This window comes from Neoarius graeffei, chromosome 3 (genome assembly GCF_027579695.1).
Source record: "Neoarius graeffei isolate fNeoGra1 chromosome 3, fNeoGra1.pri, whole genome shotgun sequence".
NCBI lineage: Eukaryota > Metazoa > Chordata > Actinopteri > Siluriformes > Ariidae > Neoarius > Neoarius graeffei.
Genome location: NC_083571.1, coordinates 74156133 through 74213352, shown reverse-complemented (window position 1 = coordinate 74213352; position 57220 = coordinate 74156133). Strand labels below are relative to the sequence as shown.

At 43.5% G+C, this 57220-nt stretch overlaps 1 protein-coding gene across 2 annotated transcripts; it reads left to right on the top strand.

The window, feature by feature from the left end:
* Nucleotides 1–31352: 31352 nt before the first annotated feature.
* On the top strand, nucleotides 31353–56984 carry gucy1a1 (guanylate cyclase 1 soluble subunit alpha 1). Of its 2 annotated transcripts, none has more exons than XM_060917290.1 (8): nucleotides 31353–31571; nucleotides 32501–32556; nucleotides 33407–33495; nucleotides 39365–40083; nucleotides 46689–47174; nucleotides 51391–51534; nucleotides 53826–53980; nucleotides 56236–56984. In XM_060917290.1, the coding sequence occupies exons 1-8, from the start codon at nucleotides 31353–31355 to the stop codon at nucleotides 56405–56407; spliced, it is 2040 nt and encodes a 679-aa protein (XP_060773273.1). In that variant the 3' UTR covers nucleotides 56408–56984. The 2 variants fall into 2 exon arrangements, with proteins under 2 accessions (XP_060773273.1, XP_060773272.1); XM_060917289.1 differs by having other exon boundaries at nucleotides 32501–32559.
* The last annotated feature ends 236 nt before the right edge of the window (nucleotides 56985–57220 follow it).

The window sequence follows — 57220 nt, the reverse complement described above, 5'->3', positions numbered from 1 at the left end:
AGGCTGCGGATATAACATCCGGAAGCCTCCACGAGCCCGTTTAAAGCATCAACAAACCACCATGCCATGGGACCTTTAATAAAAGCATGATAATGTTCCTAAACTTCTAAAACATGCCACTCGGTCTTCTGATGATGTTCTCAGAAAATTTGTGTTATTTCCCTGAAGAGCAGTGAGAAGATCAGCAGAACCTCATGCTCATTAGCACTGATAATTACACATCATGACTCCTGAACCCTCTGTGTGTGTGTGTGTGTGTGTGTGTGTGTGTGTGTGTGTGTTGATTACTCTATCCTGATAATGACAGTACTCAGGTGTGTGTAATAGCAGGTGAAGTGCATGCTGGGTAACGTCTGTGTTTCTGAGGAACACTGTGTGTTAGTGGTGCTCACTGATGTCACGTGTTGGCGTCTCGCTGTTCTTGCAGCGTGATTAGTGCCGGTTCTCACCATGGGGGTGGTTCAGTGGCATCACATGATTGAATGAGCACTAACAATGAAGTCAAACTGAATTCAACATAAAAATGAAATGTTTTTCCAAAGTGCTGGTGTCATGATCTACCCCAGACTTCCACTCCGGAGAATCATTATCTCCCAGTTCAGCGCAATCCGGATCCAGGATGGGACTTCCATCTTGCTGGCATTCACTTCCTGGTCTGCTCTGCTGTGTTTAAATAGGCCGTTCTCAGAAGGGGAGTTTGCCAGAACGTCTTGTCTGTTTCTCACGTCGTCTCTGTGCCATTTTTGCTTCCTGGATTTTTGCTCTCTGTTTTGCCTAGTCTTAGTCACAGTTTTTTGCACTCACGTTTTGTCATTTTTTCATGTTTTTGCACTACGTCTTTTTGTCTCAATTTTGTTGTCTGGATTATTCTTGCTATTTTTGTTCACTGACTTTTTGGACTTTAGTTAAATCATTTTTATTCATTAGATTTTCTGGTTTGTGTTCTGCTATTGGATCCTAACTCACCACATCTCGCCACCCCTAACAGTACATTCTGGCCAACATGGATCCAGTGGAACTTAACCATCTGAGAACGGCTATGCAGCAGCAAGAAGAACATTCCCTGGGACCCACCAACAGGAACTCAGGCAGATCACCTAGAACCTGGCCACCCTGTCTGACTCACTCAACCTCCTAGCCACACAACTCCAGCACCCCCAAGCCATGCCTACCCCTGCCCAGCCATCTCTTTCTTCACCTCCCACCACTGCCGCTCTCCATGAACCAAGACTCCCTTCACCTCAGCCCTACATTGGAGAACCAGGTACCTGCAGATCTTTTTTGTCACAGTGTTCGCTGATCTTGGAGCTTCAGCCTCTGGCTTTACCCATAGAATGCTCCTGGGTAGCTTATACCATCACGCTCCTCACCAGCAAGGCCAGGGAATGGGGGACGGCGGTCTGGGACGCTGACACGCCCTGTTGCTCCAGCTTCAAGGAATTCTCTGAGGAAATGAGGTGAACATTCGACCGTTCTCTGTCCGGCTGGGAGGCGGCAAGAGAGCTCATGGAGCTGCGGCAGGGGTCCCGATCTACCTCGGATTATGCCATCGAGTTCCAGACATTGGCAGCATCATGCGGTTGGAACGAGAGTGCCCTGGTCGACGCATTCCTACATGGCTTATCCAACACCATCAAGGATGAACTCGTCTCACGGGAACTGCCGTCGGACCTCTCCAGCCTGATGGACCTTGCCAATCGCATTGATGCACGGGTTCAACAATGGAGGAGAGAGAGGAGTCGCCTCAACTTCAACCCCTCTCTACCACCCGCCTCGTCCGTCGAACCCATGCAGGTAGATTGGGTACGGGTGTCAGCGGAGGAACGACTGCACCGACAGAGCACGGGGGCTTGCTTCTACTGTGGTCAGCAGGGACACATCTACCGAGCCTGCCCAAGGATGAGCCCATCAGTGAATCGAGGGGCCCTGGTGGGCAATGCTCGGAACCAGTCCCCTGCCGACCGACCGTTGCTCCCCATTATCATCACACTCAACAACTGGCATCACCATCTTCAGGCGCTCGTCGACTCAGGGGCAGACAGGAACCTGATCTGCTCCGCCACCACCAAGGATCTCGGAATCCTGTTACTCGCCCTCGAGGTCCCTCTCACCATCCTGACACTCAATGGCACTGGCTTGACCACCATCACTCACCTCACCACCCCACTCACATTTCACATTTCAGGTAATCACTCCGAAACTATACAACTTCACGTCATGAACAACCCTCACGTTCCCGTTATTCTTGGATTACCCTGGTTGATGCAGCACAACCCCCACCTAAACTGGACTGACCACACCATCTTTGGCTGGAGTCCTTCCTGCCTGGCCTCCTGCCTGAACTCTGCTCTGCCTCCCGCCAAACCACCTCCGCCCTTAGCCAGCGAGTTTCCTGACCTTTCTTATGTGCCTCTGGAGTATCTGGACCTCAAGCCTGTCTTCAGTAAGACCCGAGCAGTGCCCCTTCCCCCTCATAGGCCCTATGACTGTGGTATCGACCTCCTGCCAGGGATGGCGCCACCCAAGGGACGTCTCTACTCTCTTTCCCCTGCCGAGAGACAGGCCATGGAGAAATACATCACTGAGTCTCTGGCAGCTGGGATTATCCGCCCTTCCTCCTCCCCGGCGGGGGGGATTCTTCTTTGTGGAGAAGAAAGACAAGTCACTCCGCCCCTGCATTGACTATCAAGGTCTCAATGCCATCACAGTCAAGAACCGCTACCCACTACCGCTCATGACTACAGCCTTCAAACTACTCCAGGGAGCCAAGGTATTCACTAAACTGGACTTATGCAATGTCTATCACCTAGTTAGGATCAGGGAAGGGGATGAGTGGAAGACGGCCTTCAACACCGCCACAGGCCACTATGAGTACCGTGTAGTCCCTTTTGGCCTGACTAACTCGCCCGCAGTATTCCAGGCGTTGGTTAATGATGTCTTGAGGGACTTTCTTAATACCTTTGTCTTTGTTTGCCTGGACAATATCTTGATTTTCTCTCACTCCCTGGAGGAACATCGGGGTCATGTCTGGCAGGTTCTTCAACGCCTGCTGGAGAATAAGCTGTTCGTTAAGGCAGAGAAAAGTGAGTTCCACCAAGGCTCTGTCTCGTTCCTGGGGTTCATCATTTCACCAGCCAAGATCCAGATGGACCCCCTCAAGCTGGAGGCAGTTGCTGACTGGCCCACCCCATCTTTGAGATGAGAGCTCCAGCACTTCCTGGGCTTCGCCAACTTTTACAAGCATTTCATCCACAACTTCAGCATGGTGGCCGGACCTCTCTCAGCCCTGACCTCGACCAAGACCAAGTTCAAGTGGGGGGAGGAAGCAGAGAAAGCCTTTTCCAGTCTCAAGCACAGGTTTACCACAGCACCCATTCTCACCATACCCGATTCTACCAAGCAGTTTATCGTCGAGGTCGACGCCTCCGAGTCAGGGGTCAGAGCCATCCTATCCCAGAGGGCCAACGACAACAAGGTCCACCCATGCTCCTTCTTCTCCCGCCGGCTATCCCCAGCCGAACGAAACTACAACATCGGCGACCGTGAACTACTGGCTGTGAACTACTGGCTGTGACATACAGAGGCCACACCTCCTTGACATGAGAGCATGGCGGCACGCACAGACGCAGCGGCTCGGAGCTCCTACTACTTTTACACTTTGTTGGTGGTGCTGTGTATCATTTTACACAGTCTTTGCACGTTTCAGTACAGCAGAAATGAACTTTTACAACTGAATGGAGAATATCAGCTGTCCGTGGAGTATCTGATCCCCCCGGAGATTGTTAAACCACTCCCGGGGACACCCGCAGCAGCAGGCCGGAGGAGGAGGAGGCACTGTGAGCGGAGGCAGAAGAGAGGCAAGCTGGGGGGGTGCCTGGGCCAGGCTAAAGGCTAGCCCCTTCAAACCACCGCTCCTGACCATCTTTCTCTCTAACGCCCGTTCAATCCGTCATAAACTGGACGAGATACGACTGCAGATGGCTACACGAAGGACTTTAAACCACTGTTCGTGTTTGATCTTTTCCGAGACCTGGCTGGACAGCTCCATCCCAGATGCGGCTATTGAGCTAGCAGGCCGCACCGCCTACCGAGCCGACAGGACCGCGGACTCTGGTAAGAAGACCGGCGGAGGACTGTGCATTTATATTAACAACTCCTGGTGCACAAACGTCACTGTGGTGGACAAGCTGTGTAGTCCAGAGGCAGAACTGTTGCTGTTAAAGTGCCGTCCATTCTATCTCCCGCGGGAATTCGCTGTTGTTTACATCTGTGCTGTTTACATTCCACCAGATGCTAATGCTAAGCTAGCGTTAGCACAAGTGAGTGGCAGCATCAACAACAGCCTAGTAGCACATCCAGACAGTGTTTTTATTGCAGCTGGGGACTTTAATCATTCGGATTTAAAATCAGTGCTTCACAAATTCCACCGACATGTGAAGTGTGCTACTAGAGGAGATAGAACTTTGGACCAGGTGTATACTAATGTAGCAGACGCATACAAGGCCCAGGCCTACTCCCATCTGGGTCTGTCAGACCACCTCTCTCTTCTGCTACACCCACGGTATACACCTAAGATCAAGAGCGCTGGGATCACAACCAAAACTGTGAGAACATGGCCGGTGGACGCAGTTCCTATGCTCCAGGATTGTTTCCACCACACAGACTGGGATGTATTCAAAGAGCAGGACACTGACAATCGTGTTTCACTGGACAATTACCGTACACCGCCACTGTTTTAGATTACATCTGCTTCTGTGTGGACAATGTCACCTGCTGGAGGCAATTCCGTGTGTTCCCTAATACACCACCATGGATGACACATGGAGTAAAACAGCTTATTCGAGCTAGAGACTCTGCGTTTCACTCTGGGGACCAGGAGGCGTACAGTGCTGCCAGGGCCAACCTGAAGAGAGGCATCAATACTGCCAAACACCATCACAGGAGGCGTATTGAGGCCAGGTTTGACACCACCACAAACCCAAGGTAGGTCTGGGAGGGCATCAGGGCCATCACGGACTATAAGAGGAAAACACCACCATCCTCAGCTGACAGTTCCACCTTGTCTGAGGATTTAAACCTCTTTTACGCCCGTTTTGATAGGGACAACACCGATCCTGTCCTGTCCCCCCTCCCTTCGACCGACCCTGCTCCAGTCCTGAGCACGCATGAGGTGAGATGTGTGTTCTGCAGCATTAACACCAGGAAGGTGGCCGGACCAGATGGAGTGCTGGACCGGTGCTTAAAGACTGTGCTGCGGAGCTGGCGGACGTCTTCACTTCCATCTTTAACACCTCGCTGTCCTGTTCTCTGGTTCCAGCCTGTTTCAAAGCAGCCACCATTGTCCCCCTCCCAAAACAGTCCAATGTCACATGTCTTAACGACTACAGACCTGTGGCACTCACCTCCATTCCCGCCAAATGCCTGGAGAGACTGGTCATTAAACACATCAAAGCCGCCTTACTACCAACACTGGATCCACACCAATTTGCCTACAGAGAGAACCGGTCAACTGAGGACGCCATTGCCACAGTGCTGCACACACTGCTGGAGCACCTGGAGCATAAGAACACCTATGCACGGCTCCTCTTTGTGGACTATAGTTCGGCTTTTAATACCATCCGGCTGTTCAAACTCCAGTCCAAACTCCACCAGCTGGGACTCAACACCACCCTGTGCAATTGGATTGTGGACTTTCTAACAAATCGCACACAGAGTGTTAGAGTGGGCAAGAATACCTCCTCCACCCTTGTCATTAACACCGGGGCCCCTCAAGGGTGTGTGCTGAGCCCTTTGCTCTACACTCTGCTTACACATGACTGCTCTGCCTCCTCCTCATCCAATCTCATTGTCAAGTTCGCTGATGACACCACGGTTCTCGGACTTATTACTAACGATGATGAGACAAACTACAGGAGAGAGGTACAACACCTGGAGTCGTGGTGCCACAACAATAACTTGGCCTTAAACACCAAGAAGACCAAGGAGATAGTTGTGGACTTTCGCAGGAAAGGACACATTGACCACCTACCTCTCTCCATAGGCAACAGTGTGGTAGAGAGGATGAGGAGTTTCAAGTTCCTGGGGGTAACAGTGACTGAAGACCTGTCCTGGGGCACTCACATTTCCACAACCATGGGAAAAGCACAACAGCAGCTCTATTACCTGAGGAAGCTGAGGAGCGCTAATATCCCCAGACCTCTGATGGTGAACTTTTACAACTGTGCCATCAGTAGTGTGCTGACATATGGATTTCTAGTGTGTTTCTCCAGCTATACTAAGGCCGACCAGCAGGCACTTCAGCGGGTGGTGAAAGCTGCTGGGAGAATCATTGGAATGACTCTCCCAGAGATCAGCACCATCTACTCCACTCGCTGTCTGAGAAGAGTGCACAACATCCTGCGGGATCAGCACCACCCTGCTCATCACCTCTTTCACTTGCTGCCCTCAGGGAGAAGATACAGGTCCATGCAGGTCAGAACATCCAGACTGGCCAATAGCCTGTATCCACAAGCTGTGAGGCTACTGAACTCTGCCACATCCACAACCACATCCACCAATTAATATCATTGAACTGGTTTGCATTGTTGCGGTTGTCACTACTCTCTCTTCCCTGATTCCCCCCCCCCCCCCCCACCAGACAATAACGTTATAACATTATAATGGCACTGACCTGGTTTTTGCTGTTTATACAATGTCATAATACTCAGGTATCTGTCTGAATGTCCCTGCTCTGCACTTTATCAACATTGATGAACTTATGCTTGAACTTGAACTTATGCTGCTATTTGCTATGCTGCTTTTTGTTGTACTGATATAATACTGGTCAAATGCTTACACTGGGTTACTTAGGGGCGTATTTATTTATTTATTTATTTATTTATGGGTTTGCACTTTATCAACTCTGCTGTATGGATGCTCCAAACAAAATTTTGTTGTTCTTTTTTTGGTAACAATGACAATAAATATTCTGAATCTGAATCTGAAACTAGCCTTGGAGGAGTGGAGGCACTGGCTCGAGGGGTCTGACCTCCCATTCCTAGTCTGGACCGACCATAAAAACCTGGAGTATCTCAAGTCTGCCAAACGTCTCAACTCTTGTCAAGCCCGTTGGTCTCTCTTCTTCTCCTGATTCAACTTCACGCTCTCCTACCGCCCAGGCTTAAAGAACGGCAAATCCAATGCCCTATCCAGGATGTTCTGTTCCCACCAAGAGGAGTCCAAGCCACCTGAGACTATTCTTCCTCTATGCTGCCTGGTGGGAGCCACTATTCTAGAGGTTGAGATGCTCTTGCAGAAGGCCCTGGAGCAGGACCCTGGTGAAGGTAACTCCAACAATATTCTTCGTAACCATCTGTTTGTCCCCTGTCATGTGCGAACTCAGGTGCTGCAGTGGGGTCACAGTTCCAAGTTGGCCTGTCATCCAGGAGCCTCCCAAACCCTGGCTCTCATCCAGCAGTGCTGTTGGTGGCCATCCATCAAGGAGGATGTCCAGGAGTTCGTGGTAGCCTGTGACACATGCTCCCGGAACAAGACAGCCAATCGACCCCCTGCCGGCTTGCTAAGACCCCTCCCGACTCTGCATTGACCTTGGTCTCACATCGCCCTGGACTTCATCACAGGACTCCCCAACTCAGGTGGCAACACATGTATCCTCACTGTTATTGACCATTTTTCTAAGACCGTCCATTTCATTCCTCTGCCTAAGCTCCCCTCAGCCAAAGAGACCGCAGAACTACTCATCCACCACGTTTTCCGCCTACATGGTCTGCCTACCGACATAGTTTCTGACCGGGGTCCTCAGTTCACTGCACAGTTCTGGAGAGCCTGCTGCAAACTCACCGGGGCCACCTGTAGTCTCTCCTCAGGCTTCCACCCACAGACCAATGGCCAGGCAGAACAGGCTAACCAGGCTTTGGAGGTTGCACTCAGGTGCATGGCATCCAGGGATGCCAGTTCTTGGAGCAAGTACCTACCTTGGATCGAATACGCACATAACACTCTCCCTTCCTCTGCCACAGGTCTCTCTCCATTTCAGTGCTCACTAGGGTACCAACCACCACTGTTCCCCAGCCAGGAGGAGGAGGTCGCCGTTCCATCAGCCCAGGCCTTTATACACTGCTGCAGGAGGATGTGGGCATTGGCCCGGAGAAGACTCATTCGCTCCGCACTCGCATCCAAGAAGCAGGCTGACAAACATCACTCCAAGGCACCCACCTACCGAGTGGGCCAACGAGTTATGCTCTCCACGTGCCACCTGCCACTTAGGGCTGTCTCTTGCAAGCTGGCACCCAGGTTCCTTGGACCTTTCCTCATCAAGAAGGTAATCAACCCATGTTCTGTTAGACTGGCATTACCACTCACCATGCGACGTGTTCACCCTACCTTTCATGTATCACAACTTAAACCTCTGGTTTCCGGTCCAACATTTTTTAATGTTTTTGCACTACGTCTTTTTGTCTCAAGTTTGTTGTCTGGATTATTCTTGCTATTTTTGTTCATTGACTTTTTGGACTTTAATTAAATCATTTTTTATTCATTGGATTTTCTGGTTTGTGTTCTGCTATTGGATCCTAACTCACCACATCTCGCCACCCCTAACAGCTGGACTCTGACTAACACACAGATGAGTCCACACGCTGCCACACCGCTATCATGAATCACAGGGTTCTGTTTGGGTTCCAAGGTGCGGTTAGTGAAGCCCCGCCCACATTGTCATGTAAACACTGCTCTGAGGATCGAGACTATAAAAGGCTTGCCGTAGGAAATCTGCTCTCTGTTTACATTATAAGAGCTGAGTCTGGGCACGAACCATCCTCCTCCTGTAAACACGTGTGTGTGTGTGTGTGTGTGTGTGTGTGTGTGTGTGTGTGTGTGTGTGTGTGTGCCAGGTTTAATACTGTGAGATGATTAACACTAACCTGGCATGGTGCTCTCACTCATACACAGCCCTGACGTTTACAGTTTAAAGTGTGTGCGGTAGAGTTGAGCTGTGTGTTGTTTCTCCTCCATGCTCTATATTCCTGAAAATAAATATTCTCTATAAATACTCTATATGTTCCTGAAAATAAAATAAATGTACGCATAATCACATGATGTGTGACTCAGAAATACAGCAGTGTGATTAGTTTCAGTATCTGCAGAATCAGTCACTGCAGTAGAATATTGTTTAATTCATAAAACATGAATTTAAATAATTCTACTTCACATAATTTACATTCAGAAATAACACAGAGGGGTGTGTGTGTGTGTGTGTGTGTGTGTGTGTGTCCTGATAAATCATTAAAAACTTTTCTTCTTTCTTACAGTATACTCATAAAATACTTCAAATAAAAATGGAATGAAATTAAATACTTGTTTTAAAAAAGAAGCAAGAGATAGGACTAATTTATTTATTTATTTATAAAAAATAAATATTATAATATGTTATCATTATTTTTAACAAAGTAAGTTGCAAGAAAAATACACAGATAGATAGATAGATAGATAGATAGATAGATAGATAGATAGATAGATAGATAGATAGATAGATAGATAGATAGTAACAGCACAGAGGATCTCAGGACAGAGAGGTCTCCAAACATGGCCGTGATGGACTACAATTCCCAAACACCACAGTGCTCCTCCTCCCCTGAGTACTGACAACACACCGGTTCCTAGTTTCCCACTAATCAGCATGCCTATATAAACACGACTCTGACAGACAGACTTTGTAAAGTATCATTCAGCGTTCTACACCTGATCATACTGAGCTGTTTATCCCAGTGTTAGTCTCTCATGTTTCTGACCTCATTTCTGTTTGTTTCCAGCCTCGACTTTTGTGTACCCTCTGATATTACATTCGCACATCAATCGACCCTTGCCTGACTTTGACTACAACTTCTGGATCATGATTTGAATTTGGCTGCCAGTTTGCGACGCGCCTGCTCTCCCTTGTGCATGCATCAGTAAGTGCCTGCACCCTGACAGGATACTTTGCCATTATGGATGCAGCAGAGGAAGTGAAGCAAACTACTCTGAAAGCACAGGGACAATTGTTGAGAGAACACCAGCAGATGTTAAGTGAACTAAATACCCGAATGTCACAATTAACTGCTGTTGTCTCACAGGCCCGCCTGACACGTCCCATGTCATCAGCCAGTGCCGCAACGATGGTTCCTCAACCAGACAAATTTCTCCTCTAATGTTTGCTGTACTTCACTACCCTCACAGGCACCACTGAAGAATAGAAAATAGAAAATCGCCCAATTCATTATCCTTCTCACCAGCAAAACTATGAGGGGGGCTAGTGCCATAAGGGAGCACGGCAGTGAGCATACCACCTCTTATTATTGTTTCGTTGAGCTATTTAAGAGGATCTTTGATCATCAGCCTGAGAGAGTAGAAGTGGGAGAGAAGTTACTCACAATCCAGCAAGGAGAGAGGAGAGCAGCAGAGTATGAGAGTGGAATTCCACATGCTAGCTTCAGGAAGTGATTGGAACAAATCAGTACTTAAAGCCACCTTCTGCCATGGCCTGAACCCCAAAATCCTCACCGAATTGGCATGTCATGATGAACAGTTGTTTCTAGACTCCTTGATCAACCTGGTGATTAGACTGGCCCATCTGCTCCTCAACCAACCATCCCTGCAGCACAAACTAGTTCCGTCACTCCCTTCACAAAACCCCACGCCAATGGAGGTCTCCAACACTCGCATGCCGTGCTCTGAGCGAGAGAAAAGATGGAAGGAGGGATTATGTTTCTACTGCAGAGGACAGGGTCATTTCCTGGCACTGTGTCCAGTTTACCCAACAAATCCAAGAAAATCTGGCCAGCCTCAACCCAAATCCAGCCCCAACAGCCTGGTGAGTCACAGCCTAACACATATTCCACAATCTCTCAAGCTTCATGTTTTATTGAGACTCTCAGACTCCACCCATGTCCTCTCTGCCCTCATAGACTCTGGGACAGAGGGAAATTTCATCAATCATGAGGTTGTCCAGAGCCTCAATCTGCCCACAGAAGAATGCCTACGCCCAATAAGCCTAAAAGCCATTGATGGTGGACCCATAGAGGAAGGGCTCATCACCTCACACACCACACCTGTAAAGATTCAAGTTGGCACCCTACTTGTTGAACAGATTTCTCTGTTTGTCACCTGCACTGCTCGTCAAGCCATGATTCTGGGGTTTCCCTGGCTACAACAACATCGCTACGTTCACACTGCAAGGCTTAATGCTCAATTCCGATTTTTTTGTGAAATCCGATTTTTTTGTGAGGTCGATCACATTAACAAATATATGCGACTTGTATGTGATCCTCAGTATGAACGAAAAGCGACCTAAAAGTGTTCCGCATGCGCATTGCAGGATACGACGACGTCACACGCAGTGAGCATGGCCAGTGTTTACGGAAGTAAAACCACCCGGTTGCGGTATGACTCATCCAATCTAGCTTGAATAGCTGCATCCCCCCAAATGGAAATCAGCTCCCTAACCTCTGCGTCCTTCCATTGAGAAGATTCAGAACCTTCACAGCCCGAAGCGTCCCTCGCATTGATGTCATGCGCAGGGGCACAGATACGTTTTTTGAACTGGGGGGGACAAAGCTGCCAGCAAACCAACCCCAACCCCGATATGCCTGTCAAACTTGTTGTTAGTAACCATAGCAACCAAGCTCGAGCTCGCAACCTGTGCAGTCTGCACAGCTCAACCAACCGAATATCAGTCTTTGTTTTGTTTTATGTGAGTTGTTGCAACTATATGTATACACTGCTGTGCACCTCAATAAACTGAATGGTAATTAGTCTTTTGATTTTTCCGTGAGGTTTGCCTTATGCAAAGAAAGACAGCATAGACGTTTTTTCCTCCCTATAAGTAGGGGGGACCGAACGAGGTGAATTTAAATATGACTCGTCCCACCCTCTATCTGCGCCCGTGATTATGCGCCATGTTGTTGTAACTTTTTTTGAGAGACCCGCCGCCTACTTCAGCGCAGAATAGTGACGTTTGTGGCTTGTTGATGACGTGTAAGTCGGATGAATGCGCCCTGGTGGTTCAGACTGAAGTCGCATATGAAAAGAGCGGATAGGAATCGGAATTAGCACCACATATCCAAACGGCCTGGGTCGGATTTGAAAAAATCGGATCTGTCGTTCATATTGTCAATAAAAGATCGGATACAGGTCACATATGGGCGAAAAGATCGGATTTGAGTCACTTCAGCCTGCAGTGTGAACGTAGCCCATGAGTCCCTCATCTCCTGGCAACATCGAAAAATCTTGCAGTGGTCACCTTCCTGTTTCCACCAATGCCTGCAACTTCCACAAGTCACCCTGGCATCCATGTACATCAAGAGCCCCTCGCCTGGGGGCATTAAGCATGTTCCTGTCTGTTATCATAAGCTCAAATAAGTATTTAGCAAGGGTAAAGCCAGTGGCCTACCTCATCACTGCCCATACGACTGTGCCATAGACCTCCTCCCAGCAATCACATCTACTCACTATCCATCAAGGAGCAGGGAGCCATGAATGAATATGTTCAAGAAGCATTGAAACAAAGTTATATCCATCCACTTCTCCAGCTTCTGCCAGCTTCTTTGTAGAAAAGAAAGGAGGGGGTCTGCAGCCATGCATTGACTACCAAGGGTTAAATCAAGTCTATGTTAAGTAACCCTATACACTTCCACTTGTACCGTCAGCCTTAGAGCAGCTTAGAGAAGCCTGCATCTTCACCAAACTGGACCTGAGGAGTGTTGGACCTGGTCAGAATTCGTGAGGGTGACAAGTGGAAGACCATCTTCTGCACCGTCTCAGGGCACTTTGAGTATTTGGTAATACCATAAGGGCTTTCTTATGCTCCCAGTGTGTTCCAGTGCCAAATCAATGACATCTTTTGTGATATGCTAGGAAGGTATGTTATTGCATACATTGATGACATTCTTATTTACTCCCCCAATGAGTTCACTCACCATCAACATGCCACCTCTGTGCTCGCCAGGCTCCTTGAGAACCATTTTTATGTTAAAGCAGAGAAGTGTGAGTTTCATGTGGCTCGGGTTTCTTTCCTGGGGTACATTATCAGTGCTAAAGGGGTAAGCATGGACAAAAATAAGGTCACAGCAGTCACTTCCTGGCCTACATACTCCACCGTTAAGGAGTTACAACATTTCCTGGGGTTTGCGAACTTCTACTGTAGATTCATCAAGGGGTTTAGTGCCATCGCAGTACCTCTAACCTCCCTACTGAAAAAGGGATCTAGACTCCTATAGTGGAACCAAGCTGCGGAGGAGGCATTCAAGCTTCTCAAGGCTGCGTTCACCTCAGCACCCATCCTCTGACATTCCAATCCCACCAAATCTTTCATCGTAGAAGTGGATGCTTCTGAAACTGGAGTAGGGGGAGTATTATCCCAATGTTTCAGAGAAAAACCTAAGCTGCACCCCATAGCCTTCTTTTCCAAGAAAATGTCACTTGTTGTTGGCATCTGTCTGTCTCGGGAGACAATGGACTTTTGCACCTTGGGTCAGTCAGTGGTAGAGGTGCAGCACCTGCTGTGGCTGAATAGTCAAATTCTGGAGCGGCAGATCTTGCTGCAGTTGCTGCATGTGAAGGTCTCAGAGGGCGGTGAGTCCGCTCTTTGTTTCTTCTGTTGTTGTCTCTGGGTCCACTGCTCCTCTCTCCTGTGTTCTCTCTGTTGGACGCCGAGCTTGACTGTCATCCTCCAGCCATTGTGGTCAGCTGCCAGCTTCTCCCAGGTTGATGGGTTGATGTTGCAGGCTTTCATGTCCCACCTGCAGATGTCTTTATAGTGCAGAGTTGGCCTGCCCATGGGTCTCGTACCGCTGGCCAGCTCGCCGTACAGCAGGTCCTTGGGGTTGTGGCCATCCTCCATATGGCTCACATGGCCCAGCCAGCGCAGGCGGCGCTGGGTGAGCAAAGCGAACATGTTGGTATGTTTGCCTGCTGCAGGACAGCTGTGTTGGAGATGTGGTCCTGCCAGGTGATGCCCAGGATTCTTCTAAGGCAGCAGAGATGGAAGGTGTTGAGCCGTCTTTCCTGGCAATCCTAGGGTGTCCAGGACTCGCTGCCATAAAGCAACATGCTGAGCACTCAGGCCTAGTATACCTTCGTCTTGGTGTTGGTGGTCAGCTTGGTGTTCTCCCACACTCTCTTGGACAAGCGGGCCATTGCTGTGGCTACTTTCCCAATGCACTTGTTGAGCTCTGAATCAAGGGAGAGGTTGCTGGAGATGGTGGAGCCCAAATAAGTGAATTCTTCAACCACCTCCAGTGTGTAGTCACCTATGCAGATGTTTGGGGCAGTGCTGACATCTTGGCCCATGATATTGGTCTTTTCAGACTGATAGTCAGACCAAAGTTATTGCAGGCAGCTGCAAAGCAGTTGATGAGTCTCTGGAGGACTGCTTCAGTGTGTGCAGTCAGAGCATCATCAGCAGCAAACAACATCTCCCTGATAAGGGCTTGACATGTCTTGGTCTTTGTGTGTAGTCGGGCCAGGTTGTACATGCTGCCATCGCTCCTTGTGTGGATAAAGATGCCATCCTCAGATGTGGCAAAGGCGTGGGACAGAAGCAGGGAGAAGATGCTGAAGAAGGTGGGTGCTAGGACACAGTCCTCTGTGACTCTGCTGCTGATTGGGAAGGGATCAGATGTGGACCCATTAAAGAGGACCATGCCTGTCATGTCTTCATGGAAGGATGTAATTATCCAGAGGCAATTGGGTGGGCAGCCAATCTTTTGGAGAAGAGCGAACAGTCCTTTCCTGCTGACCAGGTTGAATGCCTTCATCAGGTCTATGAAGGCAATGTAGAGGGGCTGTTGCTGCTTTCTGCACTTCTCCTGCAGCTGACGCAGTGAGCAGATCATGTCGACAGTAGATCTTCCAGCCCAGAATCTGCACTGAGCTTCAGGGTAGACTCAGTCAGCGATGGTCTGAAGTCTGTTGAGCACCACCCGGGTGAAGGCTTTCCCAACAATGCTGAGGAGAGAGATGCCTCTGTAGTTGTTGCAGTCACCTTTATTCTTGTACAGGGTGATAATGTTTGCGTCCCACTTCTCCTGAGGTACTGATCCCTCCTCCCAGCATTGGCAGAAAAGTTGATGCAGGTGTTGAAGCATGGCGGTCTGCTTGCCATCCTTGATGACTTCAGGTGGGATGGCATCTTTTCCTGGAGCTTTGCCACAGGTGACTGAGTCGATGGCCTTGATGAGTTCAGCCTTGGTAGGAGGGGTGCTGAGTTCCACCAGCATGGGAAGGTCCTTGATGCTGTCCAAGGCAGCCATGGTGACAATGTTTTCCATGGCATAGAGTTCCTGGTAGTGCTGTGCTCATCTTTCCATCTGCTTGCTGTGGTCTGTGATGATGTCTTCTGTGAAAGATTTCAGTGGAGCAGTCTTGGAAATGGCAGGCCCGAGCGCCTTCTTCATGCCATTGTACATGCCTCATATGTTGCCGACATCAGCAGAGAGTTGGATGCCCTGACACAGGTTCAGCCAGTACTCGTTGGCACAGCATTGAGCAATCTGCTGGGCATCACTTCTGGCTTTATGGAGGGCAGCTAGGGTCTTTTCTAATGGGTCCCTCTTATGGTTGATGAGAGCCTCTTTTGACCTCATTCATGGGTTCTGGTTGGGTCAAGCTGGCTTCAAACTAGTCAGGGTTCTTCCATTGTTCCTTGCCAAAAGTGTCCATTGCTGAGGTGTAGATGGCTTCGTGGATATGTTCCCATCTCTCTGCAGTGTTTCCTGTGGAGTAGTCCTGGAAAGCCTGGCTGACTGAGTTAGCGAAGTGGCCAAGCAGGTCAGGGTCAGAGGATCTGGCAGTGTTGATGCATAGGTGGTCTTTCTGCTTGGAGCGATGGATCCTCTTGGGCTGGATACACACTATACTCATGATCAAGGAGTGGTCAGTATTGCAATCTGCACTGTGATAGCTGTGGGTGACAAGCATGTTGTTCAGCTCAGGCCATCTGGTGATGGCGAGGTCCAGCTGGTGCCAGTGCCTAGACCTTGGATGACGCCAGGAGACTCTGTGTTGGGGCTTGGTGGTGAAGAACGTGTTGGTAATGCAGAGATTGTGGTAGGAGCAAAGTTCCAGAAGTCTCTGCCCATTCTTGTTGAGTTTGCCAATGCCTGAGTGCCCTCAGCAGATCGGCCAGGATTCACAGTCAGTTCCTACTCTTGCATTGAAGTCGCCTAGGAGGAACAGGTGTTCAGCTGTGGGAGTACCTCTTATGGTTGCATCAATGACTTCATAAAACTGATCTTTGGTCTAAGTACTGGAGCAGAGAGTTGGAGCATATACTCTCAGTATGTTGATGGTCCCCGAGTTGGTTGATAGCCTGAGGGAGAGGATTCGCTCTGATCCACTGGATGGAGGTTCTGTGGCAGAGAGCAAGTTGTTGCTCACTGCAAACCCAATGCCATGTTGTCGAGGTTCCTCAGGCTCGTTTCCTTCCCAGAAGAAGGTGTAATTCTGCTCCCTGAGGCTACCCTGTGATGACAACCTGGTCTCTTGGAGTGCAGCTATGTTGACATTCAGCTTGTTCAGCTCATGGTCAATAATTGCCATCTTCCTGGTGTCGGAGACCTGGAGCAGATCATCGGAAAGGCCAGGGCACATAGTCCTGACATTGTTGCTAGCCATAGGGCTTGGGAGTGTGGCCTCCCCTTGTAGTTTTTCTTTTGTTGTTTGCCTGGTGCAGTGCTTTACATTCTGCTTGTCGAGTTGCCTCTTAGCTCCACGCACCCAGTGAAGCAGGCAAACTATGGTATCACTCATAACTGCTGGCTCCCGTGTTGTTCTGTTGCTGTGGTCAGCAGCACTGGAGTGACCTCTCCAGGGTGCAAGCCTGGGCAGGATGTATGGAGAACCTGGGCTACCCAAACATCAGGATCCACCTCTCGGCCTCACTGGTGAGGTCCAAAGGAAAGTAGAGCAATACGTTTGGCACCAGATTGGCTGCAGGAGCTGCCAGAGGGACATCAGTGTTGACCACCAGCCACCTTAGGGTCTCTGCTCCACATTTTCTGTCTGGGTTTACTCCCATAGCCTTTTCTCCTCCCAGAGATGTCCCTCAAGGCAGAGGGCCATGACCTGTGGTGGGGCACGGCTGCAGGAAGCTCGAGGCATGTCTTTGGACCCAGGGTCTTCACGTGCCGAAACTTTTTCTGCATACCTAGGCACTTTGAGGGTCACTGGCCAAACAAAATTATGACATCATCAACAGAAAACTTCTTACTATCAAGCTAGCCCTGGAGGAATGGAGACATTGACTAGAGGGTGCCAACCATCTTTTCAGTATTCTTTCAGACCAAAAAATCTAGAGTACCTCAAGACCGCCAAATGATTGAATCCCCATCAGGCCAGATGGGCACTGTTCACTCGTTTTCAGTTCACCATCTCCTATTGTCCTGGTTTAAAGAATACTAAGGCTGACACCCTTTCCCAACTTCCCGCAAATTTCAGCACTCACAGCAAACCTACACCTACCTTAATCCCCAACTGTTTTGTCAATGCTATCACCTGGGAGATAGATAAAGCCATAGTCCAAGCCCAGCCCCATGACCTCCCAGACACCTGCCTTCCGGGTCTCACATATGTACTTCCGCAGTTCCAAGGACAGCTCATCACCTGGGCCCATTCATCCCCAGTGACAGGACACCCAGGTAGTCAGCAAATGCATCAGTTCTTGTGAAATAAATATTGGTGGGAGAATATGATAAGTGATATCAACCAGTTTGTTTCCTCCTGTTCCGGCTGTGCCCAAGCAAAGGTGCCTCGAGCTCCACCTGCTGGCAAACTTTGCCCTTTGCCTACACCCCAAAGACCATGGTCTCATATTACCCTAGACTTTATCACTGACCTACCCAAGTCATAGAACAATACTGTAATCATGGTAATCAGCGATTGATTTTCCAAGGCAATCAAGCTCATTCCCCTACCCGGATTACCTACTGCACTTGAGACCACAGAACTTCTCTTCTCCCATGTCTTCAGGTACTACAGCATCCAAGAGGACATAGTTAGTGATAGAGGTCCTCAGTTCATGTCCAGGGTATGGACTGGTTTCATGAATAAATTTGGGGTCTCAGTAAGTTTGACCTCGGGATACCATCCACAATCCAATGGCCAGGTGAAACAGGCAAATCAAGAGATTGGGTATTTCTTGAGAGTATATTGTATGGAAAATCCAAAAAACTGGTCACAATTCCTCCCATAGGCCGAGTACGCCCAAAATTTTATCAAGCACTTGGCCACCCAGCTCACACCTTTCCAGTGTATTCTTGGTTATCAGCCCCCACTGTTCCTGTGGGATGACTCACACACACAGATTCCAGCCACTGACTCCTGGTTCCAGCAGAGTGAGCAGGTTTGGGAGGGAGTTCACCAGCACCTAGAACAGGTAGCTAGCAGGTACAAGTGCTATGTGGACAAACACAGAGGGGACACACCTGTGTACTCACCCAGTGACTGGGTTAGGGTGTCCACCATAGACCTACCTAACCCAGGTACATGCCGTAAGCTCCAAGCCTGTTACATTGGCCCTTTCAAGATACTCAGCAGAATCAATGAAGTGTCCTACAAAGTGGAACTTCTTCCACATTGCCGTATAGCACCCACCTTCCATGTATCATGCCTCAAATCTGCCATCCAAGGTCTGCTAGTTGACAACACACTAGCCAAGGAACCTCCTCTATCCCTAGAAACAGCAGGAGAACCCATCTACCAAGTCCACAAGATCCTTAACTCCTGTTGCAGACAGGGTGGCTTGGAATATCTGGTGGACTGGGAGGGGTACAGCCTGGAGGAACAAAGTTGGATACCCATGAAGGACATCCTGGACCTGCACCTTAAACAGGAGTTTCACAGTCAACATCCTGAAAAGCCAGCTCCCAGGAAAAGAGGTCCCAGAGTGAGTGCCTTGGGGGGGAGGGAGGGAGGGGGTCTGTCAGTAACAGCACAGAGGATCTCAGTCCAGAGTGGCCTCCAAACATGGCTGCGATGGACTACAATTCCCAAGCACCACAGCGCCCCTCCTCCCCTGAGTACTGATGACATACCAGTTCCTAGTTTCCCATTAATCAGCACACCTATATAAACACAACTCTGACAGACAGACTTTGTGAAGTATCGTGCAGTGTTCTACACCTGATCATACCAAGCCATTTATTCCAGTGTTAGTCTCCTGTGTTTCTGACTTTGTTTCTGTTTGTTTCCAACCTTGACTTTTGTGTACCCTCTGATATTACATTTGCACATCGAACCCTTGCCTGACTTTGACTACGACTTCTGGATCATGATTTGAATTTGGCTGCCAGTTTGCAACGCACCCGCTCTCCCCTGTGCATGCATCAGTAAATGCCTGCACCCTGATAGATAGATAGATAGATAGATAGATAGATAGATAGATAGATAGATAGATAGATAGATAGATAGTGACAAAGACAAAATGCACAAAAAAATCTAATAATGCAAACCTGAGTCAAATTAAAGCATTTATTTGTTTATTTAAAATAGTTTATTGTTTATTGAAAATAAAGGTCACAGAAATCTCCATACAGTTTATTAAAAGTGGCCCAGTGAGGATGTGGATTCCTCTGGAGAAAAAGAAAAACACATTACAGTCCCATTTATGTTGCAGCTTTAATGTTTTCCTTTGACTCGTTTGACATTTGTATGAATTTATATATTTGAGTTAACAAGTTCACAAAAAAGTTTAAAAAGTATTTTAAATCATAGAGTTAATATGAGGGCGGCAGGGTGGTGTAGTGGTTAGTGCTGTCGCCTCACAGCAAGAAGGTCCGGGTTCGAGCCCCGCGGCCGGCGAGGGCCTTTCTGTGCGGAGTTTGCATGCTCTCCCCGTGTCTGCGTGGGTTTCCTCCGGGTGCTCCGGTTTCCCCCACAGTCCAAAGACATGCAGATTAGGTTAACTGGTGACTCTAAATTGACCGTAGGTGTGAATGTGAGTGTGAATGGTTGTCTGTGTCTATGTGTCAGCCCTGTGATGACCTGGCGACTTGTCCAGGGTGTACCCCGCCTTTCGCCCGTAGTCAGCTGGGATAGGCTCCAGCTTGCCTGCGACCCTGTAGAAGGATAAAGCGGCTAGAGATAATGAGATGAGATGAGAAGTTCACAAAAAAGTTTAAAAAGTATTTTAAATCATAGAGTTAATATGAGGGCGGCAGGGTGGTGTAGTGGTTAGCGCTGTCGCCTCACAGCAAGAAGGTCCGGGTTCGAGCCCCGCGGCCGGCGAGGGCCTTTCTGTGCGGAGTTTGCATGCTCTCCCCGTGTCTGCGTGGGTTTCCTCCGGGTGCTCCGGTTTCCCCCACAGTCCAAAGACATGCAGATTAGGTTAACTGGTGACTCTAAATTGACCGTAGGTGTGAATGTGAGTGTGAATGGTTGTCTGTGTCTATGTGTCAGCCCTGTGATGACCTGGCGACTTGTCCAGGGTGTACCCCGCCTTTCGCCCCTAGTCAGCTGGGATAGGCTCCAGCTTGCCTGCGACCCTGTAGAACAGGATAAAGCGGCTAGAGATAATGAGATGAGATGAGTTAATATGAGATTATTTATCAGAAACAGCGCTCACAGGATTTACTGTAATAAAAATAATAATGATCTCAGATGATTGTGTTCATTAATAAAGTTCTGTAATGATCATGTAGGGGCGGCACGGTGGTGTAGTGGTTAGCGCTGTCACCTCACAGCAAGAAGGTCCGGGTTCGAGCCCTGTGGCTGGCGAGGGCCTTTCTGTGCGGAGTTTGCATGTTCTCCCCGTGTCCGCATGGGTTTCCTCCGGGTGCTCCAGTTTCCCCCACAGTCCAAAGACATGCAGGTTAGGTTAACTGGTGACTCTAAATTGACCGTAGGTGTTGTCTGTGTATATGTGTCAGCCCTGTGATGACCTGGCGACTTGTCCAGGGTGTACCCTGCCTTTCGCCCGCAGTCAGTTGGGATAGGCTCCAGCTTGCCTGTGACCCTGTAGAACAGGATAAAGCGGCTAGAGATAATGAGATGAGATGAATGATCATGTAGAAATGTAGTGAAATACATTTACACTTTAGTTCACTTTACATCCAAACTGATCAAATATGAGATGATTACTCTGGTTTCCCCAACGCGCTAATCTAATCTAATCTAATCTAATCTAATCTAATCTAATCTAATCTAATCTAATCTAATCTAATCTAATCTAATCTAATCTAATCTAATCTCTGTGTAGATCAGTGAACATCTCAAATTCAAAAGCGAGCATTAAGAATAATCATGGACGTGGGGAATTTTGAGCACACGCGATCTTTTTTTAAAACACTGAAAATTGAGAACTTCACTGCGTGAGTAAAAAGACATAAATGTTTGATGGCATTTAAAGCATTAAATGGAATAGCTCCACCTTACATTTCGGAGAAACTGGCTCCGCTCAGAAGTGTCCACAGGAAACAAACTAGATCTTCTGAGACTGATGTCATTCTCCCACGCGTTCGTCGTGGGTTTGGAGAAAGAACATTTACTTTCAGTGCATCAAGGGCATGGAATTCTTTGCCAGCCCATATAAAAAAAATGCAAGACAATTTCTTCTTTTTCATGCTTATTGTCAGCTTTGGATTTTTTATAGGTGGTTTTTTTTTGGAATTTTTGATTGTTATTGGATTTTAAATTAACGAGTTTTTTGTTGTTGATTTTGTTTGATGATTGTTTTTAAGTTCCATGTGTATATTATCAGTTTTAGATATCAAGTGTAAATTCAATAAAAAACGTCATAATAATAATAATAATAATAATAATAATAATCTCTTCATTAATCAAGAAATGTTTTTTTTCAGTCATTCTTTATTTCTTTCTAAACAACTAATGACCTTCTCACTACCACTGCTGAGCCGAGGTGATGTGAGGTGAACTGAGGTGAATTGAAGTGATTTGAGGTGAACTGAGGTGAATTTAGGTGATTTGAGGTGAACTGAGGTGATCCCTGATAGCTCTCTAAAATTTTACCTTAAATTTACCTTGAATCCACCGATGATCACGTAAAGTACACGTAGTCATCGGTGGACCATGTCATGGGGCCAGGAAGTCTTCTCTGATTGATGGTTAGCGCCCCCCCCCCCCCCCCCCCCCCGCTTTAGAATTGGGTCAGTGTGGCTTTTAAATTCATTTAATGTATTGGCATTTACTGCTTCTTCAGACAGACTATTCCAGTGGGTAACAACTTGTTGGGAGAAACAATATCTCCTAAGCATCAAATTATGTCTCTGCTTGATTATGCTCTTGCTATGGTCTTTTGTTCTCAATCTGTCCTCTTGCTTGAGTTTGAAGAAGTACCCTGGGTCCAACTTTTCAATGCCATGCATAATCCTGTAAACCTCTAGTAAGTCAGCCCTGTATCTCCTGACTTCGAGTGGCATAAGACCTGGAGCTTTTAGTCTATCTTGATAATCCATATTATTCAATCCTTCTATCATCCTAGTAGGTCTCCTTTGGATGTTCTCTATATTATCTACATCCTGCTGTAGAAAGGATCTCCATGCTTGAACACAGTAGTCTAAGTGGGGTCGCACTAGGGTTTTATACAGCCCCAGTATATTTTCCATACTCTTATCCTTATACGTCCTTCTTATTATTCCTAGTATTTGATTTGCCTTCTTTACTATGCTAGCCACATGTCTGACTCACAACAAAACAGCCTTAACACATGGACTTAAAGTTAATGTTCTAAACACAGAACAGTTACTCCACAGATTTACAGAAATGTCAAGGCTAAGAATCTTTGTGACATGAATAACTCATCAGTAGTGTGACTAGAACATTCTTCTTCCGCCTGTGGAACACTGCCTGGATAAAGAATATGATGAAGAGGAGACGTTCATGTACAGATTTGTGTAGTGCATTCCTATCTGAAGGCCCCTCTCACAAATTTACAAAATGGACATCAAATGTGGGGGCATGTTACACTGTGTAATCAGCTGACAAACCTGTCTCTGATAGGTAGCGTGACGCTACAGTCTGGGCGAGACAGAAATCAGCCCCAGCTTCACTGTCACTTCTTCACACCATTCTGTGTGTTTTATTTCCACCTGTTGGTGGTGCTGTTGAGCTCGGTCGACAAAAATTTCAAAATAATCCTGTTTAAAGTGCAAGTAATCTGAAGTGGAGCCAAAAATGAAAACCTTATATTGATGTGTTTTTATCTTTTAGACCGACTGAGCTTAGTCTGCTCGCATGTTTACACCAGCAGCTCCTCATGATGTGTCCACACACTCTGTGTGTGTGTGTGTGTGTGTGTATGAAAGAGAGAGAGAGAGAGAGAGAGAGAGAGAGAGAGAGAGAGAGAGAAGATCAGAGCAGAGCTGTGAGAAGGTGTTTTAGACGTCTGACCTCTCAGCAGTAATTATGAAGGGATTTGAGGAGACAATATTGCTGAAACGAGCTGAGGAAGACAAATTAGACTGTGTGGTCCATGCGTGTTGCTATGGCATTGAGCTGTGTGTGTGTGTGTGTGTGTGTGTGCCACAAAACCTTCAGGAAAGTGTGAAGTAAGCAGAACTTCTTTTTTACTGTAAAACTGCAGTGTGTGAAATTTAAGATAAGAGTCTATAAGAGCAGCTTTGTGGAGAAGTTTCTCTCACGTGCGTTTCATCTGAACACAGACACGGTTTTGTAGTCACACTGTTTAAAACGTTTACACATGCACACACACCACAGTGCAGAGAGATGAGAGGGAAATAAAGATGGAGTTTAATTTTAATACTCAGTAGCAGGACAGTGTGTGTGTGTGGGCCCAAAAAAGGCATCTCTACTCCGTACTATTTTACTTTCACTATGACATTACTTTGAACAGACTATCAAAAAATTGCAAGGTGATATGATAAAGTAAGGCACAGTTTACTTACAGTCGTTGTTTTTTGAAAAAACGATGCAATCGTTTTCTGCCTTTTCGGTTTGGCACCCTTCATCATGCCGTGTTGGGGTCCTGAACTAGGAGCTGTCCCCGATATGCCTGTCAAACTTGTTGTGGGTAACCATAGCAACCAAGCTCGAGCTCACAACCTGTGCAGTCTGCGCAGCTCAACCAACCAAATATCAGTCTTTGTTTTGTTTTATGTGAGTTGTTGCAACTATGTATGTACTGCTGTGCACCTCAATAAACTGAATGGTAATTAGTCTTTTGATTTTTCCGTGAGGTTTGCCTTATGCAAAGAAAGACAGCATAGACGTTTTTTCCTCCCTATAAGTGGGGGGGACCGAATGAGGTGAATTTAAATCTGGGTGGGACGAATCCCACCCGTCCCACCCTCTATCTGCGCCTGTGTGTGGGTGGTGTAGTGGTTAGTACTGTTGCCTCACAGCAAGAAGGTTCTGGGTTCGAGTCCAGTGGCCAATGGGGGCTTTTCTGTGTGGAGTTTGCATATTCTCCCTGTGTCTGTGTGGGTTTCCTCTGGGTCCTCCGGTTTCCCCCACAGTCCAAAGACATGCAGGTTGGGCTAACTGGTGGCTCTAAATTGACCATAGGTGTGAATGTGAGTGTGAATGGTTGTTTGTCTCTATGTGTCAGCCCTGCGATGACCTGGCGACTTGTCCAGGGTGTACCCCGCCTCTCGTCCATAGTCAGCTGGAATAGGCTCCAGCTTGCCCATGACCCTGCACAGGATAATCAAATATGGATATAAAATATTGCCCCCCCCCCCAAAAAAAAAATCTTCCTGGCCCACCCTGTTAGTGAGAGCTGGATCCAGCCCTGCTGTACACCATCACATGATTTTTCCTGACGTCATCTGGAACATTAACAGGAAAAGTACCTCTCATGTTCCTAATCATGATAAACCATCATCATTACATCCCAGACTTCTTCAAGGACACCCAGCATGATTGACAGGTGAGTAGCTCCACCTCCTCATCCTGACAGGTCAGATGTTGGTGATGTTTTTCCTGGATACAGTCTGAGCTACTGAACATGAGGAGACTCTTCAGCACATCTTACACACAAACTCAGGCATGACATCAATATATTTCATTTTAATAAGTAAATGAGCTCATTAATTATTTATGATTAAAACAATTCAGGTAAGTTAAGAATCTCAACACAAAATTCCTTTATCAATGATTTCATAACTGCAGAAATATCTTTCAGTACAGCCAAGCAGCCATCTGTGGGGTCCAAGCATCCTGTTTCCATTAAACAAAACACTGAAGACCCCAGAGATGAACATGTTCACGTCGGTAGTTGAATGTGAACTCTGTCCACAGCTGATTGGTCGATGGCAAGCATATATACTTTAAAAAATTACATAATTCTACTTCGAAATAAATAAAGTTAAAGATTATTGTTGTGAGCTGCAGAACATTTGGAAATGAACAGTGAATCCAGCCGACAGTAACTCATCATTATATTTATCCATGTTTTATATTTTTACTCTCCCACAGTGTTTTCTGTTCAAGCCTCTTCATTGCTGTAAATAGCACACACTTTCTGGATGTATGATGACCGAGCTGTCGATCGTCACATCATTGATCTCACAGACATTACATCAGTTTCAGATGTGTCTGAATGATGCAGGCGACATGCTGAGGATTTAACAGACGAGCTGCAAGGATTCATCAGCGCTTTATTAATTATTCACCAGGTCACCATCAGCAAAACCTTAATGAGCAACCACACATGTGCAGAGACACAGAGATGATACCCTGAGGTTTACAGGTGAGCTCTGAGTTCTGCATGTCACTGTGTTGTAGGTGAGAGATCCATCAAAACTCCAACATGAAACAAAATTCCACTTTTATTTAAAGTATTTTGTGAGTAAATAGTAAGAAAGGAGAAATGTTTTTGATGATTTATCAGGGGGGGGACACACACTCCTGGTGTCAATGAGGAATGGAGATCAGTGGAGTGATGATGTCACACTGTGGGTTCATTAATAAAGTGTCTAACACACTGACACTACAGCTGTGTCTCAAATCCCTCCCGTTAATGTCCCACATTAAAACTGTTAATAGCTCTAAGTGCTGCAGTTATCAGAACAATACTGTTGGAGTAACACACACACACACACACACACACACACACACACACACACACACACACACACACACACAGAGAGAGAGAGAGAGGAGATAACACCCTGTTGCACTCCACTCTAAACTCATGTTTAAAACCAAGTCCTGGAGTTTATATAATGTTCAGTGATTCACATGTGTGCTTTACAAAATCCTGGCAGGTTTCAGTGATGTTGATTTACTTCACACGTTTATGTGCATATTATAAACACCCACAAAACTCCATAAAAGGCAAAGCTTACATCCATCCATTATCCATAACCACTTATCCTCTGCATGGTTGGGGGCAAGTTGGAGCCTATCCCAGCTGACTATGGGCGGGGTACACCCTGGACAAGTCACCAGGTCATCACAGGGCTGACACATATGGCCCTTTTCCACTACGCTTTTTCAGCTCACTTCAGCTCGCTTCAGCTCACTTCAGCCCTACACGGCTCGCGTTTCGACTACCAAAAACCAGCACGACTCGGCTCGCTTCAGCCCTGCTTAGCCCCTAAAACTCGCACGGTTTTGGAATAGGGCTGAAGCGAGCCAAACCGTGCCGAGTGAGGCTGGGGGCGTGAGCAGACACTCCCCTGTGCACTGATTGGTGAGGAGGAGTGTCCTCACATGCCCACACACGCCCCGCGAGCGCGCTGGGATCTGTAAACACCGTAAACCCGGAAGAAGAATAATTACGAATTACGAGAATTTCTGAAGCCTTATGCGCCTCGCCTCATCTATACGCTCTTGCCAGTATCTGTTGGCGTTGTCGGTGACAACAAGCCACAGCACCAAGACCAGCAACACTAACGACTCCATGTCCTCCATGTTTATTGTTTACTATCCGGGTCGTGAGACTACCGCTTAAAAGCTCACTGAATCAGTGACATACAGAGCATCGTGGACGAGTTCGCGGAGCGCAAGGTTCGTCGTATGCCTTTCAAATAATGCGCGCAGTAGGCTATTGATGTTTTATTATGAGCCATGTACAGTATGTCGCCTAATGTTTTTTTGTTTCTGAGTTACATGTTCGTTTGAAGGACTTAATGTACAAAATAACATAGTTGCACCCCGTAGTGTTGAAATTGGTAAACACAGTGCATTCAGTGAGGTTTGCACCGCCCTCCTTTTATTTCTGACTCTTCCTGTCACCGTTGCAACCTCTGAGTGCTCATTCGTATGCCCTTCAAATAATGTGCGCAGTATAGGCTATTGATGTTTTATTATGAGCCATGTACAGTATCCTAATGTTTTTTGTTTCTGATTTACATGTTCGTTTGAAGGACTTGATGTACTAAATAACATAGTTGCACCCGGTAGTGTTGAAATTGGTAAACACCGCAGTTGCGGACATTTTGTAGCCTAAAATGATGTTATGATAAGCTTTAATAAAGGGCCCGGTCATTTGCCCCGCCCCCGGCCCGGCTCTGACTTGTTCCGCCACTGTCACTGATGTCACTGTTTGCGCTGCTTAACGACATCACGTGACGTCCACCCACTTTCGCAAACTCCACCCAATGTGTCCATCCATTTCCAGCCAGCACGGTTCAGCGCGGTTGTAGTCGAAATGCAACTCCAACAGCCCCGCTCAGCTCGACTCAGCTCGACTCGGCACGGCACGGCTCAGCCGCGTTTGTAGTGGAAAAGCGGCAATAGAGACAAACAACCATTCAAATTCACACCTATGGTCAATTTAGAGCCACCAATTAGCCTAACCTGCATGTCTTTGGACTGTGGGGGAAACTGGAGGAAACCCATGCAGACGTGGGGAGAACACACAGAACTCCACACAGAAAGGCCCCCTTCGCCCACTGGGCTCGAACCCATAACCTTCTTGCTGTGAGGCGACAGTGCTAACCACTACACCACTGTGCCACCCACAATGCATACAGAATGCTGAAAATGACAAAAAAATTACTGTAAAAGAGTGCCTTCTAAGATAACTCTCCTAGTAAAGCTAATTTTCCCAGTAAAGCTAACTCTCCCAGTAACGGTAACTCTCCCAGTTAATGATGGTTAGGTATCTACTACCCGACTGTGACTGTAGTACATTGTAGGAGTGAGTAGTAAGAACACAATTCGAATGTAATCTGCCACCATCTTACCTGTCCTCTGACCCGGATGTTCAGAGATGACATGGACCCATGTGTGACAGGAAATTAAAAATTAAATTATTTCTGTTATGGCAGAAATGTTTAAACAATTCCTCATATACTTGTACATCGCTGCAACAAATAGGCTTCAGTTTCTTTCTGTTTTCTCTGTGGAATTCTTCTTCTTCTTCTTTGGTTATTCGGAGGGTCCAGCTGAATTATGGGATAGCATACAGTGGTGCTTAAAAGTTTGTGAACCCTTTAGAATGTTCTATATTTCTGCATAAATATGACCTAAAACATCATCAGATTTTCACACAAGTCCTAAAAGTAGATAAAGAGAACCCAGTTAAACAAATGAGATAAAAGTATTATACTTAGTCATTTATTTATTGAGGAAAATGATCCAATATTACATATCTGTGAGTGGCAAAAGTATGTTAACTTCTCGGATTAGCAGTTAATTTGAAGGTGAAATTAGAGCTAGGTATTTTCAATCAATGGGATGACAATCAGGTGTGAGTGGGGACCCTGTTTTATTTAAAGAACAGGGATCTATCAAAGTCTGATCTTCACATGTTTGTGGAAGTGTATCATGGCACGAACAAAGGAGATTTCTGAGGACCTCAGAAAAAGCATTGTTGATGCTCATCAGGCTGGAAAAGGTTACAAAACCATCTCTAAAGAGTTTGGACTCCACCAATCCACAGTCAGACAGATTGTGTACAAATGGAGGAAATTCAAGACCACTGTTACCCTCCCCAGGAGTGGTCGACCAACAAAGATCACTCCAAGAGTGTAATAGTCAGCGAGGTCACAAAGGACCCCAGGGTAACTTCTAAGCAACTGAAGGCCTCTTTCACATTGGCTAATGTTCATGAGTCCACCATCAGGAGAACACTGAACAACAATGGTGTGCATGGCAGGGTTGCAAGGAGAAAGCCACTGCTCTCCAAAAAGAACATTGCTGCTTATCTGCAGTTTGCTAAAGATCACGTGGACAAGCCAGAAGGCGATTGGAAAAATGTTTTGTGGACAGGTGAGACCAAAATAGAACTTTTTGGTTTAAATGAGAAGCATTATGTTTGGAGAAAGGAAATCACTGCATTCCAGCATAAGAACCTTATCCCATCTGTGAAACATGGTGGTGGTAGTATCATGGTTTGGGCCTGTTTTGCTGCATCTGGGCCAGGACGGCTTGCCATCATTGATGGAACAATGGATTCTGAATTATACCAGCGAATTCTAAAGGAAAATGTCAGGACATCTGTCCATGAACTGAATCTCAAGAGAAGGTGGGTCATGCAGCAAGACAACGACCCCAAGCACACAAGTCATTCTACCAAAGAATGGTTAAAGAAGAATAAAGTTAATGTTTTGGAATGGCCAAGTCAAAGTCCTGACCTTAATCCAATCGAAATGTTGTGGAAGGACCTGAAGCGAGCAGTTCATGTGAGGAAACCCACCAACATCCCAGAGTTGAAGCTGTTCTGTATGGAGGAGAATGGACTAACATTCCTCCAAGGCAGTGTGCAGGACTGATCAACAGTTATCAGAAACATTTAGTTGCAGTTATTGCTGTACAAGGGGGTCACACCAGATACTGAAAATAAAGGTTCACATACTTTTGCCACTCACAGATATGTAATATTGGATCATTTTCCTCAAGAAATAAATGACTAAGTATAATATTTTTGTCTCATTTGTTTAACTGGTGGGCAGCATGGTATTGTAGTGGTTAGCACTTTCGCCTCACAGCAAGAAGGTCCTGGGTTCGAGCCCAGCGGCTGACGGGGGCCTTTCTGTGTGGAGTTTGCATGTTCTCCTCGTGTCTGCATGGGTTTCCTCCGGGTGCTCCGGTTTCCCCCACAGTCCAAAGACATGCAGGTTAGGTGTGAATGTGAGTGTGAATGGTTGTTTGTCTCTATGTGTCAGCCCTGCGATGACCTGGCGACTTGTCCAGGGTGTACCCCACCTCTCACCCATAGTCAGCTGGGATAAGCTCCAGCTTACCTGCGACCCTGTCGGACAGGATAAGTGGCTACAGATAATGGATGGATGGATGTTTAACTGGGTTCTCTTTATCTACTTTTAGGACTTATGTGAAAATCTGATGATGTTTTATGTCATATTTATGCAAAAATTCTAAAGGGTTCACAAACTTTCAAGCACCACTGTAGTGTAGCGTAGTGTTGTAGTGTGCATGCTACAGATGTAGTAGATCATCCAGGTACCTTTCAACTGCTATTAAACACCTACTGAGCATCCAGACTCCCTTCCCACTGCTTTTTATGTCCTGACAGTTTGAAGTGTGAGTATTCGGATGCAGCCACACACTCCTCCTCCTCCTCCTCCTCCTTTTAGAGAATGCCATTACTTTTGTCCTCTGTGAACGGCCAGTCTTATTTGTTTTAATTTCTGGGTTTGTTTTGGAGCTGCTGTCTCTCAGGTCATTAAAATGAGATTTTCACTGTTTCACAGACTGGTCATTAAACTGGGGCTGAAGTGAAATAAATGTGGGATTAAATCGGACAGTGAAAAAGTGACAAATAGATCAGACTCACTGCACACGTGTTTGTCTGATTAGAGCTTAATTTTGATTTAAACATATCAGTGTGCTGAGTTTCACACTATGTGACCACATATAATCTGATTACTTCAAAAAAAATCAGATAATGATCAGATTATTTGTGTGAACGTGAAAGTTTAGGTGTCTTTCAGGTTCTTATGGATTAATGGTGTGTGTGTGTGGGGGGGGGGGGGGGTATGCATGCATGTGCGTGTGTGCATATGTGTACCGTATGCGTGTGTGTATGTGCGCGCGCGCGTAACGGCGGATCCACTCGGTCTACCGCGTTTCACCCTCATGCATATTTAACAGGCTGTCCTCAGCCCTGCTCCTCATTGGCCACTCCAGAGCTGCTCGGCTCCTGATTGGTTGCCTGTGTAACACCTTTGCTCTTTTTATCAGTGTCCGTGAGTGTGTGTTTGGATCCTCTTGGTGGTGTAAGGCGCACTGTTGGTGACTCCGGAGTGCGGTGTGAGAGCAGTAAGGTAGTGCTTTGTTGTCCGTCAGTGTTCAGCAGTGTGTGTGTGTGTGTGTGTGTGTGTGTGTGTGTGTGTGTGTGTGTGTGTGATAGAGACAGGGCTCGGGTATGACCGCAGTGCCACCTGCGCCATGTAGACGCTCCACTCTCGCTCCGTGCGCACGCCGGATCTCCACACAGGATGTTCTGTACCAAACTGAAGGAGCTGAAGATTTCAGCCGAGTGTCCTTTTTCAGTGCTGGTTAAAGATGAAGACGCAGAGGACACCGGAGAGACAGAGGAGAACCGAGCTCAGAGCTCACACCACATCACTGACGTCGCACCGAGACGCAAAACGAGCCGCAATAAAATGAACCTGTATTCTCTGGGAGAGAGCATCCGCAAACTGGTGTGTCCTGAGGTAATGAGCATTCCTCCACTCTCACCTCCATTCTCACACTCCCTCTCTCAGACATCTTCACCTTGCATTATGAGCTCCAGAACCGACGTGTGTTTGGAACCTCGGGAACATTAACGCTTTTCCTCTCCGTCACTGATTTCTGTCTCAGAGGACCAGTCTCTGCTCTGCTCTTATTCACATACACCCAGTTCTCCCATTCTGTCCCTGCCAGTGTGGGAGTCATTCAAGTCATCTTCACAGAAAACCAGAATCAACACATGAACACTAGAGTAAAATCTTCACCACTGACTTTAATGTGGTCATCATCATTATTATTATTATTATTATTATTATTATTATTATTATTATTATTACTTCCTGTCTGGTTCTTTCTGGGAAATTGCTCAGATCTTGTGGCTCTTCTCTCTTGGCACGTATGCATTTCTGCAGTTGTTAGTTTTGTGCCGTATTTATTTCTGTGCTAATGACATTTCTGTAGGAACATCTCCTGAAGTCATTTCTGTAATCAGATTTCTGGGGAAACTAAACTCAGTTACTCTCTGGTGTTTTATGAAGGAAATTATTATAGACTTGCTTCCCTAGGTCATGTCATTCACGTAATTGATTTTCAAGGTCATATTATTTCTGTTGTTATAAGGTTGTTATAAGGTTAATGAATAATATTAATAACACAGAGGTAATGAGTGTCACTTGTGTCATGGTTTCCTGAGACATTACCATGAGGCAGGTGGAGTGATCGTAAGGCAGATTCGTTTTCTGATTTTTATTTTTTGTCATTTCTTTAGCTGTTTTGAATAATTCGTGGACTGCATGCAAAAATAAATATTGATATGTTATGACTCGGTGTGGTTAAAAACCCTCCAGTTTTTGAGGTAGTGACGTAGTGAGATATTGAGGTGAGTAATCAGCATGTTTTGATGTGTTTGTAGTTTGAGAAACTGCAGAATGCGATGTCCAGAGTGATGAAACAGCAGTCACACTCCACGTGGTAAGACCTCACAGCTATAATCCTGTAATATCCATTAATTATGAGATCAGTCTCGTCCTGGAGAATCGGCTTTATTCTGAATATTATATAACAGTTTATTAGAACATCTCATTCACTGGATTTGGATTCCTCAAAGCTGTGTGTCAGGATTCTCAGCACAAACACAGTGAGTCAGAAAATAACGTTGATCTAATTTACTGAATCTGTTACTGATCATGTTATTAAATTACTCCTGGGACACATACTTCCATGCGAGGTGGTTTATAAACTGATAAAAAGTGGAAATGTTTGCCCACAGAGATTAAAAAAAAGATAAATGTGCTAATAAATGGATTTCTTTTAAATGTCAGAACAAGTCAGAGGGATTAATACGGATGATCTGATGCCAATACATCACTGTGTACAGAATAAACTATAAGAATAAAACACAATCTAAATCTTCTTAATAAAGTCTGTAATTCAACCATTATTATTATTATTATTATTATTATTATTATTATTATTATTATTATTATTGTGAATGTGCACTGAATATTAAAGCACACAGAGAGCTTTGTTACTGTATTATGGATGTGGTAAGTTAATATCATTCATTATTATATTGTTGGATAAATGTGATTTATTTTAAATCTGCATTTATAAATGATAACATTTTCACATTATCAATTATTTATATTACAGATGGAAATTTGTCATGATGAGCTTCAGCTCATTTACTCGCATGAACCATTAAATCCAGTTCATTTTGTGTGTTTTTTTTTTTTTTTTTTTTTTTTTGTGTGTGTGTGTGTATTGTGTATTTTCCTCGTCCTGTCCCCTCACTGTGCTCTAACTCGTGTGTCCACAGTCCTGCTCAACACAGCACGGATGTTCATCAGATTCTGGACAAACCTGAACACTTGCTGGATGTCATGAAGAGTTACTCAGTGAAAACAGGTCACATTTCAGCTCTGATCGTTAAAAGAAACGTTAATGTCATGTTTCATGTCTCTTTAATGTCAATTTAATTTTAAAAGCACAACACTGTCGTGTAAACACTGACTCACTTCCAGCAGCCACACACATATGCTGTAATTATTTTGGAGGCAACATCATCTTTCATAATCTAATTAAATCTTGGAAAACACATTAACGACTCGGCTCGAGTCACAGTGATGGATGAGTGGGTGTGTGTAATATGTCAGAAATATTATCATGACACTTGAAAACTTGTTTATGAATCTGTAACGTGATATTTAGTTTTGCCAATTAAACAATAAAAACACAAAATTGCACTGTTTAATATCTACAACAATATGAAATATTTAATGAGGAACAAATCCATCATAATTAAAGTACTGATGATATAAAAGTGAAGAATTCTTAAAGATTTATGCAGAACCCTGCACCAGAGGTTTGTTCCCTAAGACATGGTTCCAGGTAGAACCCCCCCCCCCCCCCCCCCCCCACACACACATTTTCTCCATAATTTGGTCTTGGTCAGTTCCCGCCCCAGTCAGCTTAACCCTATCACACTCCAGCTTCCACCCAGGGAGAAGGAGCACTAGCCCAGACTCCCTCCAACATGAATCTGATGCCAAACACATATTTTTTGAACTGCTGCTCGTTCTGTGTCACAACAAAATCAGAGGAAATCACTGACTGCCCTCTTTTTCATACATGGCCATCGGTTCTTTGAGGGTTCTTCAGATAGAAAGTGGTTTCAAAATTAAAACCTTTTTGAGAAACCTTTTTCTAACAGACACCCATGATTGGCTGGTGTTGCTGTGATTGACAGATGGCTGTGGGATCTCTGGGATTTGAACTTGTGACCTTCCAAAAATAGTGCAGATGTTTTTCTCTTGTGCCACTCAGAAGCCCCCAGGTAGAAAACAAATTTAAAAACTAAAATCCAAAGAACCCTCAAAGAACCGGAGCCAAGAGTGTAGCTCTTTTATTTTCCTTGACTGGTTTTCACCTCTGCCTGACTTGTGGAAGAACAGATTTCCTTCTCACACTTTAAAGTGCTGATGACACGTTTTTGACATCTTTGGCGATGTTTTATAACATAAAAAGTAATTCCCGATGATCTATATATTAATTCACGAAAGCGCCTATTTTACAAGTTATGATAAAAAACGCGGCTATTTGGGCAAATTTGACAGGGCTGCAGCACCCAGGAGACGAAAGAGGAGGAGGAGCTATATGACGTCAGCGAAAGAACCTTCCTCCTAACTTACCAGTTTGTTGTTGATGCGACAGGTGTTCAGTTTGTCATTATTAGTATTATTATTATACATTATTTATATATTTATATATATATATATATATATATATATATATATATATATATATATATATATATATATATATATATATGAGTGATTCCACGCTTATGGGTACTGAAATGGGGACATGAACTTATTCACCTAAAACCATTTCTTTTTTTACCATCAGGTCACAAAACATGTAATCTTTAATGAATGATATGTTAAAAGATAACTTTAATTTTCTGAGATGTAATAAAAACATATTTATATGCCAAAGTCAAGCCTATGAGTTCCAAAATGATGACTGTTACATTACTTCTGTTACGATTGTCCATCTCGCGTCTGTTACAAATTAATTACAATCTAGCTATATACCATGTTAATCTTACTGAAAGAATGTGTATGTTTATTCTACTACACATGTTTATTAATTATATTTGCTAAAACATCACCTTCCTATGTTTCAAAAAGTAATTCTACATTGTTAAAATTGAGAATATATATGTCCACAACACTTCTGTTACGTTCTGACTTTGGCATATAAATATGTTTTTATTACATCTCAGAAAATTAAACTTATCTTTTAACATATCATTCATTAAAGATTACATGTTTTGTGACATGATGGTAAAAAAAGAAATGGTTTTAGGTGAATTTTTAAAAATAAGTTCATGTCCCCATTTCAGTACCCATAAGCGTGGAATCACTCATATATATATATATATATATATATATATATATATATATATATATATATATATACACAGTGGTGCTTGAAAGTTTGTGAACCCTTTAGAATTTTCTATATTTCTGCATAAATATGACCTAAAACATCAACAGATTTTCACACAAGTCCTAAAAGTAGATAAAGAGAACCCAGTTAAACAAATGAGACAAAAATATTATACTTGGCCACTTATTTATTGAGGAAAATGATCCAATATTACATATCTGTGAGTGGCAAAAGTATGTGAACCTCTAGGATTAGCAGTTAATTTGAAGGTGAAATTAGAGTCAGGTGTTTTCAATCAACGGGATGACAATCAGGTGTGAGTGGGTGCCCTGTTTTACTTAAAGAACAGGGATCTATCAAAGTCTGATCTTCACAACACATGGTTGTGGAAGTGTATCATGGCACGAACAAAGTAGATTTCTGAGGACCTCAGAAAAAGCATTGTTGATGCTCATCAGGCTGGAAAAGGTTACAAAACCATCTCTAAAGAGTTTGGACTCTATCAATCCACAGTCAGACAGATTGTGTACAGATGGAGGAAATTCAAGACCATTGTTACCTTCCCCAGGAGTGGTCGACCAACAAAGATCACTCCAAGAGCAAGGCATCTAATAGTCGCCAAGTTCATAAAGGACCCCAGGGTAACTTCTAAGCAACTGAAGGCCTCTCTCACATTGGCTAATGTTAATGTTCATAAGTCCACCATCAGGAGAACACTGAACAACAATGGTGTGCATGGCAGGGTTGCAAGGAGAAAGCCACTGCTCTCCAAAAAGAATATTGCTGCTCGTCTGCAGTTTGCTAAAGATCACGTGAACAATCCAGAAGGCTATTGGAAAAATGTTTTGTGGATGGATGAGACGAAAATAGAATATTTGGTTTAAATGAGAAGTGTTATGTTTGGAGAAAGGAAAACACTGCATTCCAGCATAAGAACCTTATCCCATCTGTGAAACATGGTGGTGGTAGTATCACGGTTTGGACTTGTTTTGCTGCATCTGGTCCAGGACAGCTTGCCATCGTTGATGGAACAATGAATTCTGAATTATACCAGCGAATTCTCAAGGAAAATGTCAGGACATCTGTCCATGAACTGAATCTCAAAAGAAGGTGGTTCATGCAGCAAGACAACAACCCTAAGCACACAAGTCGTTCTACCAAAGAATGGTTAAAGAAGAATAAAGTTAATGTTTTGGAATGGCCAAGTCAAAGCCCTGATCTTAATCCATTCGAAATGTTGTGGAAGGACCTGAAGCAAGCAGTTCATGTGAGGAAACCCACCAAGATCCCAGAGTTAAAGCTGTTCTGTACGGAGGAATGGGCTAAAATTCCTCCAAGCCGGTGTGCAGGACTGATCAACAGTTACCGCAAATGTTTAGTTGCAGTTATTGCTGCACAAGGGGCTCACACCAGATACTGAAAGCAAAGGTTCACATACTTTTGCCACTCACAGATATGCAATATTGGATCATTTTCTTCAATAAATAAATGACCAAGTACAATATTTTTGTCTCATTTCTTTAACTGGGTTCTCTTTATCTACTTTTAGGACTCATGTGAAAATCTGATGATGTTTTAGGTCATATTTATGCAGAAATATAGAAAATTCTAAAGGGTTCACAAACTTTCAAGCACCACTGTATATATATATATATATATATATATATATATATATATATATTAGTTATTATGCCTTCGCGTTGTGTTGCTGGCTTTTGCTCCAAAACCCACAAGGATGGGGTAAGTTTATTCAAGTTTCCCAGAGATCCCGAGCTGCATGCGAAGTGGGTGAAGCAAGTCAGGCGCACTCGTGACAAGTGGGAGCCCTCACCAACATCTGTCCTGTGCTCTGAGCACTTCGATTTGGATTGTTTTGACACCCTTCCCAGCTTAAAAGAATCTCTTGGGTGTTCAGTTCAGCACAAACGTGTGTTACTACCATCACCAGTGCCTACACAGTGTTGCCAGATTGGGAGGTTTCCCGCCCAGTTGGGCGGTTTCAAGTGCATTTTGGTGAGTTTTGAACATATTTTGGGCTGGAAAACGTCAGCAGTATCTGTCGCCAGCTACTGCTGACGTTTTCCAGCCCAAAATATGTTCAAAACCCACCAAAATGCACTTGAAACCGCCCAACTGGGCAGGGAACCTCCAGGTCTGGCAACACTGCCAGTATTCCGGAGGGGATCTACTAGTACCTATGCCGGATCCAAAGACAGTCCTCCTGTCAGAACATGTGTTGTGAAACGACATAAGATAAAGGTACGTAGAGCTATAGATTCTACATGATAATCATAAATGTAATCATAAAGTCGACGTGATATCAGTCATGTATTTGCTTGTGAAAGCTTGCGGCTTTCATGTAACTGCCGCCTAGCAATGAGGCAAAGGGTAAAGAGGGTAGGCTATCATAGATTCTATTCGGAAGAGATCAACACAATTCTAGACTCCCAGAAGAGGAAGAGCTCGCTCTAGAGAGTTCACCGGCGTTTTCATGCGCCATTTCCATTGAGTAGAACCAGAGTAGAACAGCCAGTGAACCGCAGCATGTTCTTCCGCTGACGTCACAACATGGCCGCGAGCCACGGACCCAGTTTTCTTGCGCTGTGCAATTAAAAGTTGGATATTCGCGTAACAACAGCTTCTTTTCACGTAATTATAACAGAACTCTAACATGTTTGCCATGTTGTATAGTTTATTTAAGAAATTGCATAGAGTCATGTTCGTGTCATCAGCCCTTTAAAGATGTCTGCAGTTTGTACCTTAAAAGCTAGACAGCCTTTTGATTTCATAAAATCAGTGAAATTTAGTTCCCTTTGAAATTTGGTCATTGTGATATATGTTTATTTCTTCAATATTTAAAAAATGCAGCCATTCTGTGGCTGGGAAGTTATTTCATTTGAAGGGATTCCCTAGCAAATAATGTGCGTGAAATCGTTTGCTTCGTGCAATCAAGCAGACAGAGGAAGTCCGTGTGTGTATATGCAGGTTTACCTTCTTTTTTTTCTTCTTCTTTTGGGTTTTACAGCAGCTGGCATCCACAGTGTTGCATTACTGCCATCTACAGGTTTACCTTGACCGTGCACTGACAGTTACATCATTCTGTCGCTAAATGAACAGCTGATCACATCGAGGAGCTCGCTGACCGCCGATATTTATTAGTTTGGTCCTGCATTTCCTTTTCTTCGCAACATAACATCTTTTCTTCTCACTTTCCATTACTGTAGTCAGTCTTTCACATTTCCTTCGCACACTCACGTCCTCTATTTTCTCTTCTGTTTCAAATTTGTATCCCACAATGCCTTGTGTGAACGGGGAAAGCCCGCCACATGATGCATGACGCAGTATCTTGTATTGCGTCATGGTGAAGCAGGAAAAAGTCACGTAGAATTTAGGGCCACATGGCCCTAAATTCATTAATTGTTCTATTTTTAAAAAGCTAATAAAATTGGAAGTGTGTGATTCAAATTCAGTAGCTTTCGGTCCACTAAACAGAAATAATTGGGTGTCGGGGAAAATTCTTTTTACGACCTACACTTGAAAAATCTGAAAGGCAGTCTACCTTTAAACTGTATGGCTTCTATGTCAACACTGAAACAGAGTGTTAAAACTATTGGGATGTTCTGCATTAAATAATTTATTAATTTAAAACTGAAAATTGTTATGCTCTTCAAAACAAGTTTGAGTGACTGATATGTTCCTGGGTATTCAGTAATGTCAGTGTTTAATAAATTAACATAATTTTATTTTTGCTCTTTTATGTTTACATTATGACATTGATTAAGATGTGTAGATGATGATTTTGTTGTATTTACGTAAATCTCAGGAATTCCCATGGACTCTCTGAAGCTCGCTCTAGGCTCTGAGGTTTTCCGTGACTGCTATGAAGAAGACAGTCACGTGCTCCGTGTGGTAGGTGGAGCCCTACATGACTTCCTGAACAGCTTCAACGTCCTCCTGAAGCAGAGCGCCCCACCCACAGCCGAGGCCCGCCGTCATGTTTGCCAGGCCTCCGTGCTGTGCTTGGACAAAGACCCAGGTCTCCTGACAGTCTACTACTTCAACCCTCACGCCACCACCGAGCTCTTCTTCCCAGGCATCATCCAGGCGGCGGCTCACTTCCTGTACGGCATCAACGTGGATGTCAAGATGGACTCAGAGTTAAAAGAGGGTGGGGCTCTCCATGACAGCCATCAGCCCCACCTTCTGTACTCCATTGCAGTGAGAGATGCCAGGAGCCTGACGCCCAGCCCCATGAGGACACACTCATCTGGTCACATCCCACTGTCGCTGCTCTACTCCACCTTCCCCTTCCACATCCTGTTAGATCAGGACATGGCAGTGCTGCAGATGGGAGACGGGCTGAGGAGGCGATTAGGGCGTGGCAGGGAGGGGCAGAGGAGGCCAGCCTTTGATGAGCACTTTGTCATTGTGATGCCTGAGATCCAGGCAGACTTCCAGGGAATCCTCACCATGCTGAACACACAGTTCATCCTGCGGGTTAAACAGCATGGAGCTAGTACCACCGCTGCTGGCTACGGGAAGGTAACACTTCACTTCCTGAGGTTCTCACGAGCAGTCCAATGGTTAATTGAGTGTGTATCACCAACTCACATATTCGGCCTAAAACATCACATCACATCCTGTTCACCTGGAAGCCTTCCAGTTTCCCCAACGTCGTCATCAGTACTGACACATTTACACCTTAAAGTGAATGTAATGCCTTATTGTAATGCTTTAACCCTTTGATGCAAAACATATGCACACCCCTTCTAATGCACAACATGGGTCAAAAATGACCCGCATTCATTTTCCAGGTTATTTCATGCTGACTGAGTTTTTCTTTGCTCTATCTTTTGAAATCAATTTATTTTATGATTGAACATTCCAAGTATTCTTTAAATATCTTGTTTTTAATTACCACAAATCATTAATTTAATTTTTTCTTTCCTACTTTATGAACAAAAATACTTTTTATATTACTACACATGGGTCATCCAAGTGTGATTTAAAATTAAATGTCTTAATACTATAATTATAATTAATTTCAAGTAATTACTTTAGCAGTGAATGGGGCCAGTTATTTATTTATTAACTATGTAGTTAGCTAAGCCAACTACAATAAAATTAGCTAACTAAAGTAGAATATGTCAATAGCTAGGTAGCTAATAGTAATTACTTGTAACTTTCTGACAAGTAATCTACTCACTCTCAAGGTAACCTAAACATAATCAATTTTTTTCTAAGGTAATTTTAGAACAATTGAAAAACATTACTTCCATGTATTAGATGGGCAAAGGGCGCTGTGCTGAGCTGTGAAATGTCTGACACAAGCACAATTCACAGTTCCCACCAAACGCTGTAGTAAATGCATGTCGTTTCTGACCCATGTGTGTAAACTTGATGTAGAATTACATAAGCTGTGCTTGTTCATAACTTAAGAAAGGAAAAATAAAAATGATGATTTGTGCTAAACAAAAACAAGATATTTACTGCATATTTGGAAAAGTAAATGACAAAATGAATTTATTTCAAAAGTATATCATAGAAACACTCAGCCATACATGAAATAACCTGGAAAATGAATGCAGGTCGTTTTTGACCCATGTTGTGCATTAGAAGGGTAGTGATACAAAAAGGGTTTTTATTCAAAAAGTAAGAAAGGAAAAAATAAAATAAGGATGTATGATGATCAAAAACAAGTTAATTGAGGAATACCTTGAATACTGAATGATCGAATTAATTTATTGCAAAGATATAGAAGATAAACCTCAGCCGGGTCACTTTTGACCCATGTTTTGCATCAAAGGGTTAAAATGAATATACATCATTAGTAACAACCAAACTGAATTAATAAAGCGGGGGAAAAATAATATAAATTTTTTGTTATTTTATTATCAAGCACAAAACTATCCATAAATTGTAGCTTCCGGATCCCGGAAAAGGCAGCCTTGCCCCAGGGCTAATCTCGCATGACGTCACACGTGGAACCCTGGTCATCTGGGTCATTTCTGTTTATCTGACTCTGTGCTTGTTTACTCACTGAAATTGGATATTGTTGTTGGAATCTTACAAAAATAATAATGATGGGAAAGCGCTGAGTTGTGTTTGGATGTTCAAATTCATATACAACGGGACATTCAGTTCACAAATTTCTGAGAAAAAAACACTAATCTAAAGTGACAGTGGGTGAAGTTTGTGCAAATGAACTGGCCAGATTTCGTGTCGCCTACTAATAATAAATTTGATTCATCAAGTGTTCATCACCACCAGAACGACCACATGGGAATTACTGGAGCAAAAAGAAACCCATTTATTTAATAAATGACATTTGATCTGACATTTGAACAGTTCATCGATTCCCCTATTATCTCACACACACACACACACACACACACACACACACACACACACACACACACACACACACACACAGAGTGCACCAGACGCAGGATTATGAGCAACGTTTACATGCTTGCGATATCTGAGCTTATCATATCTGATGCACTTTGACAGGAAGAAAAATGCGTGAGCAATCATCATTAATTATTAACTTAAAACATGTTAAATGCCCTCAGATTGCAATATTGCAAGACTCGATTTGTTTTTAGTTTTGTTCAGGAAAACATGATGAAAGGTAACCACCGCGTTCTGCACATCTCTCTCTCTCTCTCTCTCTCTCTCTCTCTCTATCTATCTATCTATCTATCTATCTATCGCTCCATCTTGTGCACGCTACAGATGAAGACTGTCGTGAACTGAGTGAACTGGCAGTTTCTCTTCATGGGGGCTTGAAAAGATAACCATTTACTCCGGAATATCTTGATAATTATCTGCCTCTTCATCCGACATATAAGAATCCCAGTCACTATCAGAATTCTCTCCAAAATGCAATTCCATATCGAGACTGGTCTAACCACTGCTGCGCAGGGAACTAAATTGATACCTGGATTGTTACATGTGTGATGCCACACACCCCTTCGGGATCTTCTGGATGAGTCTCGGAAGATTCCATGAAAATTGGCTGGTCTTATTGATTTTCCATCAATTTGGATCAGTTGTGGTTCGAAAACACATGGTCAATTAACATGATGCTTTGTACAAGGAAAAAAGTGGTGTTTAGAGGCATTACATACACACTCAAAAAAAAAACCATTGGATTTACTTAACCGAGTTATGGCAACCGGTCTCACGAAACTGTGTTAATTTAGATGTATTGAATACAGTTATGTTGAGTTTTTCAACACATAACTGTATTCAATACATCTAAATTAACACAATTTCGTTGGACCGGTTGCCATAACTCGGTTAAGTAAATCCAATGTTTTGTTTTTTTAAAGTGCACTTTAACACAATGCACACACTTAACACACTATAAATCCTGATTTCAGCACACTCACACATCATCTGTACACCTCCTGTGGATCATGTTGTGGATTGCTCTATGTGATGGTGGTGTGAGATGTTCCTCACACTGTTTGGATTTAAACAAAGGTCAGCAGATTTAGAGGAAGTGAGATGTTCAGCACACTGCTGGTAGATTTGAAATGAATTCATTATTTGCGTCTGATTTTTATTTTCTGGACCACAGGAGAAGCTTCTGAACACATCAACGGGATTCAGGATTAATCAGTAATCCGGACAAGCTTTTTCTCTCCTGATTTGAGAATGAGTTTGTGGTGGTTTAATGGATATAAATGAAGAGGTTATTTGTGGCTAAAACTGATCCTGAGTCAGGATGAAAATAAAACACACTCAGAGTGATTTTCTGTTCAGAACTAAATGTCAGGGCCTGGAGACAGATTTATCTCTCACAGCGTCAGGTAATGAGATTTAACCCATTTATAACTAAAGGACAGGGCTTCACTCAGAGCTCTCATTATTCCTGAATGTAAATATGTAAAATTAGGTTTTATATTCTGTATTAAATTCTGTCCCTGGATGTTTTTTTTTTCTTTTCTTGCCGCTGGAGAAATTCTCTGTAGCTTTCACTTTAAGCCTGTTTCTGTGTTTATCGTCCATGTCACATCTCCTTCGGGACACGTTGTCACTAAGTCTTTCTCTCTTTCCCCCTCAGCTTTCTGTACAGTGACACATAATAATAATATTCCGGCTGTGCCATCTGGATATTTATTCTTATCCTTGGCAAACATTCTTGGTTTATAGAGTGAGAGGAAGAAGAAAAGAAAGATAAAATCTCCCTAAAGTACTCGGCTGTCACGCAGGATTGTTGGAGCACTTTACACTCTGTATTTATAGGGTCTTCATTCATCTTCTGTACACTTAAAGAATGTCATCTCGGTTTATACGGAAGGTCGTTTTGTAATGTCACTGAACCGTATGGACTAATCTATAGCGCTGTCTGAGTTTTAGATTTGTGCCAAGTTTCCCAAAAGCATCGTAGCACAAAGATCATCGTTAAATGGTCAAGCGAGCAGCACAATGAACACTCTCTCTCCTAGTTAAGATGCTCTTAGCATTAAGAGGCTTTTGGGAAACCCACTCCTGTTCATTTCGGATGGGTTCTGAAGGCACGCTGATGATACTCACACTCACACTGATCCCAGGAGGGAGCTGAGAAATAAAACCAACTGTGTGAATGTTTCAGTTCTAGTTCATACTGCATTGTTGGTTGTTTCGCTCACACTAATCTGTCTGAGCTGGTTGTGAACATGATCATTTGCTCACCAGCCGTAATGAGTTAACAGCTACGTTATTGAGATGCATATCAGCTGAAGGTTAAATGTCTTGCTCAGGAAGCTAACATTAGTGGTTTGGTGGTGCTGGGATTTAAACTCACAACCACCTGATCAGTAGCTCAGAGTCTTAACCACTGAGCACCACAAGGTGAGCCCTAAACCTGCATCCTGACTGACTGAGCAGCTTTTTTTAATATTCACAGATCACAAGGAGAAACCCGAACGTGTCTGTAATAATAAATTACTCGGACAGCCATCAGCCAGACAACCAGGCTAAAAAGGTTCAGAGAAGATTAGCTGTGTCTTGTTGATAATGTCATTCAACACTAATGTTAAATGAGACGTTTGGTATTTGAGAATTTCAGCATGTTCAGATGTGACATGAGCTCGGAGACACAAAGAACTGACATACGGCTAATTAGTTCTTAACCACGACTGCAGCTGAGACACAGATACACCTCATTTTCATTCAGTATTTCTGTATTTTAGTAATTTGTGATTCAACATTATTGTCAGCACTGTAATAATTTATAGGTTAATTCTATATAAATTTTATATAAACTTTCATGCCTGTACAGTGTGTAAATGAACGTGATTCCTCCATTTTGGATCGTATGTGCTGCAGGATGAAGCTCCCTGTCTTTAACAACAACACAGCCAAAGCAGCTGTGCTACTGGTCAATGATGTAAATGTCAAAGTCCAAATATATAAAATCCTTTTGCCAATTTACTATTGGCATGAGTTTTTGGACATGGTATTCTTTTTTAAGGTCATAAATGGCATTGTAACAATTTCATCTGATGTTTTACCCAGTCGTTTGATACCAACTAGATTAACTAGATCCACTGCAAATCCCAGTGTAATTTCTTTTTGTCCTCGTAAGTATAGAACTGTGACACACGAATACTCATTTTTCATGAGAACCACTAGAATTTGGAACTCTCTTCCTGAACATATTGAGTTAACCCACGTTTCTCTCATACAGGTTAAAGGAGAACTGAAGTCATTTTTAAACTTGCTTTATTTCTTAATTAACATGTTATTCAATTACTTTTTTGGTTTTAATAACCTTATATCGTGACTTGTATTGGCAACTAACTGCAATTAAATATTCAACTTATCGGCCTATTTGGTTTTTAGCCATGTTGAATTTAGTTCGTTTGGTCCACGGCAGGCGTCGCTCATCTGCGCGATCTTCATGAGACTTGTGCGAGACTTCGAAATGTGAAGTGTCAGCCAGATGTCAGTGCCGCCATTTTGAAAAGTGTTTTCCAAACGAAATATTGCACAGAAACGAGTTTAAATGACGATTACTGCCTACTTTTTTCAAACTTTCCTGATTGCTGTCAAAACAAACAAAACTTCCGGCTTGATTACATCAGCATTTGAAAGAGGGTGCGTGCGTCTTTTGACAACGTCGGCAGATGTTGGTCACTTTGATTTCCGCTGTACGTTTTACTTCCGTCCTACGATGTCTTGCACAGGTCTCAACGAATCTCGTTTATGGCCATCGCTTTGACATATGGACTGATATTACAGAGCATATTTCAAACATTCATAACTTGCTGTAGCAGTGACAAAATAGCTATTAAAAATGCATTCCTATATTTAATAAAATGAGATAAATAGAATTTTGATAATAAAAAATTTGCCTTCAGTTCTCCTTTAAATTCTTGTTACAAGCTTACTATCATAATGCGCTTATCTCTGTGTATAACGTAGAAGACCCATGTTCATGGAAAACTGTCTGTGTGAAATGTAACAAGTCACGCATCCTTACCAGCCCCATTATCTGTTGTTTTTAGATTCATGTTCAGATCTTTTTTCTATTATTGCATTGCATTTTAATGTATTGGGGGTGGCACAGTGGTGTAGTGGTTAGCACTGTCGCCTCACGGCAAGAAGGTTCTGGGTTTGAGCCCAGTGGCTGACGAGGGCCTTTCTGTGTGGAGTTTGCATGTTCTCCCCGTGTCCGTGTGGGTTTCCTCCGGGTGCTCCAGTTTCCCCCACAGTCCAAAGACATGCAGGTTAGGCTAATTGGTGGCTCTAAATTGACCGTAGGTGTGAGTGTGAATGGTTGTTTGTCTCTATGTGTCAGCCCTGCGATGACCCGGTGACTCGTCCATGGTGTACCCCGCCTCTCACCCATAGTCAGCTGGGATAGGCTTCAGCTTGCTCATGACCCTGTACAGGATAAGCGGTTACAGATAATGGACGGATTTTAACGTATTAGCATATCTATCCATCTTCTTTTGTTTTTATTAACCGGGCCTACAGTAATTGGTGTAAACCATTGTGGTGACCCTGCCTACATGTAATTGTACTTATTATTTTGTATTTTTGGACATTATTTTCAATTATGTTAAGGCTAAGTACAATAAAATAAAAAGATAAATAAAATAAAATATTCTTCATAACTCTAACCTATCTGACTGACTGTCTGACTACAGCACATGGACCTTAAGGGTCAGATGATCTTCATGTCCGAGTTGAATGCTGTGCTGTTCCTGGGCTCGCCCTGTGTGGACCGTCTGGAAGAGCTGACAGGGCGTGGCCTCTATCTGTCTGACATTCCGATCCACAATGCCCTGCGTGATGTGGTGCTGGTGGGTGAGCAAGCGAAGGCGCAGGATGGCCTGAAAAAGCGCCTGGGGAAAGCGAAAGCAGCTCTGGAACAGGCTCACCAGGCCCTCGAGGAGGAGAAGCACAAAACCGTCGAGCTGCTCTTCACCATCTTCCCCGGGAACGTGGCTCAGCGGTTGTGGCAGGGGCTCCCGGTGCAGGCCAAGAAGTTCGATGCTGTCACAGTACTGTTCTCCGACATCGTGGGCTTCACTGCTATCTGCTCACGCTGCACGCCCATGCAGGTGGTGGACATGCTGAGCGCTCTGTACACACGCTTCGACCGCCACTGCGGAGAACTCGATGTCTATAAGGTGAGATTCATCTGAGAAAGGGTTCCTCAGTGGTTCTTCGGCTCATTATAGGTTCTTATCTGTGTAAAGTGGTTTTATTTATCTGAAAGAGAAGTCATCTTTTAATGCTTCCCCCAAAAAGAAGCAACCGAGTAACTCCTGAGGGCTTTAGATTTAACTTTTGATGATGTTCAGGGAGATCAATGGTTATTGGTTCCATTCCATTAAATCATAAGCTGAATAAAAGATTAAAGTTAATCCTGACAGAAACAAACACTAAAGCGTTAATTAAGAGATTTTTTATGTGCAGCCATATAAAGCAACTAAAGGAAAGATCTCAAACTCTGTAAGATTCATTGAGTTTGGAGTCTTTAACACATCCTGATGGAATGTGAGGCTTTGTTTCGGCACACAATCAGAAACCTCATGAAATGATAACATCACGATAGTGGAAGATTTTTACTCAGGTCTTATTAACGAGGTTTTTAGGGTTAAACCAAAATAAAATGCTGTACTTTTAAAAATAGCTCTTAATGGAGTTTTGGCTGCAGTAAAATTGGCCCAGAAGCAAATGCTTGAAGAAATGAAGAATTAATACGGCTAATTTATAATTCATGTGTTCTCCAGAGTTGATTTTGGAACATGATGACGGCTCAAAATTAATTTCAGCTTTACAGACTATTCCTAAAAGTTTCAGAGTAATTTAATTTAATTTGCTATTTCTCGGATTAGTCCCGGCTTATGTGGTGAGTGTGTGAGAGCAGAATGAATGTCTGATAAATGAGTAATGCTCAGTACTGATGTGTGTTGGTGTCTGGATGGAGACTGGGTCTCAGTTCTATCTCTGAGTGCTTTAGAGAGGGCTCTCGTCTCTGTCTCTGCTCTCAGTGAGTTTGGCTAATGGAGTCTCTGTGAAAATAAAACATTTCATCCACAAGGGAGATGAATCAGCTGTGAAGGACAGTGGAGGAAAAGTTTAGTTTAGTTTACATTCCTACACATGACTCTGTCCTAAAATAGATCTAAATCCCATCTCCATCTTCTGTTAAAGTCATTATCTATCAGCGGTGCCTCGGTCTGAGCAAAACCCCGCGGTGTGTTTAAAGAGCTGCAGATCAGAAAATGGGGAAGAGAGTTAAAGAACAGAAAAGAGTCAGGATCCAACAATACAACGCCAACTCGGAGAAATTACAACATAAACAGGGTTTCTGCTGTCAATTTACCTGGAGGAAACAAAAAGCAAATCATTTCCAGAAAGTCCTTCATGTAAAAATAAACTGCATTCGTTTGTGCTGTTTTGTTTTTTTGAGATTATGATGATGTTCTGTATCGATGTCCCAGAGCAACAACATAGTAAATATAAACACAAAATATAAACACACATCATTCGACCCCAAAGAAGGTTCATGAAAAACGATAACAAGTGAAATGATCTCACATGTCGGCACATGAATATAATATTTAAATAAGATTGGCTGGCTTTTTTTTGTGGTCTATCAGATATATTCCATTCAGCTAGCATGATATTGATCAAGTCAAAGATGAGTCATTATTATTATTATTATTATTATTTTCCCTGTGTAATTTACTCAGTTACTTTTAAAATCAACATCAACAGCTACACACAACGGAGCCACCTGGCAGCCAAAATTCTCTCAAAATCTTCCGCTTTTAACAAAGCAAACCTAGTGGCCATTTTGGTTTACAGACTGTCACAGTCACTTGCTAGTGCAGAAGTTTTATATCTCCGACGTGTCTCTTTTCCAGTTTTTCGATGTCCGTTGGTATGTTTTTCTCTTGTAAATATGCGTGAAGAATATATAATGAAGTTTTGGTAGCCTTTTGGGTGTTCAGGACATCTTCAGTTTCACTTTTCAGTTTATTTATTTAGTGCTTAAACCAAGCACTGGATTAGCCTCGCCTTCTCTCTCTCCCAGCAGACAAAGAAATTATTCTGTGCATGTGAGGCAGAAAAGTTTTGTCATTGGATCTTCACATGAGCTCCCATGTGTGATGTCGTGTTGTCTTGACAATATGCAATATTATAACAATATTACATGCTCATTCTCCATTGAGGAGAGTGGCGTAATACATGGAGGATAACCGATATGATGACAATATTGCATGCTATCAATAAACCCGCTAGAAGGGAATAGAATACATGTTTTTATTCCACGGAAAAAGTGGCCTGTACTGTATGTATAATAATTATCATTATGAGTTAATTATATAACTAATATAGGACACAGATCAAACCCAGACTCTTACTGTTTTCTCTGTTGATTATTTTGTTCCATTGTTTAATTTATTTCTCGAAGGAAGCAAAATGATCAGAGTGTTAGAGAAATATGTGGTGATGTTCAGGATATTTTCACTTCAGTGAAATAACACGTCAGTGAACAGATTCAGATTATTGTTTATTTCTGTTAGGGACACGTTAATGACTCCATCATTACCTGCATTAACACAACACACACCAAGGGAGAGCTTTTACTGAACAACAGTTTCACCTGCAGTTTAGTCTTAAATATTAAACACACAATAACTGATCTGTGATCAGAGTGAGATCCTGCGAATGAGTTGGGATTAGTTTCTTATCTTCTCAATGAGCTGGATTTACTTTGTGTTCCTCTCTGAATGAACTGAGTTTAGATGGTTTTCCTCTGAATCACTTGATTAGTTTGTGTTCATTTAAATGAACTGGGTTTAGTTTGTGTTCCTGTCTGAATAAGCTAGGTTTACAACCCCTTTTCTAAAAATGTTAGGATGCTGGGTAAAACGTAAATAAAAGCAGAATGCGATAATTTGTAAATCATGAAAACTCTATATTTCATTGAAAATAGTACAAAGATAACATATCAAATGTCGAAGCTGAGAAAAATTTTTTTTTTAAATACTTGTATACGCTCATTTTGAATTTGATGTCAGTAACAGGTTACAGAAAAGTTGGGACGGGGCAACAAAAGACTGAAAAAGTTGTGTAAAGCTAAAAAAAACAAACATCTGGTGCAACATCTCACAACTAATTATGTTAATTGTCAGCGGTCAGTAAGATGATTGGGTATAAAAAGAGCATCCCAGAGAGGCGGAGTCTCTCAGAAGTAAAGATGGGGAGGGGTTCACTACTCTGTGAAAGACTGCGTGGGCAAACAGTGTAACAATTTAAAAATAATCTTCCTCAGTGTAAAACTGCAAAGAATTTCGGGATCACATCATCTATGGTACATCTCATCTCATCGCATCTCATTATCTCTAGCCGCTTTATCCTTCTACAGGGTCGCAGGCAAGCTGGAGCCTATCCCAGCTGACTACGGGCGAAAGGCGGGGTACACCCTGGACAAGTCGCCAGGTCATCACAGGGCTCTATGGTACATAATATCATTAAAACACAGGACTGTTTTTATTTACAGTTTAAAGGAACAGTCCACTGTACTTCCATAATGAAATATGCTCTTATCTGAATTGAGACGAGCTGCTCCGTACCTCTCCGAGCTTTGCGCGACCTCCCAGTCAGTCAGATGCAGTCAGACGCGCTGTCACTCCTGTTAGCAATGTAGCTAGGCTCAGTATGGCCAATGGTATTTTTTGGGGCTGTAGTTAGATGTGACCAAACTCTTCCGCGTTTTTCCTGTTTACATAGGTTTATATGACCAGTGATATGAAACAAGTTCAGTTACACAAATTGAAACGTAGCGATTTTCTATGCTATGGAAAGTCCGCACTATAATAACAGGCGTACTAACACCTTCTGCGCCCTTCGACAGCGCATTGATACGGAGCTCAGATATCAATGCACTGCCGAAGCGCGCAGAAGGTGTTAGTACGCCTGTCATTATAGTGCGGACTTTCCATAGCATAGAAAATCGCTACGTTTCAATTTGTGTAACTGAACTTGTTTCATATCACTGGTCATATAAACCTATGTAAACAGGAAAAACGTGGAAGAGTTTGGTCGCATCTAACTACAGCCCCAAAAAATACCATTGGCCATACTGAGCCTAGCTACATTGCTAACAGGAGTGACAGCGCGTCTGACTGCATCTGACTGACTAGGAGGTCGCGCAAAGCTCGGAGAGGTACGGAGCAGCTCGTCTCAATTCAGATAAGAGCATATTTCATTATGGAAGTACGGTGGACTGTTCCTTTAACCAGCGTCCCAACCTTTACGGAGACAGGGTTGTCGTTTCTGTTCCTCTGAATGAGCTGGGTTTAGTGTGTGTTTCTCTCGGTGTTGTAGGTGGAGACGATCGGAGACGCATACTGCGTTGCTGGAGGTTTACATAAGGACAGTCCAACCCACGCTGTACAGATCGCTCTGATGGCCCTGAAGATGATGGAGCTCTCAGATGAGGTCACAACCCCAATGGGCGAGGTCATTAGGGTCAGTGGTCATCACATACCTGCATCAAAGACTCTGTGTGTGTGTGTGTGTGTGTGTGTGTGTGTGTGTGTGTGTGTGTGTGTGTGTGTGTTGCTCAGTTTCTGGTGTTATAGCTTTTTTCACTGTCTGTGGATGTGTCTTATACATCAGGCTGCAAACTTTGTCATTAATAGCTGGATGTTAAAATCCACAGTTTTTAATTTAAATCCAGATTAAAGTATTAAATTTGTAATAGCAGTAAACGTGTAAATGTACAACCACGATTCCAAAAAAGTTGGGACAAAGTACAAATTGTAAATAAAAATGGAATACAATAATTTACAAATCTCAAAAGCTGATATTGTATTCACAATAGAACATAGACAACATATCAAATGTCGAAAGTGAGACATTTTGAAATTTCATGCGAAATATTGGCTCATTTGAAATTTCATGACAGCAACACATCTCAAAAAAGTTGGGACGGGACAATAAGAGGCTGGAAAAGTTAAAGGTACAAAAAAGCAACAGCTGGAGGACCAAATTGCAACTCATTAGGTCAATTGGCAATAGATCATTAAGATGACTGGGTATAAAAAGAGCATCTTGGAGTGGCAGTGGCTCTCAGAAGTAAAGATGGGAAGAGGATCACCAATCCCCCTAATTCTGCGCCGACAAATAGTGGAGCAATATCAGAAAGGAGTTTGACAGTGTAAAGTTGCAAAGAGTTTGAACATATCATCATCTACAGTGCATAATATCATCAAAAGATTCAGAGAATCTCTGTGCATAAGGGTCAAGGCCGGAAAACCATACTGGGTGCCCGTGATCTTCGGGCCCTTAGACGGCACTGCATTACATACAGGCATGCTTCTGTATTGGAAATCACAAAATGGGCTCAGGAATATTTCCAGAGAACATTATCTGTGAACACAATTCACCGTGCCATCCACTGTTGCCAGCTAAAACTCTATAGTTCAAAGAAGAAGCCATATCTAAACATGATTCAGAAGCGCAGACGTCTTCTCTGGGCCAAGGCTCATTTAAAATGGACTGTGGCAAAGTGGAAAACTGTTCTGTGGTCAGACAAATCAAAATTTGAAGTTCTTTATGGAAATCAGGGACGCCGTGTCATTCAGACTAAAGAGGAGAAGGACAACCCAAGTTGTTATCAGTGCTCAGTTCAGAAGCCTGCATCTCTGATGGTATGGGGTTGCATTAGTGCGTGTGGCATGGGCAGCTTACACATCTGGAAAGACACCATCAATGCTGAAAGGTATATCCAGGTTCTAGAGCAACATATGCTCCCATCCAGATGACGTCTCTTTCAGGGAAGACCTTGCATTTTCCAACATGACAATGCCAAACCACATATTGCATCAATTACAGCATCATGGCTGCGTAGAAGAAGGGTCCGGGTACTGAACTGGCCAGCCTGCAGTCCAGATCTTTCACCCATAGAAAACATTTGGCGCATCATAAAACGGAAGATACGACAAAAAAGACCTAAGACAGTTGACCAACTAGAATCCTACATTAGACAAGAATGGGTTAACATTCCTATCCCTAAACTTGAGCAACTTGTCTCCTCAGTCCCCAGACGTTTACAGACTGTTGTAAAGAGAAAAGGGGATGTCTCACAGTGGTAAACATGGCCTTGTCCCAACTTTTTTGAGATGTGTTGTTGTCATGAAATTTAAAATCACCTAATTTTTCTCTTTAAATGATACATTTTCTTAGTTTAAACATTTGATATGTCATCTATGTTCTATCTTGAATAAAATATGGTATTTTGAAACTTCCACATCATTGCATTCCGTTTTTATTTACAATTTGTACTTTGTCCCAGCTTTTTTGGAATCGGGGTTGTAACTCAGTTTTACACTTTCAGTTTTGAGCTCTTTATTTCTGATCTGATCATCTTCAGATTTTTAAAGACCATTTTGTTCAGAGTTTAAAAAACATATCTGACTTTTTTATTACCGTTTCTGCCTGAGATTAATTCATGAAAACTAAAACCACACGCAGTTTCATCAACTAAAATTACAAACTACAACACAAAACAAATATTTTCTCAGAATAATTCAAATGGTTAAAAATAGAAATATGTAAAATTATATATACTGTAATACTGTAGTGTACATTAGCAGTTTCTAATTAGCATATTCATGAATATTTATAGGTCCTGCTAAATATTCAGAGCTGTTCCTCTGCCATTTGTATTTCTTATAAAAAGCGAACATGAATCAGTTTATTACTCCATGCAGCTGATTTTGAAGGTGATGAGTGATTTTTAGCATTTTGTTTCTCAGATGCGGATCGGTGTTCATTCAGGCTCGGTTCTGGCGGGTGTGGTCGGGGTGAAGATGCCTCGATACTGTCTTTTTGGTAACAACGTCACTTTAGCCAACAAGTTTGAGTCCTGCAGTCTGCCGAAGAAAATCAACATCAGTCCCACAACCTACAGGTACAGGATCGGAGAAAACTCCAGGAATTTCTCACCTGCTTTCCTCTTGTTTTGTAAAAGTGTTGTTTTTTTTAATGATGTTTTAATTGTTTTAATGTTGAAACCTCAGAGAGAAGCACTGAAAAATTATACGTTAATGAGCTTTAACTTCACATTATCTCTGTATATTACCCAGTAAAAATTTTGACACCTTACAGTACCTACAATACATGAACTACACAAATGCTTTAAAGGTTGCTGCTAAAACCCGTGACACATAACGTAACGTGACATGACATCGCTTGGGCAGTGACCTCCCCGTGATACAGGATGGGACGGACCCGTGACATACGGGACGGGACGGACCCGTGACATACGGGATGGGACATATGGGACGGGGTGGAACCGTGACATACAGGATGGGACGGGACAGGACACTTATCTTATTGTCCATGATGGGATATAATTTGTTAATTAATAAATAATTAGTTGAAAAATTCTTGTGTTGACTTGTCATTTCTTCTTCTCATGTCATACTCCATGTAATCTAGGAGTCATCCTGCCATTGTAATACCGGGATGTGACGGGACAATGAAACGGGACGGAAGGGGACGTGGTGTGACATCATAAATGACGACAGTGAAATGCCAGTTCCCATCTATGCAGGGATGGTATTATTGGATAGAGATTGGTGCAATTAAAGCACCGCCAGTATCTGGACCTATGGTCCAGATCATAAATACTGACTTGGAAGGTAGTGGAAACCACTGGATTACTTTCTCAACTGTTGATTGTGAAGATGGTACAGTTAATGTCTTTGACAGTGCAAGGGGTCTTACTTGCGCTTTAAAGTGATCAAAACAATCTGTAAAGTTGTGTCACCCAAGTCCAAACTGTTGACCATTAATTATATATCATGTGACATGCAGGGTAATGGGCTTGTGGGCTCTTTGCCATTGCTAATGCCTTTTCCATTTGCAATGGCATATGCCCATCAACAATAACGTATGAAAAGGCAATTATGAGGAAACATCTAATAAAATGTTTCTATGAAAAAAGTGAGTTCAATTTCCATTCTTTGACAACCCCCAGATATTAATAGGATCCCAAAAGCAATATGGCTCAACAGTCGAGCAGTTATACTCTTCCTGCAATATGCCAGAGGATAGTGAATTGTATTTCAGTTGTATTAAATGTAAACAATGGTATCATCCATCATGTGAAGGACTGGGGCATAAAACCCAGGATGAAATTAACAAAGCAAAGAATTTAAAATGTATCAAATGTCAGAGCAAACGTTGGAAGACCAAAGAAGAAATAAATATTAACACATGCACACTAATTTGATTGTTATTTCTTTTCTTTTGATTATTCTTAACTAACGAGAGTATGTTATCCAAACTATACCATGACATGTGACAGGACAGCTAAGGTACGATCCCCCAGATCGGGACGGGACAAGTGTTCAATGTCCGTGAGCAATAATATGTCCGTGATGGGACGGGGAGGTCACTGACCATGAGCGATGTCACGTCAAGTCACGTCCCGTTCCGTGTCACGGGTTTTAGTAATCGTCTGCTTTAAACTCAATATTTCAGTGAAGATCACGTGATGATCACGTTAGTGAGAACCGGAACCAACGTATTTCACTGTTGTATTCTTTAATGAATAAAGTAGTTGTAGGCCTAATTGTTGGTAAAATGTTATAACAGAAATAAAACACTGGTGTTACAGGGCAATAATCAACCCTGCACAGCAAATTCCCCAGTGTTGAATTAACACTTTCAGAGTTCATTGGTGTCCAATTGGAGATAATAAACACAGTAGGGTGTTAAATTGACACTCTGGGTGTTAATTCAACACTGGGGATTTTACTGTGTGAGGTGGTAACAGTAGGTACCCACTTCACCACACCATTGCATCACTGATTACTTTTCTAGAATTGCATGTCATGTTGTGTTTTATTCAATTCCGTTTGATTTGTATGGTGATTTTACCCATGGACATGTACAAGCAGCTTTAGCCTGCATATTATGGATATAAACTTTTAAATGATTAAATTGACCCATAATGAGAAATCCAGAGGTGATGGTGGTGAAGAGAAACTCCTGAGATGACGTGAGGAGGAAACTTTTGAGAAGAACCAGACTCTGAATTCACTTCCTCACTTTATTCCTTCCTGATCAGGGCTGTGATCTTTACCCACACCCCCCGCTGAGTTAAAGAGCGACCTGTTTATATAAAGATCTTTTTAAAGGCGTCTCTTCTTGTTCCAGGTTGCTAAAAGATTGTCCTGAGTTCTCGTTTATCCCACGCTCCAGAGATGAACTTCCGCCCAACTTCCCCTTTGACATTCCGGGTATTTGTTACTTCCTGGAGGCGGCCAGCGGCAGGACGAGTGACACCAGCGCAAATCGTTTCAGTGCTGTGATGAAGAGCGTACAGTAACCTCCAGGATGTGGAGTGAGCCGGCAGTAGCACGTTATCCAGCAATAGCACTGTTTATAAAGCTGTCGAGTGATCAGTGCTTACAGAGTCACGGCGAAGTGCGCAGTGTTTAAACCCTGGATTAGTTTTAATAAAGCTTTAATGAAGCTCTGTGTTACTGCTCTTCCTCAGAGATCATCATCTGCAGTGACGTCAGTGTTAGAGACGAAGTCATGAACATCAGAACACAAGGACTTGGCACACTGAACACAGAGCCCACGTGATCACATTGATGTATTTATTCTCTCTCTCTCTCTCTCTCTCTCTCTCTCTCTCTCTCTCTCTCACACACACACACACACACACACACACACACACACACACACTGAGAATCGCAGCACAGCATAATGAACACATTCCTGACTTCACACCAGATCAGTTTTACACCAGCTGATGTCATTATTTACTCTCATCCCAATCCCGTTATTCTGAAATGTTCTCACCATCTCGCCTTCTCTCGCTCTGTGTATCGTGTGGCTGTGTTACTGTTATCCAGTTTGCGCTTCATTAATTAAGGAAATATCTTCATTTATACTCACTGTCAGCGTCTCGAATACACTTCATTACACATAGGCTGCCTTGTCACTGTTTTAGTCAGCTACATTATGGGTGAACTGTGAGCAAGTCGTGTGAACATTAGGAAAACGTAGTTAGTTAGCTAGTTAGTGAGCTGACATGGACTTCCGTTTAATGTAATGACCTACTGTATCTGAAACACACTGAGATACCCACACGGTCCTGTGTGTGTGTGAGGGAGAGAGAGTACACATTTTA

What these genes read in the sequence shown, in the direction of transcription:
- gucy1a1 (XM_060917289.1), top strand. Translation starts at nt 31,353, where the DNA reads ATGTTCTGTACCAAACTGAAGGAGCTGAAGATTTCAGCCGAGTGTCCT. An exon ending in GCAAACTGGTGTGTCCTGAG is followed by an intron (nt 31,572 to 32,500) that starts GTAATGAGCATT and finishes ATGTGTTTGTAG; the next exon opens with TTTGAGAAACTGCAGAATGC. An exon ending in ATCAGTCCCACAACCTACAG is followed by an intron (nt 53,981 to 56,235) that starts GTACAGGATCGG and finishes TTCTTGTTCCAG; the next exon opens with GTTGCTAAAAGATTGTCCTG.